This window comes from Pteronotus mesoamericanus, unplaced genomic scaffold (genome assembly GCF_021234165.1).
Source record: "Pteronotus mesoamericanus isolate MK-2021 breed Mesoamerican mustached bat unplaced genomic scaffold, CSHL_Meso_final contig_55, whole genome shotgun sequence".
Taxonomy (NCBI): Eukaryota; Metazoa; Chordata; class Mammalia; order Chiroptera; family Mormoopidae; genus Pteronotus; species Pteronotus mesoamericanus.
In genome coordinates, this window is record NW_026555198.1 from 7539914 (window position 1) to 7612002 (window position 72089).

At 37.2% G+C, this 72089-nt stretch overlaps 1 pseudogene; it reads right to left on the reverse strand.

Annotated features, from left to right (window-relative positions):
- Nucleotides 1-24759: 24759 nt before the first annotated feature.
- On the reverse strand, nt 24760-25259 carry LOC129075540 (D-aminoacyl-tRNA deacylase 2-like; annotated as a pseudogene).
- Between the last annotated feature and the right edge of the window lie 46830 nt (nt 25260-72089).

Sequence of the window (72089 nt, forward strand, 5' to 3'; positions counted from 1 at the left end):
ACATAGGCGTGCATATAATCTTTCAAATTACTATTTCAGGGTTTTTCATATATATTCTCAGAAGTAGAATTGCTGAGTCATAAGGCACTTCCATTTTTAATTTTTGAGGTATCTCCATACTGTTTTCCACAGTGGTTACACCAATCTGTGTTCCCACCAACAGTGTATGAGGGTTCCCTTTTCTCCACATCCTCACCAAGAGTTGTTGTTTGTTGATTTACTGATGATAGCTATTCTGATAGGTGTGATATGATATCTCATTGTTGTTTTAAGCATTTCTCTGATGATTAGTGATGTTTATCATCTTTTCATGTGTCTATTGACCTTTGTATGTCCTCTTTGGAGAAGTGTTTATTTCGATCCCTTGACCATTTTTCAATTGTATTGTTTGTATTTTTGGTGTTGAGTTTGAAAAAGTTCTCTTTTTTTTAAACTTTATTTATTTATTTATTTTTAGAGAGAGTGGGAGGGAGGGCGAAAGAGAGGGAGAGAACCATCAATGAATGGTTGCCTCTCGTGCACCCCCTGCTGGGGACCTGGCCCACAACCCAGGCATGTGCCCTGACTGGGAATCAAACCAGCGACCCTTTGGGTTGCAGGCCAGCACTCAATACACTGAGCCACACCAACCAGGGCTATAAGTTCTTTATAAATTTTGGATATTGACCCCTTATCAGATGTATCATTGGTGAATATGTTTTCTCATTCAGTGGGTTGTCTTCTCATTTTCTTGATGGTTTCCTTTGCTGTGCAAACCTTTTTTAATTTGATGTAGTCTCATTTGTTTATTTTTTTCCTTTTGTTTCCCTTGTCCAAGGAGGTATATCAGAAAAAAGAAATATTGCAACAAGAAATGCCTGAGATTTAATGCTTCTGTTTTCTTCTAGGATTTTTATGTTTTTGAGTCTAACATTTAAGTCTTTAATCTGTTCTTAGTTTATTCTTATGTATGGTGTAAGAAGGTAGTCTAGTTTCATTTTTTTCATGTATCTGTCCAATAGCCCCAAAACTATTTATTGAATAGACTATCTCTACCCTATTGTATCTTTTTGCCTCCTTTGTCAAATATTAATTGACTAAAAAGGTGTGGGTTTATTTCATTGATCTGTATGTCTGTTTTTATGCCCCTACCATGCTATTTTGATTACTATGGCTAGAGAGGGAACAAGATAGGGTTGTCTGCTTTCACCACTCTTTTTTTTAAAGACGTTATTTATTTATTTTCAGAGAGGGGAAGGGATGGAGAAGTGAGGGAGAGAAATATCAGTGTGTTTGCCTCTGGTACGCTTCCCTACTGGGGACCTGTCCTGCAATCCAGGCGTGTGCCCTAGACGGGGAATTGAACTGATGACCCCTTGGTTCGCAGGCTGACACTCAATCCACTGAGCTGCACCAGCCAGGGCTGTTTTCACCACTTTTGTTCAACATAGTACTAGAAGTGGTAACCACAGCAATCAGAGAACAAGAAATAAAAGGCATCCAAAGTGGAAAGGAAGATGTAAAACTGTCATTATTTGCAGATGACATTATACTGTATCTAGAGAACCATAGAGATCCCACCAAAAAACTACTAGAACAAATAAATGAATTCACTAAAGTAGCAGGATACAAAATAAATATCCAGAAATCAGTTGCATTTTTATACACCAATAATGAACTATCAGAAATGGAAACTAAGAAAACAATTCCATTCACAATTGCTTCAAAAAGAATAAAATACCTGAAAATAAATTTAACTAAGGAAATAAAATACCTGTACTGGGAAAATTAAAAGATACTAAAGAAAGAAATTGAAGAAGATACAAATAAGGGGAGGTATGCAAAGTCTGTCCAGAAAGTATCCATCCATGTACTATGAAAAATAGAGACATTTATTGAAGAAGATACAAGATACAAGAAACATTGTACATAGGACAACGATGCCTCAGTCCCCTTCAAAGCAGGCACCTTGGGACCTCACACAGTTCTCCCAATCACTATCTGCTGCCCTGTTGTATTTTCCTGAATCTCATCAATGGTCTGAATTCTCTTCCTTTTCAAAGGTGATTTTAGTTTTGGGAAAAGCCAGAAGTCGCAGAGCACCAAATCTGGGCTGTAGGGGGCTCAGTCATCTGGGTGATTTGATGTTTTACAAAAAAACCCTGAACGGGACAGGATGCCTGAGCAAGTGTGTTGTGGTGAATCTGCCTATCACCAGTTGCTATAGAGGCAGCCTTCTGAATCATCCGAATAGTTTCCATGGAGGAATGTTCAAGCATAATGCAAAATTTGATGCAAATTTGTCACTCAACTAGCTCAGAAATTTGTAATGCGACAGTCACACAGTAGACATGCTCAGTCAACGGTGTCTACTGCCCCCACTGACTAGTACAGTGAAGTTGTCATTGTTCACACATGCGCATTCCAGCCCACTCTCCTTGGCTGCCAGGATACATCAGTGTTTCACAAACTGTTCTCATTATATTAACAATGGCTGGGCTTTTTCTGGACAGACATCATATACTGTGTTTGTGGATAGGACGAATTAACCTCATTAAAATGTTCATGTTACCCACAGCAATCTACAGATTCAATGCAATCCTGTCAAGATACCAATGGTATATTTCACAGAACTAAAACAAATATTACAAAAATTTATATGGGACCCCAAAAGACCTAAGTAGCATCAGTGATCTTGAGAAAGAAGAATGAAGTTGGAGTAATCACGCTACCTGATATCAAACTATACTACAAAGCCATGGGTGGGACATTTCTACAATCAGCCTTGCTTCAGACTGAGTGGAGTCAGGGGCCATCATTATGCCAGAATGGGTAGTGTTTCATTCTAAAGTAGTTTTTGATCCTGATAGCACATAAGAATCACTTGGGCAGCTATTAAAAACTATCAAAGCATACATTTTCCTCCCAGAGATTTTGATTCAAGTACTCTCTTCCCCCACAAGAATGCATATTAGAATGCAGATGAGTGTGATGTAATTAGAGGTATAGCTGCAAATCCTTTCAAATAGTAATAATAAACATTTCAACACTACTCATGATTCAATGTTTTTGACTTGAGATGTTGTGTTATGATGCATTTGATAACTGCCTCTATCCTTCCCATACCATTCTATAGAAATCACTTGTTTTGAGCTTTTAGGGAAAAAAATCTAAAACTTAAAAACAAAGCAAAAAAAGATCATTATATGACCATTTAAAACCACATTAGGGCATTCTTACTGAGCCCATTGAAAGTCCTTGACTCTCAAGGAAATGTACCTTTATTTGATCAGCAGGGCCCATATATTCTACAGTACCTTAAACTGTAGCACCTTGAAAGAGTAAGATGATGTTTTTTTTTCCTGTCTGGTGGAGAATATAATACCAGAGCTTATGGTTTTATTCCCTGAGAGGATAGTTATCAGTTTTGTATGTAACCCAGCAAATGTAATTCAACATCTCTGTTCCCAAGAATTCTCTAAGTCCAAGTTTCTCAAATTCTTTCAGCACTAACTGTATGTTATTTTCCTGGTTCCCTCAATAATGAATTGAATAAAACTTTGACACATGACCACTATATATTTGTAAGAGAATTATGGTTTTAACAATTGAATTATATGCTTTCACAGTTTTTGGCAGTTTTACCTAGATGTTTTCTCTGCCTATGGAACCACTGGAGCAGAAAGCAACCCTCAATCAATGAATGTCATAACAGGAGCACCTTTAGGATCCTATAACCCTTCCTGACCTCCCTCTTTCAGATTTATTAAGACCAGCTATTGAGCTTGAGCTGAGAATAGACAAATTGGGCATATTTTCAGAGATGCCAATAACAAAACCAGTCTTTAAGGAATCTTTATATTTTAAGAATCAGACTCTGCTTTTATATGTTTTCTACCCGCATTCGGAAACTGATAGGACCTGGTGTTTGTCTTTCAAGAGGTCTGAAAGATCTGTTCTGGGTGCCATGATTGGTCTACAGAGCAAGTCTGAAAGACCTCTGTGGGCATCTTCCTTTCATTTTAAAGACTGAAGGCTTGAGCATGGTATCCCAACTGCAGCACTACTGTTTGTATCTCAATGTCCATGAAATGTCAAAAAGTGAAGTAAAGTAGTGGACTTGCAGACGAGTGGAGTGTTTTTTAATTTTTTTTAAGACGTGCTGTGGGTTGGCAGTTGCAAAATCCCAGAGTGAAAGGGAGAGAAATTAGTGTCATTCAGTAGTCTTTATCTCTTATGTCTGAAGAATGATAAACACCTCTATTTAAAAAAATAAATTAGGATGATAAGTCATACAATCTCTCAGGGTTCTGTTTATTTGTAGAGCTTCCTTCTCCTGTCTGACTTTGTTTGCATGAGCTGCTCATATGTATGTATTTGTACCTATAGTTTTTTCATATCCATGTGTGTTTATGAATCTCTAAATGAGCAATTTTAACTCCTCCTCAGAGAAGGTAAATAAATATTTCCAAAGATCTATTTATTTGTAGGCCTATGTATCTGTGAATGACTTCTTGGAGGACACCCTTGGAGATTAGTTGAGCATGTAAGTCTGTCCTATAAAGATATTGAACTCAAAAAACAGATTTATGATCAAACAAATAAAATGCAAACTGGTATCAAGCTAACAATCAATCATCATAAAATTGTACTAATGAAAATTTCTTTGACTCATTTTGGATACTTGGTAAGTAAATGCAGAATTATATCAGATCCAAGAATCTTGAGATATAATACACTGGTTTGAAATCTTGGTTTATAAAAATATGTATTCTCTATAATTTTAGCACACTGTAGAAGATAACATGAATAATACAAGAATATTTTTCACCAATAAATATGGCATTTGCTGTAAGTTTTTCATAGATGACCTTCATATCATCTTGAAGAAGGTACCAACTATTCCTATTTTGGTGAGAGATTTTACCATGAATGGGTTTTAAATTTTGTCTAATATTTTATACACACATAATGAAATGATAATGAGTTTCAATTTTATTCTCTGAATATGATGAATTACAGTGATTTGTTTTTAAATGTTAAACCAACCTTGAATTATTGTGATTAAACCTTACTTGTTCATGATTCATTACCCTTTTTATATATTATCTATTTGACAATATTTTGTTAGAATTTTTGTGTCTCTATTTAAGAGAGCTTCTGGTTTGAAATGTTCTGTGTTTTGAAATTTCTTGTTAAGGTTTGGTATTAGACTTCTGTTAGCTTGTGAAAAGAGTTGAGAAATACCCTGTGTTCTATTTACTTAAAAAGTTTAGGGCTGGTGTTATTTCTTCCCTAAACTATGAATGTTTGACAGCACTTTTCTTTTGGGGAAGGTTTTTGATCAGTTCAGTTTAAAGAAAACAAAATGAGATGTTAATTTTAGTTAATTATCTTTTTTCAAAACAATTGCCTATTTTGTTGCAGTTATCAAAATTATTTATTCTCATGTTATCCTCGATTAGTCTAGCATGAGTTTGTTAATTTTGTTAATCTCTTGAAATAAATAGCTTCTACTTACGTCAATTTTACCTAGGGTTTTTCTCTTGTATATTTCATTGTTTTCTGTCCTTATCATATTATTCCCTTCTTTCTACTAATTTTAGGTTTACTTAACTTAGTTTTCCAATTATATTAAAGTTGACCTGTAAGCCACAGGTTTAATTTTTTTCAAATATTAGCATTTAAAACTATAATTTGCCCTTTAAGCACTGTTTTATCTGTGTTCCATGAATTTTAATACACTGTTTTAATTATTATTTTCTTTAAAATATTTTCTAATTTACTTTGCAATTTCAAATTTCACCTATGAATTATTTAGACCTAGAGAATTATAACTAGGTCTTGACAGGAATAGATACTGATTCTGGACTGGCTCTTTGCTTACCTTGTGGTAGATACAAATGCTCAGAGTACTATAAAATATAGAACAAGAGATACTGTACCAATTTGGATCACCAATCACATTTCCTCCCAACAAGAAACACGTTACAGCCCATAATGTCAAGCAATTGGCATAGAAATATCTTGCTCAATTAATAGTTTGGTAGAGAACAGAAATGGCTATTGAAACACTGGAATAGGAATTAAAACACAGTAACATTAAATCCTGTGTAAGTCACCTGCCCATTTTATTCTATCCTAACTATATCCAAAGTTTTGTAGTCATTTGGAAAGTAGCATCTTAACCTTTTATTGAATATCAATAATGAATCTAAACTCCTCAATGTGGCATTCAATTCCCTTCATATGTGGCTTCAATTTAATACTTTTAGGAATAAGTTAATCTAGGAAGATCACAGAAAAGGAACATAGTTGCCAGCTAAAAAGGAACAAATATATACTGATATATACTGATATATACATAGTTTAAAAGATACCAAATTATATTTGACATCATTCTCCAATACAAAGAAATATAACTAAAGCCAGGTCACATATTTAAATAGAATACTAAAAAATGCAATACATAACCCTGAAGTAATTTTAAAAATACAGAAAAGGGAAAACAGAAGAATAAAAACAGAGAAAAAACACAAAAATAAAATAGACACAAATCAAAAATATACATGTTGTGAGCAAGGGAGCATCCTTGAGAAGTCACTCACACACGTTCGTGTTTTTCTACAATGGCAGGTGTATTAAGGAAGACCTTCCCAATAAGCCAATAGAGTCATACACAAGTTACACACAGAGAAGGGGAGCTTACATGATAGAAGTGAGCAGAACAAGCATCCGGTGAGAAGACCCAGTCATTGGTGGTGCCTGCAGGCGGTGAAGCAGGCATTGGTCTCAATCCAGGCAGCTCCAGGGGCAGCAGGTGTCCAGTGGAATGAAAGTACAGCAGGGCTCCGAGCATGATGGTGGTACAGCCAAGCTCCAACGCTGGGTGCTTGGAACTCTGAGTTTTTATAGCTCACAGTGAGTGAAGGTCCTGAGGCAGGAGACAGCATAGGAAGAACTCTGAGGCTGTACTGCTGTTACTGGCCAATGTCTAGCATCGTGGTTGCCAGGAAACGCCTTTTAGCACTTAGGTAGAATGAATAGCAAACCAAGGCAGGGAGGAGGAGGGATGCATGTCTCATCCACTAACTCAGCAATCCTGAGCCTTGTCCAATAATATCACCAAGTGTTCCACCATCACAGGAAACACTATGCTAACACATCAAGAGGGAATTCCTTGAAATTCTACGTATCACTTCCACTATCTGGGAAGGAAAACCTTTGAAACTGTGCTTTCATCCCAAGACCTGAAAGGCGGGAGAGGGTCCACAGTGCCCAGAGAAGAAGCTCATACAACAACTTTAGTTAATAGCCTGCCTCTAGCCACAATCTGTTTTATGAGGGAGTCTCCAATGCTTACAGAAAGACCCCATAAATAACTTTGGGTAGCTGCCCCAACTTTAATTAACTGCCTCCTGTCACATATGTGTTGTACAATAAGATGAACAAATGAAGTCTGGAGCAAGATAAGGATTTGGGCTTACAGACCCCCACACGTACCTACATTTGGGTAGTCATGCCCCCCTGGGAAAGCTGGCACCACCTTTACCTGTCAATCAATATGTAATTTCTTCACCCCATCCCACCAACTATATAAGTTCTCAGAAGAAAGGACTCTGGCCATCTGGGGGTGTTTGGCAGCCTGGCCTCAGATGCCCTTACTTTCACCGCCCTCCTTTGCCCTGAACCTATGCCTTTCAGCCCCCACACCAACCTTAGCTAGGCCCGTTCTCTTCCATGAGAACAGATCACCAATAAACCCTGCTTGCATGCTAATAGATTTGCTGATCTATAATTTTTTACATGTGTTGGCAAGAATAACCAGGTCTCTCTTGTTAACTGTCCCATTCATATCAGTGTCCAAATGGAGTCTTTTATCCAAGTGTCCAGATTTGTGGTTTGGGGCATTCTGGGCCCCTTCTAAGGGGGTTCCCATATACCCCATTTCTTCAGTCTTGACATAGCACTTGATAGAACTGTCATGGCTGACAGTGACTCCATATTGGGTTGTCAAAGGTGTCCAGAAAGTCTGCTCTGCTCTTGCTGTATACAGTATAAAATGTTACATTGCACCAAAATGGATTAACTCTGCAGAGGTACGGCTGATCTGAGAGATAGAAACTCCTTTCTTAAACACCTCCATTAAAAGCTGGGAAAAGTTCGGCAATAATTAATATACTTATGGCTAATTAATTTTTTAAAAAATATTATAAGGGATAAACTCAGGAATGGTCAAATGGAATAGCTGCATAGGGCAAGCAAGGTATGGGTGGTGGGGGTGCTAAATTTCCATGCCCTTTGCAGGGTGCTACCTCCCAGTACCTCCACGTGTTCATCGACCCGGAAAGCGCTGAGTCCCACTGTGTAAGTGTTTAATTTATAGAGTTCCAACTCAGACTGCCCTCCTCACTTTCCAAAAGGTCAGTGGGTGGAGCTGAAACTTTGAACAATGTAATCACTTGGTCTTTCTGAAGAGCAGTCTCATCCTGAGGCTATGGAGGGGCCCACCCTGAGTTACTTCCTTAGTATTATTTTAGGAGTGATGGAAGGAGCTTGTTATGAATAACAAAGGACACTTTTGTCATTCAGGAAATTCCAAGAGTTTTAGTTGTCTGTGTCAGGAACCACGGACAAAGACTAAATATATTTCTTGTTATACCACAGGCCACCCCCTGCGCTTTGACCACAGATCCTTTATAACAAAAGGGTCATAACAATGGCATATTACTATAGTCCCATTCAGTCATTACTAATTATTGCAGTCTATCATCATATCATGTGAAAATGTCTCTCAGGGAGAAGTCGGACAGGTTTATAGGCTTCCATTCTATGTTGTCAGGTTTCAAAAGCAAGAGTGGTCTCAGCAATATAACCTTTTCAAGCCTCTGGTCAGTAACCCAACTAAGACAGTATCATGTCTTGCTCTGAGCCTCTTTCAAGGTGCTAAAATAACCATTGTATTCCCCTCATTACATAAGCCATTTATTTATTTGTTTTTTTTACTCTCAGCTACTATTCTTTCTTTTCTCCATTTATATTCTAAACTTTTCCACTTATGGAAGGAAGATTAGATTCAGCCACTGTGCTGTTCTAGGTTGCAGAGGGCAATACTTGTCTAGTGTGGAAGTAAAGGGGCCACATATTAACCTGATAAGCTCAGGGGAGGTCTGTGTGTCAGCCTTACAACTTAGAGACCTAAAGTAACCACAAAGGATGGTCGTGGTGGGTAGCCTTGTCCTAGGCCGGTATTTTTCCCTAACAAAGGTCACTCTTTACCTTACCTGATCCTGTCTATTGTTTTTTTGCTCTATAATAATGTACCTTTGGAATGTCAAGGTAACTTCTCTTTTTCTTGAGCACAGCCACCTCACCAGAGCTGAGACCATAACTCCCTCATTGTTATTGTTATCATGTTAATTGTTCACTGTTAACTATTCTTTACCCACTTATGTAAAAGTATGTGTCTATCATTTTACCTTTTATCCAATCCCAGAGGCCCTCCCACACTTTGCTTTCTCCTGCCTCCCTAATCTGTCACCATTGTATTTCTGGTAACCCCCTTATGTCTCCTCCTTTGATTGTAATGAATAAAATAAGGTGCTAAACTGCTATTCTCCAGAGCATTTTCTCAACTGGTTGAGGTTTTGCTTCCCAGCAATTGTCATCAATTTGGCTCAAATAAATTCACAAAAATTCTCTACAGGTTTGAATGTGTCTTATGTTGACACTAGCAAATACCTCCCCTCAGTCAACTCCCATTCATATAGTGTAGGTGCAGGGGTGTCTAACCCTCAGCCCACGGGCCACATGCAACCCAGGATGGCTATGAATGTGGCCCAATACAAAATTGTAAATTTACTTAAAACCTTTTTTTTTTTTTTGCTCATCAGTTTTCATTAGTGTTTGTGTATTTAACATGGGGCCCAAGACAACTCTTTTTCCAGTGTGGCCCAGAGACACCAAAAAGTTGGATGCCCCTGTAGGGTTACATAGGTACAGTACTAATGGGCTGCCTTGACCACTTCAACTTCAATTTGGCCAGAGTGAAGGCACAACTTGCTCCATCAGGCCCTTAGGAATTTTGACATAAATATTTAAAAATATAGTTACAGTTTCTTATTTAAAAATCATCGCTGTTTCCAGCACTTGTAGTTATAACCCTGGTCTTATGATCACTGTATTAGGTAGGAAAAAGAAAGTTGAGGCAACATGGGGAAGAAAGAAACAAATTATAGTCATTGTACCAGTGTCCTCCTCCCTTGGAAAGAATTGTATAGTCGTACCTGCATGTCCACCCATCCCTCTTCTCCAAAACCACCAGAGAAATAGAGGAGTCTATCTAATGGGGAAAGTTCCTTAGCTTTTCACATGTTGAGTGTCAGCACACACTTGTGAAGGAGTATAAGCCAGTTCTGCCCAACGTTTTTAGATTCATGGATTCTGAAGTCCATACGCATGGGTTCAAATTCTGGCTTTGTTACTTATTATTGGTATGACCTTATCTGTTAAATGAAGATAAGAATAGAATCTATTCACAGGATGTTAAATTAGAATATTGGTGCTTCTACATTGAAGTATTCTGTTCTCCATACTTTAGCTAGATTGATCTATTTCAAAATACAAATTTGATCATTTTACACAAATGTTCTTTCTCAAATTAAGCAGGATGCTTCCAGTCAACTTCATATAAAGTAGAAAAATCACAATACAGCCTAAAAGGCTCTCCCTTTTGTCTCCTTAACTCTTGCTTATCTTTCAGATCTCAGCTAAGGTATCATATCCTAGGAAATCACCTGACTAGGTGTATTAGACTGCTAAAGGACTAATTTTCCCGTTGCATTGGTGGAGCTAGGAGCACATTGCTTTCCTTCTAATGATTAAGCTTTCAGCCAGAGAACAAAATTACAGGGAGTGGATAAAAATTGTGCACACTATGATGTTGCCTCCCACTTCCCAAGCAAGGCCCTATGGAACAAAGAGAGGAGGCTCTTTAGACAAATAGAGGAGTTAAGGATTACAAACATTCCCCACTCCAGGTAGAGTTAAATGTACACCAACAGCCAAGAAAGATAGATGAAACCAGTCTGAGAGCTCACGGTTTTTTAAGGAAACCAGTCTTTTCTTGCCTGGTCAGGAGAAATGGCCATTGGTTGTCTGAGGGCTGCCATACCAACTACATGGGCGTGGTGCCTTAGGCTATGCCAGATACATGTCCATCACACCTGCCCCTTATGGGACCAATTTATTATTATCCTGAGTGTCATCACAAGTGACCAGGCAAGCAGGGTATGCATTGTCTGAGCACATTGAGTGCGATCAGACATCGGTGGGCTGAGTTTCCCAGGCACAAGTACCCACTAAACTGTTTTGAAAAGATATAGCTAGAGGTGGCACGAGGGCAGCTTCTAGGGAACTGATAATGTCCTATTTCTTGATCTAAATGCTGGTTACATAGGTCTGTTCACTTTCTGATAGTTCATTGATATACCTGATTATTGAAGTTATGGGCTCAATAAAATGGTTCTTACAGTAATCTTATGTTTTAATTTTGACACCTGAGTTCAAACTTTTATATTATAATCAATGCGTGCGAACCACTTTTATATATAAAAATGTGGTCTTTTTCAATAAAGTCAGAAAAAGTTCTGATAAGAAAGAACAGTCTTTTTATAAAGTGACATTTGCTTCTGGGACTCCTTACCAAATCCCTAGATCAAATTATCCTGTTACAAGCTCTGCTAACCCCACGTCACTTGCCATCATGCTACTTGTCTTTGTTGTCATTTTGTACTTATTGTTTTGACTAATTAATGTCAGTCTCTCCCACAAGGATACAACTCCATTAGGGCTGAGCCTGTACTTATCACATTCACTGCTGAATCTTCAAGATGTGGCATAGTACCTGGAATATCACAGATGCTCAACACATATTTGTTGAATGAATCAATTAATGTAACAAATATGTAGGTACAAAAATGTCAAGGCATTAAAGGTGCGACAGAGGCTATACATGTTGAAAATAGAAAATGCTGCTCACTTTAAACTGATTCAAGGAGACAGTATTTTTACTGTGATTGTGAGAGAATATCATTTACATCTTATTAGTTCATGAGTTCCTTTATAGGAATACCTGGAAACTTCTACAGTTCTAACTTCCAAATTCCAACTTGTTTTTCATCAACAAACAATATGAAAATGTATCATAAAAACTGTGTGTCACATTCTACTGTTGTACTGACCACATCAGAAACAGAAGCATGGGAATGTGCCCTCATTGTGGATTTTCAACTGAGAATGAAATATTGCTTTGAGCTTTCCAAATCTCTCTGTAATACAGTACTAAAAGATTGGAAAGTTAATTCACAATTTTGCAATATTTTTGTTCCCAAAAACCACGGAAAGAAGGGGCTCATCTTTAAAAACATGTCTGAACCATCCAGATAGCTTTATATATACTTGCAAATGGTTCAATCCCATCTTCTCTCAGCTATTCTTTGTTATCAGGTATCTCTTTAAATACGTAATTAAAATAGTCCATCACTGTTTTGACATTAGCAGCAGTCTGATACAGCTTTCTCCTTCAAAGAAATAGCATTTCATTTATCAATCAGCAATACCTTAAAGTATCTTTTAAAATTTGCTGAGCAGAACATACAATGAACTAACTGCATGTCACCCATATCTATAGATTGAACTTTCAATGAAGAGCTATTCAGAGCTAAATCATCACAACAATGACATATCTTGTATACCACAACCTGTTGAAGGTTTTCACATTTCTCTAAGCTTACAGTAAGGTTCAGAAAACAGAATAAAGGAATAAGCTTACATCCTGACCTGTGCAGCTTAGTTGGTTGGGTGTTGTCCCGCAGAGTGAAAGGTCACCAGTTCGATTCCAGTCAGGGCACATGCCTGTGTTGCAGGTTTGGTCTCTTCTTGGGGTGCGTATGAGAGGCAACCAATTGATCTTTTTTTCTCTCCCTCTTTCTCTTTTCCTTCCTCTCTCTATAAAAAGAAAATAAAATCTTTAAAATAAAAAAGGTATTAAAAATAAAAAAGAAATAAGCACATTTTTCTAGGAAAACCATAAATATGTAGTAACTGATACAGATGATAGTTTTCTTTCTTTTAGATAACAAATAAACTACTTCTAACATATGAATTTGGGGGTGGGGGACACAATCCAGCCCATAACAGAGCCCAACAGACCTGAGATAGAATCCCTGATATTAATATATAGAAACCACATACAACAATTGTTATATACATTTGAATTGTGGTGGTGGTGGTGGTTATTATTATTATTTTCTGGATACTCTAAAGCCACCCAGATTCTCCTATTATTCTGGGTAGGGAAGAGCATCACAGCAATGATTGAAATTAAATTTCATACAACCCGGAAACATGTGGCTTCAATATCAGCATTAAAGCGATTTAAAAGAGCCCTGGCTGGTGTGGCTCAGTGACTTGATTGCCATACTGCGAAGCAAAAGGTTGCTGGTTTGATTCCCCGTCGAGGCTCATGCCTGGGGTGAAGGCTAGGTCCCCAGCAGGGAGCGCAACCACACATTGATGTTTCTTTCCCTCTCTTCCCCTCTCTAAAAATAAATAAAATCTTTAAAAAAAATAAAGTGATTTAAAATAAATAAGACCAGTAATTTTTTTTTGCATGCCTGAATGTTTTCACTGAGATTTATATTTGCTACATCAGCTCGTGCCCAAACTGATGAGAACTCTCCCTGGAGAGGCCTGACAGCTAATCTATAGGTATACTACATAATAAACCATACAGACGATGACCAATTTTGTGAAAAGTGAGCTTATTGTGGGTTGGTGCTGTGCAATGAAAAAAATGGCTGTACGCCAGATGACTCTGGTGCCTTGCTAAGAGACATCAGTTTAGAGGATTTATTTCAAATACTGTCTGAAATCTCAGGGCTCAGACATAAGAGAAAGACAAAACAAGGGTCTTACGGTCTGTTTAGTGCCAAGCAAACAAACAGAAAAAGATTAATTAAATAAGGCAGCAAATCTATAAAAATCATTTAAAAATAAGTTACAGAGCAATGATTAAAATTCCAGGATGAATTTTCATTTTTACCTTTCCTGCAAAGTAATTGAAAACTGAAAGCAACAGGTAAGCAAGATTACATGCAGCTCATTTCTAGGTCCCTGGAAAAAGAGAAGCTGGTCACAGAGTGCCGCTACCCTTTCATTTATCCTTGAAGAAAATGCACCCTTGCCAACAATTCAGCACGAGCTGCAGGTCAATTCATAGTTCCTCAGTTGTTTCACATATTTAGGGAATAAAGAGCAATGTGGCAGTGTCGGGAGCAGGGCTGTGATAACAGTCTACTACCCCATACTAGTTAGGCTTCCCCTCTCCTATTCTGATATATAGATAGATAGATAGATAGATAGATAGATAGATAGATAGATAATGAGAAATATTATTTTTGTGAGTTTTCACACAATTTCTCTTCCAGGTGATCTTTTGACTTCAACTGTCAAGTTTAAAAGCATCTATTATAATTTTCATTGGGGTTTCATTAAATTTATTTTTTTTCTTTTTTTTCTTTTTTTTAAATTAATTTATTTACTTTTTAAATACATTTGTCTCTGCCTTCCCCCCACCTCTTTCCCTAAATTTATTGATTATTTTAGAAATAAATGAACAGGTTTATAATATGGAGACCTCCAGTTCAATACTGTATATGCTTCTCCATTTCTTCAAGTTTTCTTGATAATTTCTTTTTTTAAGATTTTATTTATTTATTTTTAGAGGAGAAGGGAGGGAGAAAGAGAAGGAGAGAAACATCAATGTGTGGTTGCCTCTCACACACCCCCGACTGGGAACCAGGCCTGCAACCCAGGCATGTGCCCCAACTCAGAATTGAACCAGTGACCCTTTGGTTCACAGGCCGGTGCTCAATCCACTGAGCCACACCAGCCAGGGGTTTTTTCTTGATAACTTCAATACAATTTTATAGCTTTCTTCATTTAACTCTCACATATTTATTATTAAGATGATTATTTATTAAACTTTAGAGTTTAGGTTGTTATTATAAATGGCATTTAAAAAATATTTTTAATATGTATGTATTCCTGATATATGGGGAAAATACTATTTTGTGTCAATCTTTTAAAAAATTTTATTAATTCTCTTTTAGAAAGATGGAACAGGGAGGGGGTAGAAAGAAAAGGAGAGAAACATTGATGTGCGAGAGAAACGTCGATTGGTTGCCTCTGGTATCCACCTAACTGGGGACCAAATCCACAACACAGGCACGTGCCCTGACTGCAAATCAAACCAGCAAGCTTTTCTTTTGCAGGATGATGGCCAACCAACTAAGCCACACTGATCAGGACTAATTTTGTGTCTATCTTTATTGTGCCCAGGTGATTAGTTCTGGAATAAAACTAAAAGGACAACCTGATTAATATTTACTACATTGAATATATATTAATTGTAAATGATAAAATTCAGTTATTTTGCATTCCCAAGCCCCTTGTTAACTAAAGTGTATGCAGTTTTTTGGTGTCAAAAGAAGATTTATTTGTAGATAAAATCTCAATACATACAACTAGGTCCCATGCTAAACTACTCTGGAAGCAATGGCAAACTTTTGGAGCCAGTAATAGAATATGATATTCTGAACTTCTCTTGTTAGGGACAGCATATATCATCATCGTGGGTCAAGGCCTGACACATAGTAGATCCAAAAGAAATGTTTACTGTAATGTATACTGTGAGAAAGTAATGGCAGTATTATTAGATCATGGTACAAAGTTACTACTGTTAGATAATAGTGCGCCTAACATAATTGCACTTTTTATCACTTTAACTTCTTGGAGCATATCTTCTCCTCATAACTCTCTATGACTTCCAATTTCTTGGCATATCAAATAATATTGTGCAAAAATTCTAGCTATCTCTTCTAAAATTTTATTATTTGTACTAATTATTAACTCATTTAGTATTTTTTTACTATTTGTACTAATTATTAATTTTTTAAAATTTACTATTTCTACTAATTATTAACTCATTTAAGCCTCAGAAATACTTAGTATATGTGGTAGGTACAAATTGAGATGTTGTCCATGTTGATAAAGAGAATAAACATGAACCCATCCATTAAGAATTTACTTCTAAAGAACATTAAACTGTCAATATTTTCCCCATGAGTATTAAGACACAAAAGGAGGTTTTAGATTTACATAATCTTAGTTAGTACCTGTCCTTACACACCTGGGAGACCAAAACCTAGAGAAAGAAGATGATTACTCAAGGTCACACAAGGAATTAGTGACAAAGGAATAGGGTCCAGGCCTGCTCTTTCTATAGCCACTTGGGAGGAAACACAATTTTGTTCTCAAAACATCAAACATCAGGAAGTGCACCATCTTTTGGATAAGCCAGTGTACGGCTGGTTAATTATCCCTTTCATAACGTAGAATTCTGATGCTAAGAATCAGTCTATGTCTAAAACCAAAATGTGTTCTTCTAAGTAGCATCAAGTTCAGAAAGAAAAAAAAATGTCAATTTACAAAAGCTGAACATCTGTTTGTATTTGGCTACCTCCCAGCAAATGAACACTCATTTCAGTTGAGCTTTTGTGTTTCTCTTGAAAATGGTAAATCTTTGGAAAATGTGAACATTTGTTCCCTTCATTATTGTGGTGAAACAAAGGTTTGGAGGGGACAGAAGGGAAATGCAAACATTTTCGCAAACATCTCCCACAGGCCAGCTGGTAGAATTATTGGCAAAAATCACAGGCAGGACTAAGTAAACATGAATTTTTTTTAAAAAAGTGATTGTGTGTGTGTGTTTCCAGGAATATTTTAATAGTAGAAATTAACCTAATCAATTATTTCTGAGACTCTCAGCCATCATCATCACTCCAGCTGTAACATGGTCCTAGTGAGGCTGACTATTCCCTATTCTTGATCTTACACAAAGCAGTCATCTCAGTTAATGTACTCCGTGTGGTATGATGCCCATCACCATGTAAATAAGCCTTCCCTTGCAGGTTTACACAACATACTGGCTTCCAGCTACTGAATGGGTAAGCGAGTGGATCTTATTTATAGTCTTGAAGATTTATAAACAAAGCAAGCAAAGATTTTCAATTAAAAGGACGTCAGTGATGTCTCTGTGTGGAACAATAAGAATGGTAGGTCATTTTGCTCTCCACATGTAACTAAACATAAGCCAGATGTATGTGGCACGATGTGACCTGATGGCCATGTGTTTTGCTTTTGAAAATAGCTTCAAATTGGCAAAAAGAATTTTGTAAATTGCTTTGTTCTTTGCAAACCATATTCTCTGATTCATAGATTCAAGTATGTTATGTGTCTTTTCCAAAATACACTAAAATTATTTTATTGTTTGATGCTATTGTGATGCCTGAATAGGAAGCAGTACCTGTCTGGTTTATAACATTTTAAAAATAAATTAAAATTTCTATTGAATGAGTCATATGTGGAAGTTTTGAACTGCAACAACCTGAATTCAAGCATGGAGAACAAACTGTGCCTTAAGATACAAGAAGGCTATCATTTTACAAGGTACTTTTTCAAAAAGGCTATTTTTTACTTCGATTCATTACTACACCTCCAGGTGTATAAGGCCCAGTCATGTGCTGAGGCCACTATTTTCCAAAGTTCAGTAAGAATAAATGTATATAGGGAGCTGATAAAAATCAAGCAGTTCACCCTGGTTGGTGTGGCTCAGTGGGTTGAGAGCCAGCCTGTGAATGGAAAGATCACTGGTTCGATTCCCAGTCAGGGCACACGCCTGGGTTGCAGGCCAGGTCCCCAGTAGGAGGTGTGCAAGAGACAACCATATCTCTCACACGTTGATGTTTCTCTCCTTTTCTTTCTCTCTCCCTTCCCCTCTCTCTAAAAAAAGTAAATAAATAAAACCTAAAAAAAAAATCAAGCTGGTATTTCTATCTCTCACTTTCTTCTTTTACAGTGCTGTCTTGAGAATCATATCTTACTGCAATATGCTTCTGAATAATTTGTGTTCTTTTTATTTCACTCAGAAATATTTCCATTCAGGTGCACTGGGAAATAAATACATATAAAGCAGGTGTACAGTGGTTTAAATAATTATTTCAAATTAATCTGACTTCATGACAAATAGCTTTATTATACCTTTTTAGGAATTTAATATCCAAAAGCTTTTTATAATATATAAGTTTTTAATACAAAAAGAGTAGAAATTTCAGGACATTTTAATACATGAAAATTATTTTATACAACATCAGAGACCTTTTATTTTTATCCTTAGTGCAGTTCTATAAACCATAATCACAATCCATATTTTAATGGTAAAATCACAAGAAAACTATAAATAACTACAAACCTCTACATGTATACACACACACAGCAGCAGCAGGAGCATATTCATACTTCCTTATACAAAAAGCAGAATGTTATTGGGGGGAAAAACATAGGCTTTGCCACATACCGGAATGATATTAGACAAAGGACTTTACAATTTTGAGTCTCAGTTTCTACCTTGTAAAACACTGAGGAAAATTATTTCTTCATGGGCAAGTTAAGATGATCAAAGAAAATAACGTGAATGCTCATTGTATAATCTAGAAAATGCTATATACACATAAGACTTTTTGTTTTTGTTGCCTTTCTCTTCCAAAATTCTGGATATAGAGTCAGCTCAAAAATACTTCTAGAATGAATTTATACATTCAAGGGACATAGTTTTACTAACTATAGAACTATGATGGAGTTTCCTGTAATCATGTTGGAGATTTCAGATTTTATTAGTTAATAAATTTTATATACTATGTGACAGATGTGAATTAAAATAGTCATAGCCTTGGTAATCCAGATGAGAGCACGAAACACAGAAAAATCCATTACACATTTTAGAAATGAAAAAGTCATTATAATTGCAGTTAGAGATTTGAGGAAGTAAAGAATGTTTATGTCTTTGCTAACATATTTGAAAATCTCAACCAAATGAACAATTTTCTAAGAAAATAACTGATGAAAGTTAAGAGCTAGCAAACCTAAGTAAATGAATAATGATGAAATAGATCAGAAAACTAACATTCATAGTATTTTAGTCATTCCTGTTTCTTTTCTGACTGTCATAATTCATACTCACTTTGTAAGGAAATCTTATTCTACTTTCAAACTGTGACTAGGCCTCTCAACTTCCACTACTGCCACCCAGATTAAAGCCATTATTTTATCTCACCTGGACTTTTGCATAATAACTGCCTAATAACTTTCCTTGCTATTCTCTTTTGCCCTTTAGTCTATTCTCAACACAGCAACCAGAGAGATTTTTTCAAAACCTAAATGCCGTCAAGATGGAGGAATAAGAATCAGATTGACTCTACTGCTTTAAAGAATAAGAAACCAGAAAAAACTATGATCAAAAGGTTTTCAGGCATTAGGCCACAGTCAGAGATTTCTTTTCCTTGACAGGAGGACAACAAACAAGGTAAACACTATTACTTCACCAGTTATTTCCTGGGATCAATTTCTAGGCTTCATCTCCAAGCAGGGGGTGGGGCAGAGGAAACCCAATCAGAGCCTGCAGTCTTGCTGAACTAAGAAATTATAAATAGAAACTTGGGAAGACCAAGGGTGTAAAAAGTTGTGGAACACATTACTGGAGAATGGAGAGCTGCACAAAGAAGATTAAATGTCCCTGGAGATAAGCAGAGGCAACCCTTGAGTCTCTGGCTGAATACTGATCCATGTATGCGTACAAGAAATTACCTGAGTTCTGGCACAGAACAAGCAAAAAGGATTAACCAGAGCAATTACCAAAGTCCACATACGTCTAGGTACAGTTTATGCTCCCACAAATCAAAGGAGAAAAATTTTGTAACATATGGTCATAGACTTGAATCTTCAGAATGGTGTCACCTTAGTAGTGAGGCTAGATTACCTCTAGATTAAAAGTTATTACAAATTACATGTAACAAAGTTAAAATCAAACATTGAAAGGATCTAACTGATATCAAGTAACTAATTTGCAAGGTAGAATAAAATCCAACACTATTCTGAAGTTACAACAAATTCTGGTATCCAAAAAGGTAAAATTTCCCAGGTATGCAAAGGAGCAGGGAAATATGGCCTATCACAATGAGGAGAAAAAGAAATACTAATCAATTGAAACAAATCCAGAAACAACAGAGATGATAAAACTAGCAGAGAAAGACATCAAAACAACTAATATATGTATATGTGTGTATATACAATTCATGAGCTCAAGAAGGTAGACAGAAATAAGAGCATGATGAGGAGGGAATAAAGTACTTGCAGAGATAAAATATCTGAAATGAAAAATACATTAGCTACGATTATTAACAAGTTAGATGCTTAAGAAGAAAATATCAGTGGGCTTTGAGACATAGCAATAGAATTTATCCAAATTAAGACACATGGAGAAAAGAGGAAGGAGAGATAAATATGAATAGAGCATCAGTGGACTGTGAGACGATATCAAGCTATAGTAATGGATGTAAGTTTTCCAAATTTGAGGAAAATTATAAACTTACAGATCTAAGAAATATAACAAACCATAAGGGGGGTGGGACAACAGGGAGAGCCACCAAAGCACATTATAGTCAAATTACTAAAACTAGTGATAAAAAATGTAAAAAACAGAGTTAAAAGAATCATTACATACAGAGGAACACAGGTAAGATTAGCAGTAGACTTCTTATCAGAAATTATGAAGGCAGAAGAAAGCACAGCAACATTTTTAAGTATCTAAAGAAAAATGTATCAACATGAAATTATTTTTTATCTTCACCTGAGGATTTATTGATTGATTTTAGAGAAAGAAATAGAGAGATGGAGAGAGAGGGGAGAGAGGTAGAGAGAGAAAGAGAAGGAGAGGAACTTCAATGTCAGAGAAACATTCAGTCAGGCCCCTCTCCACCTGACACCCCCCACTCCCTCAGGCAATCCCCCGACTATTGTTCATGTCTATGCGTCATGTGTATAAGCTCTTTGGCTACTCTATTTCCTGTGCTGTACTTTACATCCATGGCTAGTCTGTAACTACCTATTTTACTTCTAAATCCCCTCACTTCTTCACCATTCCCCCACACACCTCTCCCATCTGGCAACCATCAAAATGCTCTCCATATCCATGACTCTGTCTCTATTTTTTTTTGTTAAGTTTATTTTTTAGATTCAATTGCTGATAAACTATGAATCTGGGTGAGTCCATGTGTGGGTTCTTTAAAAGGAACTGCTTGGGACTCCAGGAGTTTCTTCCACTGACTCAATCTTCACTGATTTTTGCAGCTAGAAGTTATGGGGATTAATTTTCCTGGCACTGGAACCCTGGGCTGGGAGTCCTGGTGTGGGGCTTGGACTCTTTGCACCTGAGATGTCCCTCCTGAATTTTTATCCACCACACATGGATGTGGGACCAGCCCATCCCATGTCTCTGCCCCTCCTTCCAGTCTGGTTGGATGCAGTTTCTTTAATTCCATGGTTGTCAAGCTTCCATTCAACTTAATTTCTGCTGGTTCTAAATAATGGTTGTTTTGTAATTTAGTTGTAATTTTGATGTTGTTGTGTGAGTAGCAGAGCTGTGTTTACCTATGCCACTATCTTGACTGGAAGTCCTCCATACACTTTAAATATATGACAATTTTATTTGCCAATTATACCTCAATAAAGCTGGAAAAAATTAAAAGTTACAACTTTTTCTCCTCTAGCCCTATGTTCTATGCCCCCGTCCCATTTCATTTTTCTCCATAACAATTATTGCCATTTGACATACCATACAGGGTGAGACAAAAGTAGGTTTACAATTTTGAGTATGCAAAACACGGAGTTTATTCTTGCATTCTTTATGAATTATTGTGTTGTTTTCCATATTAACAACTGTAAACCTACTTTTTCCCACCCCTGTATATTTTGCTTATTTATTTTGTTGATTGCCTGTCCCTCCCCATTAAAATATGAGCTCCTTGCACTACAACTTTCATTTTATTTGTATCTGCCCAGCCCCAGAAAAGTCTATGGAATATAGTAGATGCCAATAATATTTATTGAATGAATGAGGTCATTTCTGTTTTTAAACACTTCCAGAGCATGTAATGTGGATTTGTCTAACCCTAATAAAGCAATTGACAAAAATTGTGCAATGTTAATATGTTCACCTCTTATATCTAATCACATCACATTTAAGTATAACGTGCCAAAAATCTAAACCAGTTGTAAAATGATGTTGAGAATTTCACCAATGAATTTCATAACTGCCAAATCCAATGACTAATCTAAGTCCTTTTGATATAGTCAATCACTTCCTTGTTAAAATATTTTCTTCATTTGGTTCTAGGATATCAAATCCACTTGTTTTCTCCTACTTCATTGCCACTCCTTTACTCTGTTCCAAGGCTCATCCCAGGACAAATTATTATCTTTAGTTACTTCCCCTCCCAAGGTGAGGTCAACCAGTCTTATGACTTTATATACCATCCTTTCACTGATGATTCTCATATTTTTATTTCCAGCTAGTACCCTGCCACTCAAATCTGTGTCTCTGTAACCAACTAGTTAACTTTCATGTGGATGTCTAGTAAGTATCATAAACTTAACACGTCCAAAATTCAAATTTAGGATTTTTTCACCTAAATCTGTTCTTCCTCCAGTAACAACTCCACTTTACCAGTAGCTCTGGGCAAAAACCTAAGATTTATCCTTGATATCCCTTTCCTATAACATATCCCATACCCAATCAGTTATCAAATTCTGTCCAGAGATAGCTCATCACCCTGCTGTCACTTTTGCCCCGCTTTGGCCTACACAGCAACCAAACCAATCCCTTTAAAATATATATTTGCCCTGACTGGTGTGGCTCAGTGGGTTGGGCATCAACCCACAAGGTGAAAGGTCCATCAGAGCATGTGCCGGGGTTGTGGCCAGGTCCCCATTGGGTGCGTGTGAAAGGCAACTGATTCTCATTTCTCTCTCACATCAATGTTTCTTTCCTTCTATTTCTCCCTCTTTTCCCCTCTCTACAAATAAATACAATCTTTGAAATATATATATCAATAAAAATATATCAGATTATGTCCCATGTCCATTTAAAACTCTATGTCTTTCAATGAATATTTAAAATACAAAAGTCTTTAAAATAGCAGATGGGGCCCTACAAATTCTGGTGCCAAGTGTATTCCAGATTTCATCTCTTATTAGTCACCCCTTCACTCACTGTGCTCCAAACATATTTGACATTTTTATTCCTCCTTAAAAATAATAAGTTAATTTCTACAGTTTTGCATTTGCATTTATGTTCTCTCTGCTTGCAGTGAGCTACCCTCAGATATCCATCCACATGGCCTTCTCTCTCTCTTTATTCAGATTTCTGCTTAGATGTCACCCTCTTGGACAGGCCTTCCTTGACCACATTATATAACGCCGATCAACCAACTTTCTATTCCTTTACTCAAAGTAGTCTTCTTATCTCTTAGAAGCTATCAAATATTTGTAAATATGTGCATAATTTATTTATTGTATTAATATATAGAGTTTAGGTTCTAATAGTGCAAATGCTTTGTCTGTTTTATTCAACTATCTCTAAGACCTAGAAATGTTCTTGGCACATAAATATTTAATGGATGGTTGAATGAATGAGCAAATAAATGCATATAAAGGGAAAGGATATATACATTTGTATTTATCTCTGGGTAGATGAAATGGTAGGTCATTTCTGTTGCTTCTTTTTGCTTATCTGCATCTTTGCTTTCTAGTTAATGAGAACCTATTGATTTTGCAATGAGAAAAAATGTAATTAAAATTATTTTCTATTAAAAGCTGCACAATCCATATTCACAAGTGGATAAAGTAGTTGAGTCCAAAGACCAATGTATTAATAACCCATTTATAAATCAATTTTCTGTACTTCTGAAGCTATCACTATAATAAAAGAGAGACATACTGATTGACCAACTGACAAAGAAAATGAGTAGAAAAATGAATAATGGTAAGTCTAAATTGTTGAAAAATCATGAAGATATCAACAAGAGCTAAAATGGAAGAGAGAGATAAGTTACATAAGTATGGATAAATGTCAAATTGCTTATAAAATATTTTCACATGAGAAATTCTTTAGCAAGTTCACTAAAATATTTAATATTACATTGCATCATGGAAGTTGGAAAAATATGCTATTCGAATCCATAAGAAATGATCAGCATAGTGTTTTAAAAAGGAAATATTTGCTTTGTTTTTCAACCATTACATTATTTTTCTCTTCGTCATTTGGAGATTTATAGTGTTCATCATAATAAGATCATGTGTCACATGGTTTAATCTATTTTGAATCAATTTTTTTGTTTTTGCTAGATTTTGCCCAACTTTAATATTTATTTTTATTACATACTACATAAATTTAAGGGTATAAGAAATATATTTTTCTTTTTTTCGAACTGTATTTTTCTTGATTGCACAAAACTCATCATTGCAAAATACTTAAATATAGCTCTCTAAGAACATTTCCACAATGACCATAAAGTAAATAGAAAGCATTTCTCAAAATTTCAAATTGAAGCGTAGGGAAAAGCAGAATGAACAATGACTGAGATCCAGAATTTAGGTGACTAGCAAGGTCATTCAATTAGCAGGTTGCAGAGTTAAGAATGGGACCCAGGATTCTCGTCTAAAAATGCTGCAGATCAATTTATTTAAGAAGAAGGAGGGAAAATCCAACTATAGTCCAGATCATTTTATACCAGAAAACAATTGTAGAAATTGACTTTTAATTTTTCAAATCTCAATCAGGTGTGTGAATAGCCCATTGGTGTCCAGCTTTAACACTTGCCTGTTCCCATAAGTGCCATGTTCCACCACAACCCCGGCTTCAGCACACTTGCTGTTAGCAGCTAATTCTTTTTCATATAGAGTCACAAACTGGGAATAAAGTCCTAACCCTTCTTTTCCAGAGTTAGAGTGATACTGCATATTCCTTTTACTTTCCCACCCAGGGTGGCTTGAGGGATAATAAGAATGTTGCTGGGTAGGTCCAATATAGAGACTTGCTTTCCATTTTCTGTTTCACTTAATTTTACATTTAGCAGTGTATTAACCATTTTGGGAAGAAGTTCTTTATCAGCTCCCTTGAAAAAGCACACGTAGATCGCTAATCCTCTCTGAGCCTCCATCCACTGGGCCGTGGGGTCCCCTTCAGTGGGGCACACTTGCAGCCAGGCATGCTGGCACTGCTGCAGGAGCGCCTGGGCCTGAGGTGTCTGGCCGCTTTCAGCCATGACTCGGGCCCCGCTGCAGTCCCATGGGTTCAGGCCAGGCGCCCCACAAGCTCTGTCTTCAGAGTGCAGTGGGAAAAAAACCCTATTATTATTATTATTACTATTATTATTATTATTGTTAATCACTTTCTATGGTACAAAGCATTCTGTTGGGTGCTGTGGAGGAAAACAAGGTGAATATAGAGCTGTCTTGGCTATACGAACAGTCACAAACTTGTAACTAAAGCAGCCAAGTATGCAGTGAAGTAGCAAGTAAGACCAACAATTTTACCTGTTTTTATGAGAGGAACAAAGGTCTGGGAGTATACAGGGAGAGATACATTTCAAGTTGGTGGTTGTGGTAGGATGTCTTGTAACATTTATAGGAGGAGGCTATATGAAGGGGGACCCCAAAAAATCCAGAATCATCTTCTGCAGGGTGAGCCTTTTGTAGTACAGGCTTCCCCAACTAGACGAGTGCTCTAGGAACCCATGTGTATCAGTGTACTAACTAGTGTTGTAAGAGGCTGTGTTCAGCCTCAATGAAATTTTTTTGAAGATTCAACACATTTGCCCATTTCATGATGGGATTTCATTTCTGAGCATACCTGCTAACACGGTGCTGAATTTTCAGTAATTTTTGACGAAAACAACATGACCCCTGCTCTCCACCTTCCTTTTTCACCGATCTTGCCCTGAGTGACTTTTTTTATTTCTCTGGATGAAAAAAGTCCTCAAAGGGAAATATTTTGCCCATGTGGAAGAGACGAAACAAACCCGCCCCCCGTAAGTAAGTTAGGCATGAAGGATAGACAGGTAAGGACCAAGAGTATGAGGAGAGTGCTCAAAACAAAATGAACAGATTAAGCAAAGGCCAACAATTGGGAAAGTTAACTAGTGGAAAAGAGAGTGGGATGAACAAAGAAGAGGTTCCATTAGGGAAGTAGAATGAGAGATAAAGCTGGAAAAATAGGCTGGGGCATTGATATGCTGGTAAATTAGCACCCAGCTCTCCAGAAAGCCTTAATATGTAGGGCCTGCCAGTTTGTATGATGTAAATATCATTACCATGGCCAATTTCAAGCTTCCAGCATATGTCACTGCACAGAATTGAGAAGAAATGCTCATATTGGCCTCCTGTAAAGTGGTATGGGCCAGCTCCAGCATGTTCCTACATTTGGGTCAAATTATGCAGATTAGAATCAGGTATTAAGGAAATCTCTTATAGAGGATGAGAAATCACTGAAGGATTTTGAACAAGAGAATGCCATAATCAAATTTATATGCTAGGACAAGAATTGGCAGCAGAGCTTTTTAAGGTCTGGAGGGAGAAAACCTAGATTGAGAAACCAAACAAAACAACAGGCCAAAGTCCTGCTGAGAGACAATGAAGGCCTAATTAAAAGTGACATAAAGAAAAAAATTTGCATGTCAGAAAGTGTAGATGACTGATTGCCTATGGGGATGATGAGGACAGAGGAATTAAAAGTAATTTTCAGATTTCCAGCTTAGGTGCCTGAGTGGATGGTAGTGCAATTAGTCATTATAAGGAACAGAAGGAGAATGAATGTTGCTTAGGGATGGTTAAAATGGGGGATAGGGAGGAGGAGATAATTTTTATGTGCTGAATTTGGAACCTATTAAATGCCATTAAAATGTCACTGAGTAAGTTCATATTTAAAATGTTCTAAATTATGAGCCTTGTACCAAAATGTTATTAATCATCATATTTAATAACTGCATAATATTCAGTATAGATGCACTATAATTTACTTATCCATTTTTCTCCAGTTGAACATCTCAATTAGATCCATTATTTTTCCTGTTACAAGTGATGAAGTGACTCACACAGTTTGACTTAGAGCTTTTTCTTTTTTCTTTTGGATTATTTTGGGTCATTGGGTCAAAGAGCATGCATATATTGTGGCTTAATTAATATTGCAAATTTACTTTCAAAAAAGCTATACCACTTTATACCATTACCATAGAAGTTTACTAGCCTTCACTAAATTCTTTTTTGTTCCAGCCTTGTTGAGATATAATTGACATATAACATCATCTAAGTTTAAGGTATACAGTAAGATTATTTTATGCATATATTTAGCACTAAATAATCACCACATTAGAGTTAGTTAACATCACTTCACATAAATACCTTGTGTGTATGTGTATGTGTATGCATGCACAGTGAGAACATTTAAGATTTATCTTCTTAGTAACTTTGAAGTATATAATATAATATTGTTAAGTATGGTCACCCTGCTGAATATTAGATCTCCGGAACATATTCATCTTATAACTGGAAGTTTGTACCTTTTGACCAACACCTCCCAACTTCTGCCACCCTCATCCCCTGGCAACTTCCACTTTATTCTGTTTCTATGAATTTGGCTTTTTTTTTTAATTCTACATATAAGTAAGACCATACAGGATTTGTCTCTCTCTGCCTGACTTATTTCACTTAGCATAATACCTTCAAGGTTCATTCATATGGCCACATATGGCAGAATTTCCTTCTTTCTCATGGCTAAATAACATTCCATTATATTTATATATTCTATTCTATATCATATTTTCTTTATCCATTTATCTATTGACAGGCACCTACGTTGTTTCTTTTTTTCTCGTTGTCTCTTTTGCTGTAAGCTACATCCATGTTGTCACAAATGGCAGGATTTTATTGATCTTTTCTATTGTGTTTCTGGTCTCTATTTCATTATTTCTGCTCTGATCTTTATTTCCTTCTGTCTGCATACTCTGGGCTTAGTTTGTTTTTCTTTTTCTAGCTCCTTGAGGTATAAAGTTAGGTTATTTGACATTCTTCTCCTTTTTTCTTAATGTAGGTGTTTATTGCTACAAGTGTCCCTGTTAGAACTGCTTTTGCAGCATCCCATAGATTTTTATATGTTGTATTTTCATTTTCATTAGTATTGAGATTTTTTCCCTTTTGTCTTCGATGCATTGATTTTTTAGGAGTGTGTTGTTTAATATTCACATATTTATGAATTTTTGAGTTTTCCCCCTATTATTGACTTCTTGTTTCATACCATTGTGGTTGGAAAAGACGCATCAGATGATTTCGCCTTCTTATATTTGCTAAGACTTGTTTTGTGACTTAACATATAATATTGCCTAGAATATATTCCTTGTGTGCTTGGTAGAATATATATTCTTCCACTTATGTATGGAAGGTTCTGAATATGTCTGTTACTCCCACCTGAAATAGAGTCCAACATTTCCTTATTGATTTTCTGTCTGTATGATCTATCCATTGTGGAAAGTGCAATAGTGAAGTCCCTTACTATTGTATTGTGAATTTCTCCCTCCATATCTGTTAGTATTTGCTTAATATATTTAAGTGCTCCAATATTGGGTGCATATATATTTATGATCGCTATATCTCCTTGATGAATTGACCTTTTTACATCATATAATGACCTTCTTTGTCCCTTGCTACAGATTTTGAGTGAGAGGCTATTTTGTTTGATATAAATATAGCTACCCCTGCTTTTTTGTTTTTAATTTCCACTTGCATGAAATATCTTTTAGCATCCTTTAACTTTGAGCTTATGTAAGTCACTCTCTTTTAGGCAGCATATAGCTGGGTCTTTTTGTATTTTTTTATGCCTCCAGCCACTTATGGCTTTTGATAGGAGGATTTAATCCATTTAAAGTAATTATTGATAAGTAAGAACTTACTAACACCATGTTATTGTTTCCAGGCTGTTTTATAGTTCCCTTGTTCATTTCTCCCCCTTTTGCTGTACTTCTTGGTGAATTAATGATTTTCCATAGTGATATGCTTCGATTACCTTCTCTTTATATTTTGTATATCTACTGTAGGTTTTTGCTTTGTGGTTACCAGAAAGCTTACATAAAGCATCTTATAGATATAATAGTCTATATTAAGCTGATAACTTTGTATAGAGAAACTTAACTTTTACTCTCCCTTTTACTCCCACCCTTTTATTTTATTGATGTAAAAATTACACCTTTTTCTACTGTGAATTCATTAACAAATTATTTTAGCTACAAGTTCTGTCCAGAAAAAGCCCAACCATTGTTAATATAATGAAAAGGGTTTGCATGACATCAATGTAACCTGGCAGCTAAGGACAGTGGACTGTAATGTGCATGTGTGAACAATGACAACTTCACTGTACTAGTCAGTGAGGGCAGTAGACATCACTGAGTGAGCATGTGTACTGTGTGGCCATGTGGCCATCGCATTCAAAATGACTGGGCAAGTAGAGTGACCAATCTACATCAAATTTTGTGTGAAGCTTGAACATTCCTCCACAGAAACTATTCGGATGACTCAGAAGGCCACAGCTATGGGCAACTGGTGATTGGCAGCTTCATTACAATAATGTGCCTGCACATACACATCACATCTCATGCAGAGGTTTTGGCAAAACATCAAATCACCCAGGTGACTCAGCCCCTCTACAGCCCAGATTTAGTGGCCAACGACTTCTGGCTCTTTCCAAAACTAAAATCACCTTTAAAAGGGAAGATATTTCAGACTGTTGATGAAGTTCAAGAAAATATGACAGAGCAGCAGATGGCAATTGGGAGAATGGTGAGGTCCCAAGGTGCCTACTTTGAAGGGGACTGAGACGTCATTGTCCTGTGTACAATGTTTCTTGTATCTTGTCTCTTCTTCAATAAATATCTATTTTTCATAGTACATGGTTGTATACTTCCTAGACAGACCTCATATAGTTACTTTTAATACTTTGTCCTTTAACCTTTATATTACTGTTACATGGTTAACACAGCACCATAGTACAGCATTAGAGTATTCTGAATTTGACTATAAACATCTTTACAGTATTATATATTTTCATATGTCTGCATGTTACCAATCTGCATCCTTTCACTTTGACCTGAAGAACTTTCAGCATTTCTTATAAGGCAGGTCTAGAAGTGAGGAATTCCCTCAGCATTTGTTTGGGAAAGTCATTCTCTCAACTTCATTTGTGAAGGACAATTTGCCAGGTAAGTGTTCTTGGTTGGCAGCTTTTTTCTCTTAGCACTTTGAATATATCATTGCATTTTACTGCGCTATCAAATTTCTGCTGATAACTTGGTGAGGGTTCCCAGCTTTATTGAATTTTTAACAGTGGGTAAAGATCAATTTTTTAAAATTCAGCTAACAGATATAAAATAATGCCTTATTTAAATTTTCATTTTATTTACCAAAAAGGTGTACTATTAGCACGTTGATTATAGTCAGTGGGCTTTTTGGTTATAATACATTTTCAAATTATTCTGGTGACTCATCAAATTTCATGCTTTTGTTTATATTTAAGCTATCACCATTCAGGCATTTTTTTTCTTATACCTTTATCTTAAGCTATCTTTTTCATTTTTAAATTTATTTGTTTATTTTCCACTTCCATTTCTATTATATAAGCTTCCATGTAAGCAAGAACCTTGTCTTTCCTTTTTCCACTACTATAGTTTCAGTGCTGGGAACAATGCCTGGCAACAAAGTAGTCAGGCACTCAATAAATATTTTTGAAGATATGATGAAACAACAGTCTAAGGCAGGCATCTCAGGGCATCATTTAATCAGCCATTTCCTATGAGAATTCCTCTGTGGCTTGAAATTGTGTTTTTCCTTATAAACCTCATTGTTTTCAGTGAATCTTTTAGACATTAAAAAATGAAATCGATGTGTCCATATCTTGTTCAATTTTGTTTTTGTTATTCTTAGTGAGTCTATATTGATGTTGCCTAAAAAAATGTAGTTTGAAAGGACAGGGATGTTACTTTTCTAATTAATCTCTGTGTCTTCTTCCCAAACACCTATGGCAATATCACAGACACTCTGGAGAGTTAAGAATTATTAACTTATAACAACAATGTCAATAATCTGGATGTTACAAAGAAAAAATATCATTCTAGAATGCTTTATAAAATTTTATTTTAATAGAAATATAACATTGTGACAATAGTCATATACAGAGTTAGGGTTAATTTTAACACCAACTTTATTGACATATATTGAAAAAAACCTTGTGTTTCCTCTTATATACAAAAACACTGTGCTGGAAGGGATAAATTACCACCATAAACACACTTTAAGAATGTATCATAGTACTTCAAGTCTAAAGAACCAAAATAATTTCAAGTATCTAGCTGATTGAGAAACACCCAAATAAGCCTATATGCTTCCACTTATATAATCATTAATTCATATATATGTGTGTGCGCATACATATATACTCACATATGAATATATACAAGGACATATATACACATATATACATACATACATTCACAGAATTAATACATGCTTTTATTCATTTGCATAGTTTTCAAATCTTCATCAAACATCTACTATTTAATTTAGCATTGTGCTTATACGTTTGCTCAACACAGAGTCAACCAGTTGAAAACTTTTCTGTATCTTCTTTGAAATTGCTATTAAAATACTGACTTAGTGTTTTTTATAAAAATACTCATTCAGTACAATTTTCTCTCAGAAATAAATGTCAAAGAACACTTGGTGTCTCCTACCTACAGTTCAGTGGTTATATTAACAATTCCCACTTATAAAGGGTTTTACATTCACAAGCTACTTGTTCTAGATTTGATCATTTGCTCCTTACAATAACACTTTGCAACCTATAGAAGTTGAGCCTTTATTGTGATTTAGTCTCCTGATAGAAATATTAAGTTCAGATTGTCAGGTGACTAGTGACAGATCATTTATTAGCAGGTAGGGAGCAGAGGTAGATGCAGAATGCAAGTTTCCTTATGTATGAAAAAAAATTCTCTGCTTTTCAATAATTAGGTGGTAAGAGCTATACTGTTTTCTTTCCACATTTAGCTCTCAAAAGGTGCAGAACTGAATAGAATACTTACAATAGTTTTTTTAATCCTTGGACACTTATTTCCATTTTCTTTTCTTAAATGTTATTATTCAATTAAAGTTGACATTCAATATTATTTCATTTTAGTTTCAGGTGTACAACATAGTGGTTAGACAATCATATACTTTATAAAGTAACCCCCTTGATATTTCCAGTACCTACCTGGCACCACACATAGTTATTACAAAAGTATCGATTATACTTCCTGTGCTGTAATTGACATCCTTGTGAACAGTTTGTACTATCAATTTGTACTTTTTAAAAAGATTTTATTTATTTATTTTTAGAGAGGGGAAGGAGGGAGAAAGAGGGAGAGAAACATCAATGTGTGGTTGTTTCCCGCGCCCCCTACTGGAGTCCTGGCCTGCAACCCAGACAAGTGCCCTGACTGGGAATCGAAACAGTGACCCTTTGGTTCACAGGTTGGCACTCAGTCCACTGAGCCACACCAGCAAGGCATCAATTTGTACTTCTTAATCTATTCACCTTTTCACCCAGTTCCTCAACACCCCTACTGTCTGGCAACCATCAGCTTGTTCTCTATGTTTGAGTCCATTTCCATTTTGATTGTTCATTTATTTTGTTCTTTAGATTCCACATGTAAATGAAATCATATGGTATTTATCTTTCTCTGACTGACTTATTTTACTTAGCGTAATACCCTCAAGGTCCATCCATGCTGTCACAAATGAAGAGACTTCATTCTTCTTTATGACTAATATTCCATTGCATGTATTACCACTGCTTTTGTATTCACTCCTCTAATGATGGACACTTGGGCTGCTTCTGTATCTTTGCTATGTAAATAACACTGTGGTGAACATAAGGGTGCATATATTCTTTGGAATTAGTCTTTTGGCTTTCTTCAGATATATTGCAAGTGTAATCACTGGGTTGTAAGGCAGTTCCATTTTTCATTTTTTTGAGGAAATTCACACTATTTTCCACAGTGGCTGCACCAGTCTGCATTCCCACCAACAGTGCATGAGGGCTTCCTTTTCCCCACGTCCTCGCCAGCACTTGTTTGTTACTTTAATGATGACAGCCATTTTGACAGGTGTGAGGTGATATCTCATCGGGGTTTTAATTTGCACTTTTCTGAAGATTAGTGATGTTGAGCATCTTTAATATGTCTAACGACCATCTATATGTCCTCTTTGGAGAGGAGTCTATTCTGGTCCTCTGATCATTTTTTAATTGGATTGTTTGGAGGTTTTTTTGATGTTGAGTTGTGTAAGTTCTTTATAAATTTTGGATATTAACCCTCTACCAGATGTGTCATTGGCAAATATGTTCTTTTTTTTTTTTAAAAAAAAAAGAGATTTTATTTACTTATTATTTTTAGACGTAAGGAAAGGGAAGGAGAAAGAGAGGGAGAGAAACATTAATGTGTGGTTGCTTCTCACACGGCCCCCGACTGGAGACCTGGCCCACAACCTAGGCATGTGCCCTGACTGGAAATCGAACTGGTGGCCCTTTAGTTTGCAGTCCAGCACTCAATCCACTGAGCCACACCAGCCAGGGCAGCAAATATGTTCTTCTATTCAATAGGTTGTCTTTTCATGTTGTTGATGGTTGGTTTTGTTGTAAAAAAAACCTTTTAACGTGATTATTTAGTCCCATTTGTTTATTTTTTCTTTTGTTTTCCTTGCCTGAGGAGATATGTCACACACACACACACACAAAACATTGCTAAAAGAAATGTCAGAGAGTTTACTGCCTGTGTTTTTTTCCTACAAGTTTTATGGTTTTGGGAGTTACATATGTCTTTAATCCATTTTTTAGTTTATTTTTGTATATGGTGTAAGCAGGTCACAGTTTCATTTTTTTTGCATGTATCTGTCTAATTTTCCCAACACCATTTGTTGAATAGACTATCTTTACCTCACTGTATGTTCTTGCCTTGTTTGTCAAATTTTAATTGACCATGTAGACATGGGTTTATTTCTGGGCTCTCTATTCTGTTGCATTGATCTATATGTCTGTTTTTATGCCTTGGACTATAGTTTGATATCAGGTAGCATGATACCTCCAACTTTGTTCTTTCTCAATATTGTTATGGCTATTTGAGGTCTTTTGTGGTTCCATATAAATTTTGGGATTATTTGATCTTCTTCTGTGAAATATGCTGTATTTTGATAGGAATTGCATCGAATCTACAGATTTCTTTGGGTAGGAACATCTTAATAATGTTTATTCTTCCTATTCATGAGCACAATATATGTTTCCATATATGTATCTTCCATATATGTAGTTTCTTTCTTCAGTGTCTTATAATTTTCTGAATACAGGTCTTTTTCTTCCTTGGTTAAACTTATTCCTAGGTATTTTATTTTTTAAAGCAATTGTAAATGGGATTGTTTTCTTAGTTTCTCTTTCTGATAGTTCATTATTGATATATAAAAATGCAACTGATTTCTGGATATTTATTTTGTATCCTGTTACTTTACAGAATTCATCAATCAGTTCTAATAGTTTTTTGGTAGAATCTTTAGGGTTCTCTATATACATGTCATCTGCAAATAATGACAGTTTTATTCCCTCCTTTCCAATTTGGATACTTTTTATTCTTGTTGATTGCTGTGGCTAGGGCTTCCAGTACTACTTAGAATAAGCGTGGTGAAAGTGGATATCCCTGTCTTGTTCCTGATCTTAAGAGATTGTTTTTCCTTTTCTTAATGGTTCCTTTCATCATTATTTTTATTTATATTTTATGTACAACTTTAATTTTTGCCCTGACTAGTGAGGCTCAGTTGGTTGGGCATCATCCTGCAAACTGAAAGGTCACCAGTTTGATTTCTGGTCAGGGCACAAGCCTGGGTTTCAGGCCAGGTCCCAGGTCAGAGTGTGCGCAAGAGGTCACTGACTAATTTTTCTTTTACTTTTATGTTTCTCTCTCTCTCTCTCTCTCTCTCTCTCTCTCTAAAAACAAAATCTAAAAAAAATTCATTTTAGAAGTAGATGAGATTTAAGATATTAATAATCACCAGCCTTTCCTAATCTACTCCAGCCCTCTCCAGTCCCATCTCACAAAAGAGACATGGGTGCTCTACTGGAGCCTTGGGACCTGCCTTTGTCCATCTGAGATATGTTTGTCCTGGTCATACCAATGAAGTCTTCATCCTGTTTGTTCTTTGAAAGGATCAGAGATATCTCATCTTTAAGAAATAACTTTTAATAAGTGTAAGAGAAGTTTTTGGACAAATATAAAAAATGAAATACAAAAAGTTTGGATAAAAATTAAAAGTATAAAAATAATACCACCGATGAAAACTTGACAAATGTGTAAAACTCCACAGATCCATTCTAAACACATTAGAAACTGCATGTCTAAAGTCTTGGAACTGATAAGTTACTGAATGAGATTTTAGACAATGAGGAATGCTCCCAGCTATGTTTTGATTTGTGAAATGTGTAGCACTTGTCCTCTCTACCAAGGAGAAAACGTGCGACTTTCAGGCAGGCCAAATCTGAAGATTCAAGCACAATGTCCTACCAATCTGTGTTTTTGTTCCTCAGGCATCTGTATGTCTTGGCCTAAAGCATGTGGCGATGTCCAAATACAGTTCCTAAAATAATTCTTTGAAGGATCCAGCCACTCCAGGTGGACTGGGAGTGGGAACTCATTTTTCTTCTGCACTCAGCTCTTCTACAAGTGTGTCCCATTGGCTGAACTCAACTGGAAGCCAGCTTTTAATGCAGCCTCAGTGATGTGGTTCTTAAAGGTTAGCGCCCCAGAATACCAAGCAGAGCAGAAAAGGGAAAAGAACGGATTGAAAGTAGCAAACAGAGTAACATCACAGAGGTATTCAACTGTTAATGTTGATTTTAAAGCTATTTATCAAAGCTCTTATTTCTTTTTCATCTCCTTTACATCTTTTTCATTTTGTGATAACTTATCTTGGCCTTTGTACAGGCTCAGAGTTATTCTTTAAATAACCAGTTCTTTTATCTCAGTTGTTGTGGATGGTAAGGTCCTGGAAACATCCTGTACCTCCCTCCCAATCATTTATCTCTCAAGATTTTGTGCACAGTCGGGGAGACTCTGCTAATAGTGCTTCTGAGTACATAACTACCAAAAGCTATTATGTTTGATCAGAAAGTGATCTGCAAATTCATTGTCTTATGTGGCAAGAACGCAGAGAAACAGATTTTCTCTTTTTCATGCCTCCTTTCATTGCCAAATACACAGAAGTTCCTGCAGCTTACTCTCCATGGGGTTTTCCAGTATAAAGCAGATGCAGCTTCCCAACTTGGCAAGGCTTTACTACTCCTACTACTACCACCAGCAGTAATGGTTTTCCCATTGAGTTATACAGTTATAATCATACTTTGGTCTCTGTTCTCAGAGTTGTTCTGGCTGTTCCCTGTTTCTGTGTGATTATGTCTGGGAGAGTCCTTCTTCTTCAGCTAAAGATGACATGCAAAATGTCCGAGTGGCCACAACATTCAGCAGTTCACTTTATTATATTTTAAATTTTGTTTCATTATGGTAAGAACGTTTAATATGAGATCTATATTCTTAACAATTTTTAATACATATGTGTACAGTACAGATTGACTATAGGTACGATATTGCACAGCATATCTCTAGAGTTTATTAATCTTGTTTAACAAAAATGGGAACTTACTAATCAACAGGAATAAAGGTGCAGTTCAGCAGCTCACTTTAAACCAAGCCCATACTCCCTTGATAACAATGCTTGAATGCTTGGTTGTAAAGCAATAAGAACTTCAGCTTTTTTGGTTTCAGATAATATTGCCTCAAGTGGAGCAAGACCCAGAAAGCAGCCATATGGACATAGTTAAAATAATTCAGCTCCAAAGATGGGAGAGCTAACAAGATTAGATAAGAGCTTCTAGAACTCAAGCACTAGTCTGGAGTTAAGAAAATGACTTCAGGCTCCAAATAGATCAGGGTGTGAGGAGAATACCAAAGCAGAGCCTAGTTGTTTTGACAGAGCAAACAAGAAAACTGTGCTTTTGTAGGCAAAATAGTGCCTAGGTGCTCAACTGTGGTACACCGTAGCTCAGGTTTAGGACAATAAAACTACTTCTAGACTATGAGCCCCTGGGGAACTGAGTTAACTGAGGTACTCCTTGACTAGGCCTAATTTGACTCAGAACTCAGACAATGTTAAACATATAGGGTAAAATTATGTTTAATTATTGCCAAGTGTTATTAAAATAAAATCATATTGCTTTCTTAGTTTATATTATGCTTATTCCATTATGAGGGAAGTTGCCAGATAAAACAAAGAATGACCAGTTATATTTGAATTTCCAGTAGCAACAAATAATTTTAGTATAAGTATGGCACTTGTAATGTTTGGGATATACTCATACTGAAGACATATACACTGTTTATTTGAAATTCAAACTCAACTGAGCACCTGTATTTTTATTTGGTAAATCTGGCAACCCTACTTAGGAGTGGCATTAAGCATCTCTTTATGTGTTTCTCTCCATTTGGATATCCTTTTTCTGAAAGCTGCCTGTTTGTGTCCTTTGGCCATTTTTATTTTAGGCCATTGGTATTTTAATACATATTAGTAAGAAAATTGTCTTCCGTATGCCATCGAATATCCAAAAATCTTTTTCTAGTTTTCATTTTAAATATGGTATTTTTGCCAAAGTTTTAAATTTTAAAAAAAATTATTTATTTATTTATTTGGGGAGGCAGAAAAAGAAGAAAAGAAACATCCATGTGTGGTTTCTTTTCATGTGCCCCCAACTAGGAACCTGGCCCACAACCCAGGCATGTGCCTTGACTGGGAATCGCACCAGTGACCCTTTGGTTCACTGGCCAGCACTTAATCCACTGAGCCACTCCAGTTAGGGCTAAGTTTTACATTTTTTAATTACAGGATATATCAACCCTTTCTTATATAGTAGCAGGAAAACAATCCCTCAAAGATATCCACATCCTAATCCTCAGAACTTGTAAATATGCTATAGAGTTCATGGCAAAAAGGGAATTAAGTTTGCAGATGGAATTAAGAATGCTAATCAGCTGATTTTAAAATAGAAACAATATCCTGATTATACATGTAGACCCTTAAAAAGTGGAAGAGAGATGAGAAGAGGAAGAGATCAAACAGAAATGTGACTGCAGAAGAATGGTCAGAGAGATGCAACATTGTTGGCTTTGAAGATGGAGGAAGGTGACTATGATCCAAGGAATGCAGGTAGGCTCACAGGGGTGTCCAATCTTTTGGAGTCTCTGGGCCACCCTGGTAGAAGAAGAGTTGCCTTGGGCCACACATTAAATACATTACAACACATAGTCACAAAAAAATTCTCATAATGTTTTAAGTAAATTTACGACTTTGTGTTGGGTCGCATTTACAGCCATGCTGAGCTGCTTGCAGCCTGTGGGCCAGGGGTTGGACATCCCTGCAGCTGAAAAAGGCAAGGAAATGGGTTTTCCCCTAAAGCTTTCAAGTAAGAATGCAGACAACTCAATTGTAGCCCCATAAGACCCATTTTCAGACTTCCAATTTCCAGAACTGTAATATAATTTATTTGTGCTATTCTAAGCCACTATTTTTATGATAATTTGCTAAAGCAACAATAGAAGACTAATTCACCTCATATTCTTCTAAACCTTTTTTTATTGATGTTTAAATACCCCCTCCCCATTCTTACTTCATTGTCCTGACTCAAATGAGCAAAACATGCTCCCATCTTACCATTCCCTCTATATATATTGCTCTTAGCACAGATACTGTCATGGTTTGCTCCTCACTTCAGATCATGGCCTAATGGTCACCTTACAGAACAGTCACCCCTGTGTGCTCTATTAAAATACTCTATGTAATAGCCTCCTTCTACCCTCATTTAGCCTCTGTTTCCATATTCTCATTTTTGTTTTCCAAACACTTATCACACTTAAAAAGCAGTAGGTACTCAATGCACATTTATTGAGTGAACTAACATGTTACTCTAGGTCTCTAGTTAAATTGAAGGGGTTCCCCAATATTTTCAGACTACTTTGTATACATATTATGGAGTATGTTCTCCTGTGCCAGGAATCAAAATAAACAATAAATATAAATGAGACACTATTTGGTACCTAGAGGTGGAGGCAAGTCACGTGCATTTAGATTTTTTAAAGTTGGGGGACCTTGAGCTCCTATCATTGTTATAGAAATTGAAAGCTATAGACCGATGCTTTAAGGGAAAGGTGTGCTATGTGTAGCTTGAAAAGTATCTCCTCCCAATATCCTAACATCCTCAAAAAATAAAAATAATCTTAGGAAGAGTTTAATCAATTTTCCATACCGATTAAATAGACACCTTAGAGGAAAGTGCTGTAACTCTTATCCCTTATTTTTTGAGATTCAATATTATATGAACTCTCTGGTTGTATGGACTGCTATTTACTAAGATTCATTGGAAAGAAATGATATCAAAACTTCTAAATTAAATCTCACTGTGAATTTAGAAGTTGTCTAGGCTGATGACCAGGGTTGACACATGGAGCAAGGTGGAGCACAGGAAGAGTCTCTGGACCAATGTTTCTATAGTAATAGCTGAAAATGTAAGTATGAATCAAAAGAACTATGACTTTAAACCTAAACGTGTTAGAGAAAGCCAGGTCCTTGTGGCAACAATGAAAGTGAAAATCTTGGCAGACTTAAAATGCCTTTTCTCAGTTTTCTCCCTCCCTGATGTTTGGAAAGAAAAGTGATCTTTGAGTTATTGAGTACACTAGCCATCAGATAAATGCAGATCAAAAACACAATGAGATACCACCTCACATGGGTCAGAGTGGCCATCATAAACAGAGCAATAAACAACAGGTGCTGGCGAGGCTGTGGAGAAAAGGGAACCCTAGTACACTGTTGGTGGGAATGCAGACTGGTGCAGCCACTGTGGAAAGCGGTGTGGAATTTCCTCAAAAAGCTGAAAATGGAACTGCCTTTTGATCCAGTGATTCCCCTGCTGGGACTATACCCTAAGAATCCCAAAACGCCAATTCAAAAGAACCTATGCTCCCCAATGTTCATAGCAGCACAATTGACAATAACCAACCAACTGTTGGAAGCAACCTAAATGCCCATCAGTTGATGATTGGATCAAAAAATTATGGTACATTTACACAGTGGAATACTACGCAGCAGAAAGAAATAAAGAACTACTACACTTCGCGACAGCATGGAACTAGAGAGCATTATGCTAAGTGAAATAAGCCAGGGGGCAAAAGACAAATACCATATGATCTCACCTATAAGCAGAACCTAACCAACAAAACAAAGATGCAAAGAAAATAAGACCAGCAACACTGAAAGAAAAAAGAAACCAACAGAGACAAGAGGCAAGGAGAGAGGGGTAGGTGGGGGAAAAGGAAGGGAAGGGGCAAATCAAGGAACATATAGCAAGGACTCATGGACAAAGCCAAAGTGGGGAAGGATTGAGGGAGGGATGGGGGAAGGGGGGCAGGGTAAACTGGTGGGGGGAAGGTGGAGGCAAAAGTATTTGAAAAAATAAATTAATTTAAAAAAATGAGTGTAAAGGAATGGACAGGGATCAAAGGAGAAACTAAGGAATTACTGTTAACATGGTATGATAGATACTTAGAAAAAAATAGATTTGATTGCTTTTTACCCAAAGTTGATGGAAATACATCACATTGATTATGCATGATTTTCTTGGTTCATTATATTTTAATGATCTGATTATGTGCCTCCCCTAGCAGCTTGGGAGCATTTTGAGAAGTCTTATGCTTTATTCACTTCCATGTCAGTTCTTAAATAGTGCTTGGCATATAATAACAGTTTCCGCTCAGCATATGCTTGATCAATGAATAGATTAATTAATTCAGCAAAACATTCAAAAGAAGGGGATGGATTTTAATGGGTTTACCAAGCTACTATATATTTTTTCTTATTTAGGATGACCATTGAATTTCAAAGCAAAAAAGAAAATCAACAGGAAAAAGACAGAAAATTGCTTTATTAAATCAACATGTATTTAGGTGTGCAAAGTTATTTAGGAGATACTAAAATTTAAAAAAATGCTCCCTGACTCTAGCAATATGAGAATCATATCAAAATACTATGGCTTAATGGTATGGTTAAAATATTCTATTTTAATTCAAATCCTTTGGTCGAATAATACTTACTTTGAACTGTATCTGTAGATTGTTTGTCCAAATGCTTTATAAGGCATACACACTTTGAAATGAATGGCAAGTATGTTTCTGTACTTAGATTTCTTTTAACTAAATGTTCATTAGCGGATAGGGTATTTGGGTGACTATATTTACCTTTTGATCTAAAATGACTTACCCTTGAAAGGTAAATGCGCATGGTGTTAAAGTATACCTTGTGCAAATCATACTTTCACTCTGTACTTTTGTGACTCATACATATTTTTGGAGTTAAAGTATTTCTGGAATAATCTAATGGTACATTTTCCCTCATTTGGTACTTTTTCTGTTTAATTTATTTCTCAATTTTAGTCTACATGAAAAGGGACATTTTAAAATTAAACAAAAATGACATTTTTCCAAAAGAAATAAAGGCCTGCATCATTCAAACATACTCCAGTTTCTTTTCAGTATGTATAACATAAATAGATAGACCAACTTCTGCTCTAAAAAATACTGGCCTAAAATATCAGCCAGTGTATGTGAATAATATTACCTCCAAAATATGAGCAAACACAGTGAGATATTATGAGAATGTTCAGGTAAAAGATATTTAATCTAGCCAAGTGAACTAAAATTTTCAACACTAGAAGACAGTTCATTTTATCAAAAATAATTGTAAAGTTATGGCCCGACTGGTGTGACTCAGTGGGTTGGGCGCCCTCCCACAAACTGAAAGGTTGACAGTTCGATTCCCAGTCAGGCCACATGCCTTGGTTGCAGGCCAGGTCCCCAGTTGGGGGCATGCCAGAGGCAACCACACATTGATGTTTCTCTCCTTCTCTTTCTCCCTTCCTTCCCCTCTCTCTAAAAGTAAATAAAATCTTTTAAAAATATTTGTAAAGTTATAAAAAAATTGTCCATAGTATGACATAAGAGAGAAGTGCAATGAACTTCTTAGATTTCTCCAGAAACTTTATATATAAGTTTCAATGGATTGGTCTACAGAAGTGAGAGATGTATAAAACATTGAAAGTTACTTTGTGAAGAGCTTGGCTAAGTCACAAACAGTATTGAATACTCCCCTTACAGTGCCTCATTGAGTGAGTCTCACCAGATCTCAGAATTTATTTAATGGTTATTAGACTGTGAGATAGGTTTTTAAGTAGAGCAAAAAATCTCTGGCATAGGAGAAGGAAACTATATCACTTTAGTAGTAGAAATAGAATGTATTAGATCAGTGAAATCAGGAATATGTATGGGTAAAATACTGGGAAACAGCAGAAAGAAAAAGAGGAAAGCAAAGTGTTTGCACTCTTATGACCAGAGTTAATTAGGTGAGTCAAGAACATAGTTGAGTTTGACCAAATGAAGCAGGAGTTACAACTGAGACTGAACTGCAGAGACCCTGCTCCTAGCTGTCCTGGCTATTTCCTGCCATGCTTATAATGAAAAAAAGTTCCTTCAAATGAAGTAAATAGTAAACAGAAAGTTGATCAGTAATCAGAGTAAAATATGATCCAGTCAGTACCAGCATCAGGGAAAGACTGGGAAGGACTTTCATGGGGGTGTGGTTCAAGAGATAAAGCATAAGATCATACAGAGACAGATTTAAATTATACATACAATGAATTGTACTGAACCTGCATGAAAGAACATATTTTTAGATCCCACAGACTGTTGTATAATTGACTTTATCTTAGTCAATGTCAACAAACTAAATATTTCATGAGTTCATGTCACCATTTCTCTTCCACCCTTGGCAATTGCTGCATGAGAGGAAACCCTAGCACTGACAGAAGGTAAAGCTTCTTGCCTTGATGTGGTGGTTTTTGGAAATTAGTTTGGGTTGTTAGCAGTTGTGGCAGCTTGCCTCTTTGATTGAAGTTCACGGTGTTTGATGTTACCAAAGGGGATTGATCCCATCCTGAGGGGATAGAATAGGGAGACAGGAGATTCAAGAATGCTTTAAACCTTTTTTTTTTTTGGTGTCAAAAGACTTCAATATGTATTTGGGAATTTTTGCTACTGAGATTGACAGCGTTGCTCATGGCATTTTATTTACAATTACTTTTATTTTTAAGATACGTATCTCTCAGAACAGCTCAGTTAAGGAACATATTTGTAGGGGAGATTGTTTTTTTTGCAGTTTTACAGCGGCACTGACAGGAGCAAAAAGAAGTTTAGTGACAAGGTCAGGTAGTGATTCACAGAGCTGCAAGGGTCGTGGGTACCATCAGATGTTGTCAGTGTACCCGCTTGCTTGTAAATCACAGTGCTTCGCACTGGAAAAGACTTGGCAATACTTGCTTAAGGATATATTTTGAAATTATCTTTTCTTAGACAACATAGTCACATGGATGTTTTTGTAATACTCTACCAGTACCTCTTAACCTCTGAGCTATTTAAAAGCCAGCCATGCATTGTTCTCACAGAAAGTCATTGAGGCACTTTTGTGTGTGTGGTAAGAGAGTATTAGGGAATTTAGAATGTGCCATACACTCAAATACATGCAAAGAATTATTTTCCATGTTCTTTAGAATAATCACTCAATGAATGTGTTGTTAAATGCAAGAATACTTCTCTAAGCAAAGCATGTTTCAGACTGTATTTATTTATTTAGTATTAATTTATTGAGCTCCATCTCAGATAGGTTAGGTAAGGGTGAATTAAAAACCAGGAAAACCTGGCCCCTGGCCTCAGGAATTTACAGTCCACAAGACTGATATACCAGGAAGCAAATGTTGGAGTTTAAGCTACTATTAGAATGTGGGTGGATGCAGTTCCTGCCTTAGCCTTTCACCTTCTGAAGTTAAGCAGTCCCGGAAAGATTCTACAGAGACTAATACATTAGTGAACAGTCAGGCTGCTATGTAGCAGCAATAAGTTGAAATTGCATGTGACATTCAATGTAACCATGTGGCAGAAGGAAGTGTGATATATAGACTTCATGATGCTCAGCAAATTCCTTCAGTGTTCTGAAGTTTAAAAAAAAAAACAAAGGTATGAAAGAAAAAATGTTTGAGTATCTTCCAAAATTCCCTCCAGCAGTGTAATTCTAATCTATAAGATTTGTAGACTTACCAAGGGAGAATCCTTAGTGATCTGAAACATCTAGATGATGAGGTTTAATGGTTGAATTGTATATGGCATTGGTTGAAAATGAAAAACTATATTTATTGGAATGGTTCACATTTTGAAATTTTATATTATAATGTGAAGCCAATAACCTCTTTTATTCTGGATCCCTTTAGTTTTACTGGTCCCCAAATGAATCTAAGTGAATAAATATAAGCCAATTTTAAATTGATATCCCAAAAAAACCTAAGCTAAATTCAAGTTCTGAAGTCTTTTTCTACAAAATTGAAGATTATAGTGTGATTACAAGAATCCCCACTAATAAAATCCATACACTTTCTACTAAATGTATTGATTACTTTTTCAAAATGGTCCTTCAGATTCTTTCTAAAATTCCTTCCAGGCCAGCAGTGTCAACAACAATGGGCCACAATGAATTTCAACTTAATATATTTCTTTGCTTAACTCCCATGATACTTTACACTTGAATAGATATGACATATCTTCTGGCAATATTTATATGAATATAAGATATTAAATAATATGTAACACTTCAAACTTCTTTGACTGAACTGTTTCCATGGGAACCAAAGACATGTACTGAAAATTAAATGTGATTTTTTTTTCTGTATTGGATAGGTATGAGGCATCTTCTTAGAGATTCTGCTGCGCAAGAGCTAAAATCACTAACTCCATTAATTATAGACATTAATTGACTAACTGAATTTCTTAAAGGTCAAGGTAGGAAACATAAAATGTATTTTAGGCAATTTGACTTTAAACACATCACCTTTATAAAAGGCCAAATCAAAAATTCTAAAGTATCATTAATACAAAATGGTTGCAGATGTTTTCATCTTAATTATAACATACAGATCAAGAATCCAGGAGACTCATTCTAATTTAACCTATACAATGGACTGTAGGCTAATGTTGTGATTATTTAGAATTGTCCAAAAAGAGGAATAAATTATTTTAATAGAGTATCCTAGCAAGATATTTACAAAGATGGCATTCTGATTGTGGAGAAGAGAAAGAATCCCTTCCTGTGCTGGAAGAGGTTACTGTTTTTTTTTTCCTTTCCTTTTTCCTTCCTCTCCCTTTTTTTTTTTAATGAATAAAGTTTTACTAAGATTCTAACATCAAGCATATTAGAAGAATGTAAAATGCCCTGCCTTCAGAGAACCTACAATCTAGTGATAGAGACTTGCAAGTTAAAGGTCATTATGCATGCCGGATTGTTCTTTTGGATTTCTCTTTGAATCTTGCATCTCAACATTGAGCATGGTGCCTGGCACTAGAAACACTCAATATATTTAAATATGTTGGCAAATGTTTGAATTAATGTATGATATCTTTACACATTAAGCTAATCCCATATATAGCTAAATATAAAATTAAGTAGTAAAAATGGTAAATAGTACAGATGTTCAAAAAGTATAAGCCACTGAGTGGTAGAGAAGTTAAAAAGAAAAAAAAAAAAAGCCCTGACTGCACGAACTGAAAGGTTGCCAGTTCGATTCCCAGTCAGGGGCGCATGCAAGAGGCAACTGATCGTTTCTCTTGCACATGGATGTTTTTCTCCCTCTCTTTCTGCTTCCTTTCACCTCTCTCTAAAAATAAATAAGTAAATTTTTTTTTAAAAAGCTTTTCACATAAGTAGTGAGACACTAGCTAGATTATAAAGGCCAGATAGGGTTTTATTGAAGAGAAAATATTTTTACATATTTTAAAAAAGATTTTATTTATTTATTTTTAGAGGGAGGGGAAGGCAAAGAGAAAGAGAGGAAGAGAAACGTTTAGTTGCCTCTCATGTGCACTCTGACCTGGGACCTGGCCCAAAACCCAGGCATGTGCCCTGACCAGGAGTTGAACTGGCAACCTTTTGCTTTGTGGCTTGATACCCAACCAACTGAACCACACTGGTCAGGACTTTTTAATATATTTTCTAATAATAATATAATTGAATTCTGGTTAAAACATGGGAAATTAAACACACATGCTTTTCTCTAATCCCTCACAAAATCCCCTTAAAATGTATTAAAATCTTCACTGGTTTCCTTTTGCTTTCGTAACAAATTACCACAAACTTTGTGGTTTAGAACAACACAAGTTCATTATCTTACTGTTCTGGAGGTCTGAACTCTAAAATCAAGGTGACAGCAGTGTTATTTCTGGAGGCTTCAGGGAAGAGTCCTTTTCCTTACCTATTTCATCTTCTAGATTAAGGCTGTTTGCATTCCTTGGCTCATGGCCCTGTCTCCATTTCACTTTGATGTAGTTCCTTCATCATTACATCTGTTTCTAATGAATCTGATCCTTCTACGTCCCTTTTATAGGGCCTTTTGTGATTACATTGGCTTACCCCCGATAACCCAGGATAATTTCCTCTCTCAAGATTCTTAATATAATCACACCTGCAAAGGCTGTTTTACTATATAAGGTAACATAGTCACATGTTCCACGGAATAGTACATGTACATCTTTGGGGAGTCAGCCTACCTGTCTTCCCCTCTCTGGCCTCCCAAAATTCACATCCATCTCATATGTAAACTATATTCACCTTATATCAAGGTCTACAAAACTGTCAACCCATTACAGCATCAACTCAAGCCTAAAATGTCATCAAATAGCTTCCATCATATCAAATGTCATAAATCTCATAATCTAAATTACCTAATTTGGTATGGGTAAGACTATTGGTATAATTTGTCCTGGTACAGAATTTCTTTCCATCCGTGAACCTCTGAAACTTATGAAACAGGCCATTTGATCCCAAAAGATAATGATGGGGCAGGTATAGGATAATAGTTCTACACATTTCCATTCAAAATGGGAAAAAAATAAAAGGAATAAAAGAGTCACTGGTCTCAAGAAAATTTAAAATCTAACTGGGCATACTACACTAGTTTTAAAGTTTGAGAATAATCCTCTGGGGCTCCCGGCTCCTCTCTCTCAGCCTATGGCTGCAACCTCAGGGCCCTACACTCTGCCTACACATTCTTCCTTTTGAGGAATCAGTATTACCAGACAGGGGACCTGTCCCTGAGTGGGTCTGCCCAGGGCCAGCTGGTAGTGTGTGGGTTCTTAAGTTTGGTAGGAAAGATTTCACAACACAAGCCCAGCTGACTATGTGGGTACATTTATTAAATCTGAGGACAGTGAAACAAAGAAGGGCTTAGCATAGAGGAAGCAACAGGAGAGTCCAGGCTAGGTGACCTTAGCCCACTGGGAAGTCAGAGAAAAGGGAGCCTTGGGGAGAGTTTCAGGGGATTAGCCTGGGACAAGCTGCCAGTTGCCCACTGCCTTAGAGTTTAGGAGACATGTGCCTGTGAAGAGAGAAGGGAGCGGGGCATGGAGAAAGGAGAGAAAATGGTGCTGGCTGCTTCCCAGAGGGAAAGCGTGGGGCTACGTCCTTAGTCTTGAGACTTTTATCTCTCTTGCAGGCAGGACTCTTAGGGGAGGTCTGAGGGGACAGTTTCAGTAGACCGTTCATCAGTTCCCCAGGTGTGCCCTTTCAGGGTCATCATCACAACTGATTGGTCAGGGCCAGGGCAGGGGGTCTTTAGTCACTGCAGCTGGTCCTGGCCTCGCCCACCTAGTTTTGCTGCTTTTCTGGGCCTGGAGCTGAAATCCAACTGAGACTTAGATGTCATCTCAAGGGAGGTGACCTTCTGTATCTGGCTATAAATTGCTCAGCCAGTTTGTTCAGCTCTCTGTCTCAGTTGCCCTATTCTACCTGCCAAGGAATTTTCTTAGCTTACTATCCTGTCTCAATAGCCTGCGTTTGCAGCAAAGCAGTTTTAACACCATGCTTCTTGCCTGTAGATTTTGGGGGATCTGACAGCTTTCTTTTGATTCATTTTCTCTCTGCTCATTTTAGTACAGATGGCATTATTTCTTCTCATGTTCACAAAAACTTTGTGAGTTTTCCATGTTTGTCAAGATTTACTCCATTAGAGAGGAGGCCTCTCCAAAGGTCTTTCCTAGGTACTGTATTTTGCCGTGTACACAGTGCTCCTGTGTATAATGTGCACCCATGTTTTTGGCCCAAACTTTCAGGAAAAAAAAACTTTTGTTTTCAGTTTTTAATTCAATTTTTTATTTATATTTAGAAACAAAACCGATTATCATATTCCAGAGTATCATCACTGCTATCTAGAGTTACACTTTTAATGCATAAGCATAAATAATTTAAAACATTTATATAGATATGGAATTAGTACTACCTATGTACAATGCACATCCTTATTTTTCCCTCAAAATTTGGGCAAAAAACTGTGCATCATACACAGCAAAACTGCGGTATTCCATACCTGTTTTTGGCTCCTGTTGAGATGGCTGAAGAAATCCATGCATCACTTATCTCTTCAAATTGCCCTCTGAGCGAATACTCTGCTCCCTTGCTCTTTTTTGTAGTTGAATATTATGCCTTAGTTAGTTTGGGAATGCTATAACAAAACACCATGGAGTATGGGTTTCAACAAGACATTTATTTTTCATAGTTCTGGTGGCTTGACTTCCCAGATCTGGGTGTTAGAACAGCTGGGCTCTGGTGAGGGCCCTCTTCCTGGCTTGCAGGTGGCTGTTTTCCTACTGCATCTTCACATGACATCGAGGGCACTCTGATGTCTTTTCCTCTTCTTCTAAGGGTGCTCATTCCACCTTAAGGGTCCCATCCCCGCGACCTCATTTAAATCTAATTACCTCCCAAAGGCCTCTCTGAAAATACCATCACATTGATACTATTATTTTTCCCTTTAAAAATTGTGTCAGAAGTTAAGTAATATGCTTTGGAAAAGTTTGCTGCTAGCTTTCATATTCTTTAGTGTCCTTTTAACTTCATTATCCATCTTTCTGAGATTAGGTCATGGGATATAGAACTAAATTGTGCTTCTTTATGTATTCTTTCCTTTCCATTCACTTGTCTTAAACTCAGATGTTAAATCTCTCTTCACTAGAAAAGTACAGTTGTTCAAAAACCCCAAGAACATAAGCAGTGACAGAATATGATTTTCTTGGGTCAGAGATGAATACCTTATTGAAATGAATTCATCATAGTATAGTTGAGACATTGATATTTTCAATGACCAAATCCCTCTCCCCTGGCAATGCTGGAAAAAGCTACAATCTAACCAATATTTTTGACAATTTTATATTTCCACAAAATCAGGTTATAAGACAGTAAAAATTTTATTGCAGGGTTACAAAATTAATAGGATAGTTCCTTATTCTTAACCTCATAGTAATGTTTTCCATAAAGGAAGAGGTCAAATTAATAACATCCAGACCAATTCAGGTTTTACACATATTCGATCATATATAGACATAGTTAATTTCTCAAATTACCTTAATTAGTTTTTGTAATAAATAAAACATCTACTTACATTTAATATCAAAACATGGTACAGTCATGCACTGCATAATGATATTTCTGTTAAGGATGGACCACATGTACAATGGTGGTCCCATAAGATTATAATGGAGTGAAAAATTTCTATTGCCTACTAATGTCATGACCATGATAACATCATAATGCAAGGCATTACTACACACCTGTGGTGATGCTGATGTAAACAAGTTTACTGTACTGCTGGTCATAGTGTGTAGCTCATACAATTATGTACAGCACACAATACTTGGTAATGCTGACAAATGACTATGTTGCTGGTTTATGTATTTACTATATTATACTTTCAATTGTTATTTGGGAGTATGCTCTTTCTACTTATAAAAAAGTTTGCCATAAAGCAGTAGGCTGTGTTAGGCTGGCAGAGGCCTCCTACATCTTGTGTTTACTGCATCTCTTGATTGCATCATTTTCTCTTGTGCTTGATTTGACCTCATGTTGTTTTGTACGGTAACATCCTCTACAGATTTGTACCTAGGAGCAATAGCCGGTACCATATAGCCCAGGTGTGTAGTAGGCTGTACCATCTAGGTTTGTATAAGTGCACTCTATGATGTTCAGACAATGACAACATTGTCTAATGACATATTTCTCAGAATGTATGCCTATAGTTACATATATGACTGTACATACACATGAAATGCTTTAGGAAAAATGTAATATATTATCTGATGAAATTCTAATTAAGGAAGTCATATGATAAGTAGTTACAAATCAGAATATCATGTGGTATAATATCATTTTTGGTTAAAAAAGAAAAAAGAATACTAAGCTATAGAGAGCTATAGTTATCTAGATATGGGTATAGTAAGTGGATGCCCAGGAGGAAGTCTGGAATAGTCCAAACCAGCATATTTTAAGTGATTATCTCTGGAGAGAATTTAAATTTGGGATAAAGGAAAGGGGTATTTTCACTTATAACTCTATATATTTCTGACATGTTTCACTTGAGGGGGTGAAATTCATGTGTTACTTTTGTAATTTGTTTATTTTCTTTAAGAAAGTTCACTTTTATTATCTTTTTCTCAGGTCTAAATTTTATTTTTAAAATCTTTATTGTATTTTTTCCCATTTCCATTTAGTCCCCGTATTCCCCTCTCCCCCCAGCAATCACCACACTGCTGTCCACGTCCATGAGTCCTTTTTCCTTTTTGCTCAATCCCTCCACCCCTAACCTCCCCACCTCCAACTGTCATCCTGTTCCACATATCCTAAGGCATCTGACTTCAGATAAGAAAGTTTACTTTTAGCCCTGGCTGGTGTGGCTCAGTGGATTGAGTGCCAGCCTGCGAACCAAAGGGTCACCAGTTCAATTCCCAGTCAGGGCACATGCCTGGGTTGCGGGCCAGGTCCCCAGTAGGGGGTGCGTGAGAGGCAGCACACATGGATGTTTCTCTCCCTCTCTTTCTCACTTTTGTCCAAAAGTAAATAAATAAAACATTTAAAGAAAAAATTCACTTTTAAAATTATATTCTCCCCTAAAAATACATCTGAATTTCTTATTATTTGAGATAATTTGCTATGGTTTGGTGCTTTTCTGTAACACATACAGTCACATACAGAAGGAGAATGACATATAGTTGAACAGCTGTTTAATTTCCCTGAGAGACAGAGAACTATAACATTATGTGGTCCATATGTGAATTCTGTACAACCTAGGAATAAAGATACCTGAGAAGATAATAGAAAGCAAGCAGTTTGGGGAGGATATTGTGTAGCAGCCTAGAGGATTCTGGAGCTAGACATTTGTCTATGTCCAGATACGTTGATCTAGTTCATTTTATTTTTTCATGAGACAGTGAATGTTAAAGAATGGATGTACCATAATTTATTTAGTCATTCTTTTATCTGAGGATTTATGTTATTTCCTATATTTTTCTAATAAACAATGCTGCACACAATTTACAATAGCCAAGTGTTGGAAGCAACCTCAATGCCCATCCGTAGATGATTGGATCAAAAAATTATGGTACATATACACAATGGAATACTACGCAGCAGAAAGAAAAAAAGAACTACTAAACTTCGCGACAGCATGGATGGAACTGGAGAGCATTATGCTAAGCGAAATAAGCCAGGGGGCGAAAGACAAATACCATATGTCTATTTTCTCACCTATAAGCGGAACCTCACCAACAATACAAAGATGCAAGGAAAATGTGACCAGCAACACTGAAAGGAAAAGAAATCAACAGAGACAAGAGGGAAGGGGGGGGCAGGGAAAGGGAAGGGAAGGGGAAAGTCAAGGAACATATAGCAAGGACTCAGGGACAAAACCAAAGGGGAAGAGCTGAGGGAGGGAAGGAGGGAGGGGGCAAGGGAAAGTGGTGGGGGGGAGGCAGAGACAAATGTATTTGAAAAAATAAATTAAAATAAAATTTAAAAAAAAACAAAAAAAAACAATGCTGCAGTAGAAATCCCTGCCCACACATTTTTTAGCACATTAATTAGTATTTCTTTCTGTAGGAAAACACTGGAGAAATAGAAGTGGCCAACAAAGGGTTTCTACATGTGAATTGTTGATACTATCAAACAGTTCTCAAAAAAGGTTATGTCAATCTATATTTCCAACAACGTGTATGAGTACTGATTTACCCATGCTTTGCCAATATCAGATATTATTTTGTTCAACTCTTGATAATCAGATCCATTAAAAAATGATAGTTGATTGATATTCTGTACAAACTGCTTTTTTAACTAAGGAGCTTTTTCCTTCATTCCATGGCTGTAGTAGTCACTAAGAAAAAGGAAGACAAATGTATTTAAAAAGTAAATAAATTAATTAAAAAAAAAAAGGAAATAGTTTTAGATTTCACAGGCCCTGCATTTTCTATCTGGAAGCCATGTTTGGACACATTCATATGCTAAGTTCAAGGCCTAAGTGAAGTCTGACTTATGAATATAGTTTTATAAACTGAAAAGTCCATCACAGGATAGACAGTGGGTTTGCTAGACATTATTACATACTGACAATGTGAACTAGCATTCAGTACCAGATAGATAGTAGAGCTGCATCTTATGGTAGAAGTGAAATCCTAAAGCGAAGTAAGACCAAATGAAGTTCTAATAAGGCCAAAATTATAGCCATCTTGTTCTCCCTCACTGGATGAGTCCTGTTTCTTTGGTTGAGAACCAGATGAAGAAGTTGCCTTGCATTTGGAGGCAATATTATGTGACATGCTTATTGTTTTTAAGGTTGTATTTATTTTTAGAGAGAAGAGAAAGGAGGGAGACAGTGAGGGAGGGAAACATTGATCAATTGCCTCTCGCACGTCCCCAATGGAGGACCTGGCCCACAGCTCAGGCATGTGCCCTGACTGGGAATCGAACCCACGGCCATCTGGTTTGCAGGCTCAACCCACAGAGCTACATCAGCCAGGGCAATGTGCTTGCTTTTAAATCCTTGAATCATACTTGTCATGGCGAGCTGATCATACCTTAAGAGGAATGCAGGAAATGAGAGGGTCCTAAGAAACAGTGAGTGACACCTACCATGTTATGCTGACTCAGGAATAAGCGCTGTGAAGTGGTTGGTGGGCAGGTTATTTAAACTCTAACTTTGTTGTCTCTCACACTTTATGCTGAGTGCATATAGGTCTGTAAATCAGCAGAGCTAATGAAAGGGAATATAAATGTAGATACTTCATACCAGCATCATTTCAGTAATACCTCTTGAACTATAGCATAATGTTAATTGTTTAATGCATTACTAATTTTATTACATGACATGAAATTAATAACAAAATGTTTTCATTAATTTTGGATATTGCTGATTTTCCCCCCTACATGGCACCAGCGTATGCCTGCGAAGGAAAACAAAAAGTTTAAGTGACTCAAATAGAAGTAATAAACTTTATTGACCTGATGCACATCAGGAAGCACCTGAAAACCAGGTAATTCACCCAACTCATCTGTTGGAACAGGACTGTACTTTTGTAGGGTGAGGAAGAAAGATATACGTCCTTGTGTTTTGGCTCAGGTAACAGTTTTCAGCTCTAACTGCTATGAGACTGATGGTTGGAACACTTGGAGATTGTTTCAGATGCCTCTTGCTCGCAAGAATTTGTACAATCTCATACTGCTGTCAAGAACTGTTTTTTTTTTTAAATCCTGCATTTGTTCTATTAGTCAAGGTTAAGGGCTGAAGAGATAGCAACAAAACAATAGAAAGGAAAAGGTAGGGAAAAGAAGCAATGTTTGGAGACAAGGGAGCTAGAGACCTCCTATCCGGTCTAGTTTAAACCTTTTACATACCTGGGTTAACAAATTTCTAGTGAACCCAGTCCAGTCAAATAATGTTGCAACTTTCTGGACTGTTCAGTTCTGCTTTTCCCTTTATCCTAGGTGCTAAGGGTTGTTTTCTTACCTTTAGTAGGTACAGCAGGTCATGAAACCAAATTTCTGTTACTCAGCAAGGATTGAAGCAAATGTGATGTCCAGACTTGTTGTTATGACTGGCTAGGAATGGGGGGAACTAAAAAAAAATTTAAATAAAGGTTTTAATGATAAAAAGTACCACAGATGGTCTCAGGTAACCAGGTTCTTGGTCATGATGGACAAAGAATTGAACCAAACAAACAGAGTTTATAGAAGAAAGAGAGCAGATTTATTGAGCCATAGTGCACTCCACAGAACATGGGAGCCAGCCAACTCTGAGCAGAAATTGACCTCAGGGGCTGGAGGGCATCTATTCTTATAGGGTGGATATTTCCTGGCTAGTTTTGGGGGGCTTTTATTGCACATGTACAAGTGTCACAGGTGGGCACACGTAACCAGGTTCTTGGTGATCACGGACAAAATATTGAACCGAACACACAGAGTTTATAGCAGAAAGTGAGAAAAAGTAGACTGACTAAGTCACACAGAAGATGGGAGCAGGCCAGCTCTGAGCAGAGTGGAGCAGAAAAGAGCAGAGCAGAGCCTAACTGCAGCAGCAGCCTGGAACTCAGGGGCTAGAGGGCTTTTATTCCCTAGGGTGGGTTTTCCCATGATTTCCTTGATTGGCTACTGGGAAGGGGGTCCCACAATGCTAATTTATTATAATGTTATTATAATGAAGCAGGGATCAGGTAGCATCTTTTGCGCAGGTGCATTCCTGATTCACTAGGATTCAATGCTTTTCCAGATGCAGAAACTACCAGTCTTAGAACAGGGTCTCCACCCTTTATCCATATTCTTTATCTTAGCCCTGGGGCACCTCTGGAGTTTCCTGCTTCCTGACTCTCTCCTGCCTCACAAGTAGTTATATTACTTTAAATCTACTGCACATGTGGACTCCCATGATTTTCCATGATTGGCTACTGGGGAAGGGGGTCCCACAATGCTGATTTATTATAATGCTATTATAATGAAGCAGGGGTCAGGTAGCATCTTCTGTGCAGGTGCATTCCTGATTCACCACAATTCAGTGCTTTTCCAGAAAGCAGGAAGAACTGGTTTTAGAACAGTGTCTTTGTCCTGTATTGATGGCTTTTACTTAGCCCTGGGGCACCTCTGGAGTTTCCTCTTTCCTGACTATCTCCTGCCTCAAAGGCACATAGGTTCCATAGCACATGGAAAGGTAAAGAACTCAGGAATGACAGGGGAAGATAAAATATTCAGGTACCAGAGCTTTGGCAGGAGAGGAAACTTGGTTATTAGAACTATATAGCTCTTTGATGGAAGAAGGAGAAATTGCAGATTGATGCAAAATCACTCAAATGCTTGCCTCAGTTTTTAAAGTTCCAGTTAACAGAAGTCAGAATTTGTCCCGGAACCTGGAGGACCCTGAAGGTAGACCAGCATCAAATGTCCCCAGCTGTAAGAAAAGCAAAAGCAGGAGGAAATGGAAAAAGAGGAGGAGGATTCCCAGTAAGAAGTTAGGAAAATCATACCATCAGAGAAAAGTTATCCTGAGAGCAATATTTTCCCTCAGTGAAGCAGCATGATAACATGCACTGAGTAAGAGGTTTTTGTCAAATGTCATCAGTGTGAATCTTGAATCTGCTACATTCCTTAGGCAAGAAATTATTTGTTAATAAATTATACATTATTAGCAGATAAAATTTAATTTTATTCATCCTTATATCTCTAGAATCTGGCATAATACCTGGTGAAATGACTGTTGTTTGAATCTAAATCAGTGATGTGAAAATTGAGGGAGCATCAGAATCCCAGGGAGAATTTGTTAAATTACAGATTGCCAGAGTTTTGATCCAGTAGGGGGACGGTGGAGGGGGAGAGGAGTGGCGAGAATTTGCATTTCTGTAAAGTTTCTAAGGAATACTAAAGATACTGCTTCAGAAATCACACTTTGAGAAACTTTGGGCATTGTTTTAAACCAGGAGTCAACAAACTACAGCCAGCTGGCTAATCCACCCTCAGTCTGATTTGGTATAGTCCATGATCTAAGAAGATTTTTACATTATTAAGAGTCATTAAACACCAATGCGTGCACACACACACACATACACAGAGGAATGTATGACAGAAACCGTATGTCTCCCAAAAAGGTTGAAATATTTACTAGCTAGCCCTTCACAGAAAATGTTTACCAACCAGTGCTTTAAGCAGTACAATTATTGCAAAACAAATTACTTAACCTGGAAAAGGTTTAAACTGCCTTCATTACTGAAGAATAAGAACCAGGTATTTATGTTTTGTGTTACCTAAAACATGCTGTATTTCAATATTCTATCTCTGCCTAATTCTTGTTTTTCTGCTCATATCCCTTTTAGGAACTATAAGAATGATTTCAATTGTTATGTAAAAGCATTTCACTAAATTAAAATGTAGATGGTTTTAGAAGCATTATTCTGTAATAATTTGAGGAAAGTAAGCATGGCATTAATGCGTTCAACATTTAAACTTCTCTCTTCATTTTAACTGTACTTTAAATCCTTTTGTTTTGGGAATGTTCTGATAGGCCATTTCCAGATATCTGACTTCTATCTGCAACATGCAAGCACCAAATTCAACTCTAAAGCATATGGGAGCTGATTCAAAACTCTTTACAAGTGTGTACACTAGCCTTCATATTGTCATTGCAGCATATTGGTATACGTCAGTAAATCATCAACTTGAATTTCTGTTATTCTTTATCTAGTTTATAATTGCATCCAGGGTCAAGAAAGGAACCATATCATAACTAACCTCTTAAACATGTATGGTACATCCAAAGATGCCTGACCATCCACATTCTGTTAGGTTGACTGTAGATTGACCATTAATAGTGCCAATCACAAGTGTTGATCTCAGATACCCAGACTATGAGTTTAGCCACACACTGAGTGGTGTAGTTCATCCATAAACAGATGAAGTAGAACAGCCTAGAATTAGTTGAATGTCAGTGAACAAGCAGGATGAGGAGGACATACCTGAAAGAGAGAAACCAGGCATTGGGGGAAGCAGGGGGTCAGAGCCTGAGTAGGGTAATCAGAGAATCCATGCACAGAGCAGGGTGGGGGGCTCCAATGTAGGGTGTTAGAGCCAAGCAGAATAAGAAAAGTTTCCACCTGAAAAGGCATCCCAGAGTGAAGTGTGAGATATTGAGCTGGGAGGAGGTTTCTGTGTGGGGTGGTAGCATCAGCAGCTGAGGTGTTAGATCCTAAAGGAGATGAAAGGGGCATTTGTGCAAGAAGATGGTCCAGCACAGGGTGTTGGAGCCCAAAAGTGGTGGGGAAAGCATACTGGCTGAGGAAGGTATTGAGGTAGTAGTGGTGGGAGATTGGTTCCATATGGAGGGATTGATCACATAAGTAAATACATTGAAGATCATGGAAACACAGTCGCAAATATGGGAAAGAAAAAAACTCAAGCAAACCCCATAGCATTGAATTGAAACTGCAGATACTGGTGTGAACCTATGGATACCTGAATATAGATGTATAAATAATGTGAAAGCGTGTGTGTATGTGTACACAAAGAGATCCTGAGATCAGTGATACTCCGATAGCTAGGAGACTATCCAGTGCTCATATTTGGGTTTCTAATACCATCCTCTGCCCAAAGGAACCAAAGATCCTTGTTGAAATGGCTGATCCTAGGGCTGAAAAAGAGAAAGCCAAGATGGGCCTGAAACATGCTGTATCAGAAAGTAAGGAAATGCTAACAAAAAAATAAACAAAAAATGATGGGGACATGTTGAACAGCATAGAATCAAGTTTAAAGAGATCTGAAGGAGCTTTTCTTGGTCAAAGCTAGGACAATCTGAGTGTCAAAATAAATAATAATAGTTTTAGTTTATAATAATAGTTTTGGTTTATAATTTGAATGTAAGAGGAATCAATAATATGATATACAATTAAATAATGGAAATAAATGAACACTTTGAAAATTTAATGAAAAACAAGATATTTACATGGTTTCTGCTATGGTCTGAATATTTGTGTCCCCCAAAACTCATGTGTTGAAATTCTAATGTCCAATGTGTTGATATTAGAAGGTGATTAGGTCATGAGGGCAGAACCTTCATAAATGAGATTAGTACCCTTATAAAACAGATGTGAGAGCTCCCTTGTCCATTTTACCATGTGAGGATACAGCAAGAAGTCTGAAACTCAGGAGAGGGCCCTTACCCAACCATGCTACACTGTGACCTTTGACTTCCAGCCTCCAGAACTGTGAGAAGTTTCTGTTGTTTATAAGCCACCCAGTCTATGGTATTTTGTCATAGCAACCCAAATGTACTAAAACAGTCTCAAAATACCTTTCCACAAAATACTTATTAGTTACAAAAGACAAAAGAATAACTTTACAATGGAGAAGCCTAGAAGACTTAAGATTTAACATACTTCAATTAATTGATCAAAGATAACAATACCAGGCTGGCAGGTGAAGATGGAGGTGTAGGTAAACATGGCTTGCCTCCTCGCAAACCGCATCAAAATTGCAACTAAACTACAGACCAACAATCATTCAGAAACATCATAAATCAAGATGAATGGAAATTCAACAACTATGGAACTAAAGAAACCACATCAATCCAGACTGATAGGAAATGCAGAGACACAGAATTGGCGAGTCCCACATCCACATGTGGTAGGTAAAAATCCAGGAGGGATATCTCAGGAGCGAGGAATCCCAGCCCCACACCAGGCCCCCAGCCCAGTGTTCCAGTGCCAGGAAGATAAGTCCCACAACTTCTGGCTGCAAAAACCAGCAGGGATTGGAGTCAGTGAAAAAAATCACTGGACTCCCTGGCAGTTCCTCTTAAAGGGCCCATGCAGAACATACTGAGATGTGCTTCCTCTGAGCTCCAGCACTGGGATAACAGCTTGAAAGGCACTAGTGGCATACGGGGAGGAACTGAAGGGCCTGGCATCAGGGTGAAAGCTGGAGGACAGCTTTCTCCCAGACAGAAAGGTAGGCAGAGGCCATTATCTTTTTCTGAGCCTGCCCCCGACAGAGCCACAGAATGGGCAGGCGGATGCCATATTTGAGATTCCGCCAACCTGGCTTACACTGTTAGCCCTGCCCTGGCATTTATCTGAGGCTTATCCCCACCCACCTTACAGGCCCACCCTCAGCCCCATACCTTTGGCTAAGCGGCCTCAGGCCTGGCACTAGCAGCAGCCAGCTTTGGGTCACACTTTGGCCCTACCTAGAAACCTCCAAGCCAAGCACAAGTAGCAGCCATCTGCAAATTGCTTTGTAGCTCACGCTGGGTGGCCCTGGGAGGAACATAGGTGGTAGCTGACCCTGACCTGCACCACCCAGGGAATTCCAGAGCCTGCACACCCAGTGGACAGCTACAGACCACATTGAAGCACCACCACCTTACCCCTGCACAGGTGATGCTTAGAGGAGGGTGGAAGTTGGTGGTCAGTGGTCACAATCAGTCCTTGCAGCTGACTGGCTTGGATAAGTCCTTCCCATAGACCTGTCAACAGCAATCAAGACTCAACTACAAGAGAAGGGTGTACGCAGCCCACACAAAGGGTGTGCCTCGAGTACCCAGCTTGCATGATAGGGGAGGCTGTGCCACTGGACCCTACAGGATACCTACTACATTAGGCCATGCTACCAAGACACAAAGGCAAAGCAGCTCTACCTGATACATAGAAACAAACACAGGGAGGCTGCCAAAATGTGGAGACAAAGCAACATGACCCATGTGAAAGAATACATCAAAACTCCAGAAGAAAAGCTAAATGAAATGGAGATAAGCAATCTATTAGATACAGAATTCAAAACACTGGCTATAAGGATGCTCAAAGAACTTAGTGAGGACCTCAACAGCATACAAAAGAGCCAGGCAGAAATGAAGGATATACTAATGGAAATTAACAATTTACAGGGAATCAACAGTAGAGGGGATGAAGCTGAGGATCAAATCAATGATATGGAACATAAGGAAACAAAAAACACCCAAACAGAACAACAACAACAAAAAATCCCCCAAAATGAGAATAGTGTAAGGAGCCTCTGGGAACTCTCCAAGTGAACCAACATTCACATCATGGGGGTCCCAGAAGGAGAAGAGAAAGAGCAAGAAATTGGAAAACTATTTGAAAATATAATGCAAAAATCTGCCCTAATTTGGTGAAGGAAATAGACATGGAAGTCCAGGAAGCACAGAGAATCCCAAACAGGATAGACATAAAGAAGACCACACCAGGAAACATAATTAAAATGCCAAAGGTCAAAGATAAAAAGAGAATCTTAAAAGTAGCAAGTAAAAAGCACAGAGTTATCTAAAAAAGAGTTCCCATGAGACTGTCAGCTGATTTCTCAAAAGAAACTTTGCAGGCAAGAAGGGACTGGGAAGAAGTATTCGAAGTGATGAACAGCAAGGACCTACAGTGGAGACTGCTCTACCCAGCAAAGCTATCATTTAGAATCAAAAGACAGATAAAAAGTTTCCCAGACAAGAAAAAACTAAAGGAGTTCCTCATCACCAAGCCATTATTATATGAAATGTTAAAGCGACTTATTTAAGAAAAAGATCAAAAGTATGAACAATAAAATGGCAATAAAGACATCTATCAACAATTGGATCTAAAAAAAACTAAGCAAACAAGAACAGAGATTCATAGATACAGAGAGCATTTTGATGGTTGCAAGATGGGAGGGGTGTGTGGGGGAATGGGTGAAGAGGTGAGGGGATTAAGAAGTACAAATCAGGCAGTGGCTGGTGTGGCTCAGTGGATTGAGTGCCGGCCTGCAAACCAAGAGGTCTCCAGTTTGATTCCCATTCAGTGCACATGCCTGGGTTGCGGGTCAGGTCCCCAGTGTGGGGTGCATGAGAGGTAACCACACATTGATGTTTCGCTTGTTCTCTTTCTCCCTCCCTTCCCTGCTCTCTAAAAATAAATAAATAAAATCTTTAGGAAAAAAAGAAGTACAAATTGGTAGCCACAGAATTGGTATGGGGATATAGAGTGCAATATAGGCAATGAAGTAGCCAAAGAACTTATACGCATGACCCATGGGCATGAACAAAGGTAGGGGGGTTCTCTGAGGGGATTCGGGGGTTCTGGTTGGGGGGTAAAGGGGAGAAATTGAGACAACTGTAACAGCACAATTAATAAAATATTTTTTAAAAAAGATAACATTACCAGTAATGGACTAAACAGAAATTTTTTACTACCTGAAAGGCTGCACTAAGATGAGCGAGCATAGCATCACCTAGTGATATTCTTGCCAAGAGCCATAAACTGAATCTTACCATGAGAAACCATCAGAAAACCCAAATAGAGAGACATTCTATATAATAACCAGCTTGTAATATTGAAAAGCATAAAAGGCCATGAAAGTCAAAGACCAAGAAGTTGTCTTAGACTAAAGGAGACTGATGAAACATACAACTTAATGAAACATATGATTCTGAAATGGATCCTTTCAGTATAAAGGACATTCAGCAGTAGTTTATTTGGCAATTTTGAATAAAATCTAAGGATTATATGGTCATAAGATATCAAGGTTAATTTCCTAATTCTGTGATTGTATTGTGGTTATGTAGAACATACTTGACTGCAGGAAATACACACTAAAGTATTCAGGGGGATGGGAAATTATGTCAACTATTAACTCTCAAATTATTGAGGTAAAAATGTTCTTTGTATTATATTTTCAACTTTCTATTGTTTTAAGAATATATATATCTATAGAAATAGATACATATACGCATACCATGCACACACAAGGTCTGTCTGGAAAAAGTCTAGCCATTGCTAATATAATGAGAATGGGTTGCGCAATATCAATGTGACCTGACAGCTGAGGAGAGTGGACTGGAATGCCCATGTATGAAAAATGACAACTTCACTGTACTAGTCAGTGGGAGCAGTAGATGCTATTGTGTAAGCATGTGTACTATGTGGCTGTGGCATTCAAAATGACTGAGTAGAGCAATGAAAATGTATCAAATTTTGCATTAAGCTTGAACATTCCTCCACAGAAACTATATGGATGATTCAGAAGGCTGCAGCTATAGGCAGCTGGTGATTGCCAGCTTAATCACAAAAACATGCCTGCTCATGCATCACACCTTGTGCAGAATTTTTTTGAAAAACATCAAATCACCCACGTGATTCAGCCCCACTACAGCCCAGATTTGGCACCTTGTGACTTCTGGCTTTTCCCAAAACTAAATTCACCTTTGAAAGGGAGGAGATTTCAGACCATTGATGAGATCTAGGAAAATATGACGGAGCAGCTGATGGCGACTGGGAGAACTGTGTGAGGCCCCAAGATGCCTACTTTGAAGGAGACTGAGGCATCATTGTCCTATGTACAATGTTTCTTGTATCTTCTTCAATAAATGTCTGTATTTTTCATACTACATGGCTATATACCTTCTGGATGGAGATATAGATAGATAGATAGATAGATAGATAGATAGATAGATAGATAGATAGATAGATGTCTCATACCAAGGCTATGGAATGGTTATACTGCATTACTAATTCTGTTTGCCCCAGAGAAGTATTTTGAAGTATTTCAAAGAAAGTAGAAATATTGACTTACATCTTAAAAACAAAGGGATTTATGAGATCTCTTTCTGAAAAAAAAAACTGGAAAAATTATTAAAAAGGTACATGCCCAGCAAGCTCTTATTCTAAGATTATGTTTGCTTGAAGATTTGGGAAGGAGTAGAATTAGCATTTATAATCTGAATAAGAAGAGCAAGAAAAAGAAAGAAAGACAAAAGGGTCATGCTACATGAACTGAAGAAAAAGAGAATGCTTTAGGAGAATGCAGAGATCTTAGTGGCAAAACTAGATAGACAGGAAAGAGAAAATGAGATATATCCAAGACCAAGTGCTATTAAAGTTGAGAATGCGAAAGAGTGGGTACATTGGTTGCTACTAGACTATGGAGTATAGTTAGAGATGGAAGAAATTTAACAAAGTACACAAGGAAAGAGCTCAGAGAGCAAATGAGAATGACTCCAAGTGGGAGTCCAGATCCAGAAAATACTGAGAAGTGCTTTAGGAAAGCATCAGGTAAGGAGTCAAACAGATGAGCATTTTGAGAGGACAACTTCCTTGATGACCAGGTAAACTGATCTAGGAGATTACATTAGACCTGGAAAAATATAATTGTATAAGTTTATATAGAGTTTGGACAGACTTGATATAGACAGTTTCAGTTTCTTGCCACGGGGAATGTGGGGTTCCTGGATCTGAGGGTCACTCTCTGGAGCCAGCTGAGGAGGAAGCAGGGTTCTGAATCTCGCAGAGCCCATCCTGGGGTTGTCACGGACGGGGGGAATAGACACAAGTCGTCACAAACATTTCTCTGTTTGCCAGGAGAGGGGGCATGGCTCTTTCCTCAGGTGGAGAAGGCCCCGAGCCCCCATATCCAAAGGCTTTTACTGAGAACCATATGTACAGGGGTATGGATGCAAAGCTCATCATCAATGTCAAAACGCTGTGTTTACAGAAAACAAATAGAGATTATGGGTAACAATTAAAGGAACACAAGAGATCTGCCTCAGGCTGGGGTCTATAAATAATGTAAATCTCCTTCCTGGTATGAGCTGGTTATCATGGTTTTTGAGGGAGGAACAAAGCATGCTTCAAGGAACTTACTTCTAGGCTGATTTCCCCCCAGGAGCCACCCATTTCAGTGATCCAGTTTAGGTCTGTACCTGCCTTTAGTATTGTTTCAAGACTGAGCCAGGTGGGCAGGGCCGAACCGACAAGAGATAAGGCTACTTCTTTCAGAAAGAATGAGGACCCCAGCCATGTCCAAGCTGAGCCGAGGGGTGCAGGCCTTTTTACCCTTTCTCCGTGTCCCCCAAGTCCTTGTCCTGCTTCCCATATCAGCTGTGTTTGATTTAGGTTGTCCCTCCTCTTGAAAGATCTTACCTGTCATTGACTACCAACCATCACATGGCCAAGCAAGGTGATGAGAGGGAAGCAGCCCCTGCCGGGGGGACAGGTTTTATCTCCTTAGTGGCCTGTTTTCACAAGCCCTCCTTGATTATTTCCAACCTTGGGGCCCTCTTGCCTGTCGGCGGGGCTACAGTTCCTGAAATCACACAGGGCATTTCCCAACAGTTTTTGCTGGATGGCTTTCAAAAGTGACACCAATACTGTGATTGGGAAAGCAGACACATCCTTGGACCATAAGGAAACATGCCTGGAAAATGTATGTAGTTAGTTATGCCTTCATAAGAAGTTACAAGGGCAATGAAACACACAAAGGAGAAATGATGTAGGACCATTATGGATCTAACCCATGTTTTGTTTAGACATTGGCTAGTTGAAAAGACATCTCTAGGTTGGGACTGCCAGTAGTAATTGACATGTTTTAGTCACGGGTGGGAGTATAAGCCATGGAACAGCTGATGGGAAGCCAAGGAAGACTCAATCCTGTGACACTTATAGACTCTAATAAGCACTAATTGGGCCAGACATATCCATCCATGAATAAGTGCTCACAGCAGGAGATGCTTTTATTTTGTTTTGTTATGATAACAGTTACAGTTACATACCTACCACTGGAATCTGTGTCATCAAGAGCTCATGCAGTGATAGTGTCAGAAAAGTAGGTTCCCTGGAGAAAAATAAGGGTAGTATTATTTCAAGAAGGACAAATTGGGTAATAAAAACAACAAATAGGGACCATAACTGGGCTTGAGAGATTTTAACAGACATCACACAATCTCTGACAAAAATTCTATCAAGATTCTATTTACAACTGACTGACTGTCCCCACTCCCTTTGTAAGGACAAATGTTAAGGGGATATAATTAAAAACAAAATCTCCCAATCCAGAAATCCTCTCCACAAAGGCAGAAGAGGAAAAACACTATTTTATTATTGAATATGCCTTAAGCCAGAATATAATATGCATCACAGACTAGGCTGCAATCTGCTAAAAAACTGTAGACAGTAACATCTCACCTTTTTATATACCCAAGAAGATATAGCCCATTACACACATCTTCTTAAACAATAACTAGTCCTCAAGTAAGAGGACGTGACAGCACATTTTGTCACACATAGTTTACCTTAAGTTCATTTATGAATTGGGGGTCATCTGTGTTAGCTACTTGGCCCTATCCAAAGGAAAAATCCACTTCTCATACCTATATGACAAGAATCACTTTTGCAAACTTGGAGAGAAGCACCAAGGAAAGTTAGGTTCCTTCTGTCTTGCAGAACTTGGGAGGCAGACATGCCATCTTCCTTGATGTTCATCTTTTAAAAGATGGATCCCAGGACCTTGAGAAAAAGGATGGTAGAGCTGGCAAGGGTATTTTTTTAGCTTTTAAAAAGATTTGCATACATTTCAAAGAAACAGAGAAAGAACTTCCACATTTTCTAAAGTAAATCGACTAAGAAAAGGAAAGGTTGTCTCTTCCCTTATTTTGAACAATGAGAATTAAGCCTCATATTTTAAATTTGTATTTACCCTTACTAAAGAGAATAGAGAAAAATCAATTTTCGTGTTGTGTGAAAAGTACTTTCATAAAAGAGGAACAATCTGAGAAATCACAGCAAATTCACCCCTGTGAAAGTTACCTGAGGAATTACAAAAAAAGTCTAGCAAATCTCCAATTCATGTTATTACTAAGAATTGAGCAGTCATTGTATGAGTATAGAATCACTTACTGAATATAATAGTGTAATTTACATTTATTCCTGTATAGATTGTCCCCTCCCTTGTATCCATCCAAACAATAGTTAACTAACTAGTTAACTAGCCTTTATTGAGAACACAGCCTCAGTGAATCTGCTCAATCATCTAATGTGTTATGTGCTGTTGTTATTGCAATAGGCCCGTGATTAAGAGCATATACTGTGGAGCTAGGCCACCTGGAATTGAATGCTTTGGCCTCACCACGTGTTAGCTATGTGAGCCTGGGGAAGTTCTTTCTCCTCTCAGTGCCTCAGCTTACTGTTCTGTAACATGAGGACATATCACATTGGTAGCTGTGAGAATGAATGAATAAAATAAAGCACCTAAAACAGTACCTGGTACATAAATTATGTCATGTACATGATAGCAGCTATTAAAGAGGAGGAAACCAAAGCAGTTGGATCTGTGTCTCTGGGCCTCTGTGGAGGTTCATTGAGGTTGAGGAGTAACCTAAGGAAGGAGACCCACATAGAGACATTGTTTCTAAGACAATTGTTTTCCTTGCCTTTGTTTTTCAAAAATCTAAATCCATTGGAGAGACTTTTACTAAATAACCAGCAAAAAGAGGGAGCTTGGATCTGGAGAATGGGGTAAGGAGTGGGATAAAGATACAGAAAGGGATGACTTGGGGTTGGGAGATAGGCAGAAGGCCAGTTATTAAGGAAAAGTGGGGAATTATGCTCTGATCTCAGGTACCTCCCAGGAGGGTGGTGGCAGACCTCAGAGAGGAATGGATGCCCAAGTGGGAGTGCCTCCATGACAACCACAGTGGGCCAAAATGATCAGGGAACCCTTCCCAGTGCCTTGATAGAAGACCTCAGGACCTCGGAACTACCCTGATTGGTAAGGACCTCAATAACAACTGAAATGGGTTTCTCTTCCTGGCTGGCAAGATGGAGGCTCTGAAATAAACATATATTAATTGAAGTAAATAAAGGATGTGGTATATCTTCTACAACTGAGCTCTTGTACTGAAATGTAAACTTGTCCGCTGAGAACCTCTCCTTGGACTTCAGAGAATGCCTGCCCATCCCATCAGAGCCCACCTCATTACATACCACTCATAGAATTGGAGAAGGTTCATTTAGAGACCATGGCTGTGATTGTTAATGAGCTGGTATGCAGAGATGAATGTGGCCTCTCAGAAGTCACTGTTACTTCTATATGTGAGAGTTGGCTGTGACAACATGAAGTTTGACAGAGTACTGCAGAGTATGTTTGACCTCCTTTGGCGGGGTGCTTTCCAGAAGGGATCCTCAGGAAGAGGAGAGGCTGAATGCATTCAGGCTACATTTTGCTGATGACAATTAACATCCCTATGATTTTCAGGAGAATATGTAGAAAGGAGGAAGGTATGAATGTTCATGTTTAAGGCCCTATATTAGATTTTAAATGTCTTGAACCTAAAACCAAAAACAAAACAAAAACATCCTACTGCCAGGGGTGTGCAACCTTTTGGCATCTCTGGGCCACATTGGAAGAAGATGGAGTTGTCTTGGGCCACACAGTAAATACACAAACATTAATGAACACTGAGGAGCAAAAAAAAAAAGTTTTTAAGTAAATTTACAACTTTGTGTTCGGCCACATTCATAGCCATCCTGGGCCACATGTGGCCCCCTGGGCCATGGGTTGGACACCCCTGTTCCTGAGAGGAAATAAGATACAGTAGCAGATGTTGGCAGGTCCCGGGGTATAAAAAGACATAGATTATCTTATTTGGACAGAATATTTTGTGTGTGAGAATGATAACCTACTCAAACTTGAGGATATCTGTAGCAACGTAATTTTATTTAGGGAGAGGAGCCTTTTGGATCTTTCTTAGGGTACACAGAAAAGATGCTGTAGCAATAGAAGACATCTGAGGCCAAGAAACTGCCAAAACTGATGGAATGCCTGAAGGCACTTGGGCTCTCAAAGTATACAAGTGACTTTGGCTGAATCTTTGTGAACATAGAAGGGGCTTTCCTTCTTACTGAAAACCAAAGTGCATACTAGACAAGCCTCTTTAATACACATTAGGGAGCTGGAGAAAAAGTCGTCCGCATGTACACAGATGCTAGAACTTCTGTAACAGAGAAGACTGCCTAGGAAATTTAGTCTCAGATGCCATTTAGCACAGATTTTGGCAGGAGAAGAAGTCCTGACAGCCACTTTGCAGACTTTGGGGAAGCCAGGTGGTGGCATACTTGTGTTCTCTAAGCACAGGTTGCCGAGTGAAAGGGAACTTCATTCCTTACCAGATGGACACTTTCTTGATTCTGCCTCAAGATGACAGTCCAGGGCACTGGCAGAGAAACTGTAATTAATGGCATTGCTGCACCATTAAGATTTTAGAGAAATGAAAACACCCGTCTTTTGGCCTTGCTTGTAGAGAGCCACAGATATTTCATTGGTAGATCATGCCAATTAAGAAGACAAGTGTTGGGGAAATTCAGAATATCTGGGAAGTGCACACTAGTTCCACATTAGTATAGCTTCAGCCAGCCCCTGTTTGTTTCCTCCATTGGGTCAGACAACTGAGACCAAATAGTGGAGGAGAAAGAGTCATGAATAGTTACCAGATGATGAATGCTGGGTGGATGAATGAATGATTGATTAAAAAATCAGCTATCCCCCTACTCTCTACACTAATGTTAGACAAAAAGAGCAATACATGATATTCAACATTTTGTTCTCAGCTTCTAGGGCACACTTACGTACGTCGTAGGGAAGCTGAAAAACCCCAAAGAACAAAGATTAATCTGAAATGCTTCTGCATGGCTAAAGAAAACATCAGCAAAGTGAAAAAAAAGGAACAAACTATATGGGAAAATATATTTGCCAATAATACCTTGGACAAGGGTCTGATTTCCAAAATATATAAAGAACTCACACAACTCCACTCCAGGAAGACAAACAATCCAATTAAAAAAATGGGCAAAGGACCTGAACAGACACTTCTCCAAGGAGGACATACACAAGGCCCAGAGACATATGAAAGGATACTCAGCATCACTAGCCATCAGAGAAAGGCAAATTAAAACCATAATGAGATACCAATTCACACTGGTCAGAATGGCCACCATAAACAAATCAACAAATAATAAGTGCTGGCGAGGCTGTGGAGAAAAGGGAACCCTAGTGCCCTGTTGGTGAGAATGCAGACTGGCACAGCAACTGTGAAAAACAGTTTGGAATTTCCTCAAAAAGCTAAAACTGCAACTGCCTTTTGACCCGGTGATTCCACTGCTGGGATTATACCCCAAGCACCAATTCTAAGAACACCAGAACACCAATTCTAAAGAACTTATGCACCCCAGTGTTCATAGCAGCACAATTTACAATAGCCAAGTGCTGGAAGCAACATAAGTGCCCACCAGTAAATGAGCGGATCAAAAAACTATGGTACATTTACACAATGGAATACTATGCAGCAGAAAGAAAGAAAGAGCTACTACTCTTCGCAACAGCATGGATGGAACTGGAGAGCATTATGCTAAGCAAAATAAAACAGGGGGCGAAAGACAAATACCATATGATCTCACCTATAAGTGGAATGTAATCAACAAAATAAACAAGCAAGCAAAATATAATGAGCAACATTGAAAGAAAAAACAAACCGACGGTAATGAGAGGGGAGGGGGAGGGGGGGAAAGGGGGAAAAGAAGGGGAAAGGTCAAGTCAAGGAACATGTATAAAGGACCCATGGACAAAGCCAAAGTGGGAAGGATGGTGGGTGGGAGGTGGGAGTGTGTGGAGCAGAGGAAAGTGGTGGCAGGAAAATAGAGACAAATGTATTTGAACAGTAAAAAAAAAAATTAAAAAATGAAATGTCATTAAAGAAAAGAGACAGATTAATGAAAACAAAATGATCATTATCAGGCTGATTTATCACATCAGCAAAAATAGATGCCAGAAGACACACACAATGAAAAATAGAGAAAAGTCAATAAATCCAAAGACTAGTTCTTTGAAAAGACCAATAAAAATTTAAAAACTAGTAAAATAGAGCAAGAAAAATAAAAAAGGGAAAAATGAACAAGGGAAAAATAGGCATAATCACAGAAATTTTAAAAATCATAACAATATAGTATTAATAGCATTTTGGCTGAATTTTTTAAGTTATTAATTAAAATATATTTAAGTAAATAAATAACACTATATCCATAATCCCTTAAATTACACTGGTAGTCAATTTCTACCTCCACCCCAATTAAAAAAATAAAACACAAATGTCAGGAAGTTTTATAGGCAAATTTCATCAAATTTTCAAGCAATGGATAGTTCCTGTATAATACAAATTATTTCTAGGAATAAAATAGAGAGAAAGCTATTAAATACATTTTATGAAACTACTGTAACCTTTGTACCAAACAAGAAAAGACCAGTACAAAAAGAAGCATATAGCATAGAAGTAAAAATCCTAAATATATTATCAAATTTAATATAGCCATGTGTGTGAATGCACACATATGAGTGTACATAAACTCAATGATCAAGGACATTTTATCTTAGGAATACAAGGATGCATCAATATTGGTAAATCCATGTAATTTATCACATTGATAGTTACAGAAGAAAACACTATCAACAGAGAGTAAAATTTTTTTTGATGAATTACCAGTAATCTTTATGACTGAAATTATTAACAAACTAGAACTACATGAATACTTTGTTACTCTGATAGATGATATCCAGGTAAAAAACCTATAACAAAACATGTAATGATAAAACATTAAAATCATGTCTATTACATTCAAGAATAAAACAAATATTACTGTTATCACTCCTACTATTTAAACACTGCACTGTAAGTTCTAAATGAAACACTATAAGAAAAAGAAGATATACTAAAATTTAAAAAAAAGAAAAAAACTGTCACTGTTTGCTGATGGTAAGATTTCCTCATAGAGAAACAAAGAGAATCATAGACAAATAAAATGGAAAAGAAAGTTCAGCAAGGTTGCTAAACACAAGTCAACATAGGAAAACCAATAATGTTTCTATATACCAGCAATAATAAATTTAAAAATGTAATGGAGAAGAAATGATCCAGTGTTACAGCTTAAAGTGTAACTTCCTTGGAGTAAAACAAAAAACATATAAGAAGAGCCTTTAAATAAAAAAGTATGTTATATTTTCAAAGAACATAAAAGTCCTGAACAGTGGAGAATAAGCCATATTCATTAATGGGGTCATCAATATCATAAAATAAAAATCCTACCACAAATTAATCTGTAAATTCAAAGCCATTCTAGTCAAAATCCTATAAGAAAATTTTTGACACTAGATGGACAGATTTTAAAATTCATATTGAGGACTAAATGTCATTCTTCCATACACTTAAGATTTAGGACAAAGATATATTAGTAATATTGATGTTGATCAATTCAACAGAATAAATGAACCAGAAATATATCTGTACACATTTGTACATGATGTGGTCAGCATTACAGCTAAGTAGGGAAACAGGCTTACCTCGCGTTAAAAATAGATGATCTGCACCTCACCATACTAATAGTACATTAAATATACTTAATTGTATAAATGTTTAAAATAAATTTTATAACTATAATAAGAAAATATAAATGATACTTTGTGACCTTGTGGGTCTCTTTAATGTGACACAAAAAAACACACATAAAGAAAAAGATTACAGTTATGTCAAAAAATTTAAACATCTGTATAAAAGACATCATAAGGAAAGTTAAAAGACATATCATAGATTTAAAGAAGCTGTTTGTGACATCCATTTAAAATAGTACTTAGCATGTGGAATAGAAAGAAAACCAAATTCATGAGACATAATAGAAAATTGCAGAAGAGGGAAATGGAATGTCCAAGAATAAACAAAAGATGAGAATAAACAAAACAAAAGATTGCTCAACCTCACTAGCAATCTGAAGAAAAAACATAACAATCTATCCAATTTTGAAAAAAAAGATAAATGTCTTAAATGTTTGTGAGAATGTGTGTAGAATTGTAAATAAAAGCAAATTAATAGATGGCCAATGCTAAAAATTTACCTGCTTTATAGAGGCAACTACTGTCAGATGAATTAAAATTAAGTACTAGATGGATTTAATTCCTTGGATTGGTGGGGGGAGGGAAATTGTACTGTGGAGATATCCAAAGAGGAGATCAGCTCTTTGTACAATGTTTTATTTTGTTAAAAACAAAATCTGAATCAAATGTTTACATTTATTAACTCCTGGTGGTAAATATATGTGTGTCAATATTAGCATCTTAGGTTTTTCAGTTTCCTGTATATTTACATGTCACACACACACTGTGATAACTGTGATTCAAATGGAACTCACTGGACCTTT